At 37.4% G+C, this 72,089-nt stretch overlaps 1 protein-coding gene and 2 long non-coding RNA genes across 4 annotated transcripts; all 3 read right to left on the bottom strand.

Moving 5' to 3' along the window:
* Positions 1 to 30,090: 30,090 nt before the first annotated feature.
* On the bottom strand, positions 30,091 to 38,326 carry LOC113278309. The gene is made up of 3 exons (XR_003325419.1): positions 38,030 to 38,326; positions 37,460 to 37,705; positions 30,091 to 30,149 (listed from the first exon to the last, which is right to left on the bottom strand). It is a non-coding gene; the product is annotated as an uncharacterized LOC113278309 (long non-coding RNA).
* A 119-nt stretch (positions 38,327 to 38,445) lies between these two features.
* Positions 38,446 to 40,411, bottom strand: LOC113278310. Its single transcript, XR_003325420.1, has 3 exons — positions 40,323 to 40,411; positions 40,120 to 40,242; positions 38,446 to 38,788 (listed from the first exon to the last, which is right to left on the bottom strand). It is a non-coding gene; the product is annotated as an uncharacterized LOC113278310 (long non-coding RNA).
* A 1,583-nt stretch (positions 40,412 to 41,994) lies between these two features.
* On the bottom strand, positions 41,995 to 46,408 carry LOC113283909 (histone-lysine N-methyltransferase, H3 lysine-9 specific SUVH6-like). 2 transcript variants are annotated; one of them, XM_026533299.1, is made up of 4 exons: positions 46,181 to 46,408; positions 45,087 to 46,003; positions 42,891 to 44,623; positions 41,995 to 42,443 (listed from the first exon to the last, which is right to left on the bottom strand). In XM_026533299.1, the coding sequence occupies exons 2-3, from the start codon at positions 45,995 to 45,997 to the stop codon at positions 42,928 to 42,930; spliced, it is 2,607 nt and encodes an 868-aa protein (XP_026389084.1). In that variant the 5' UTR covers positions 45,998 to 46,003; positions 46,181 to 46,408; the 3' UTR covers positions 41,995 to 42,443; positions 42,891 to 42,927. The 2 variants fall into 2 exon arrangements, with proteins under 2 accessions (XP_026389084.1, XP_026389085.1); XM_026533300.1 differs by having other exon boundaries at positions 45,087 to 46,047.
* Positions 46,409 to 72,089: the final 25,681 nt, after the last annotated feature.

The raw sequence follows: 72,089 nt of genomic DNA on the forward strand, positions 1-72,089 counted from the left end.
ACAAAACTGACGGCTTCAGATGGAGTTAGGTACTATGGTGTTTGACAGGAGCTTCGGATTTTGATGCACAATGATGAGGTGGTCGTTGGATGATGAGATGGATCCAATCTGACGGCTCTCATGGAAATGGGTATGGATAATGGAAATGGATTTGGGTAAGGGTTTTGGGCCTTCGGTATGCCAAGCCCATATCTTATTTAAGGATAATTCTTCCTCTTCAAGCCCACTTCTAGTTGATCTGGCTCTTGCAAACATCATTCTTCGCTGCCTTTCTGAGGGAGTCTTTGCCGTTTCTTTGCTCTTTTCGCTCCGTGAGTTAACCAGGCTTTATTTAGTACCTAAAAATGCAAAATTAATTGAGAAAAGTATTTATTCTTGAAAACAACGAAAACACAGAATATGGGATAAAATGGAGCGTTAGTGCACAAATGATGAGTTAAATGCCAATAAAAAGGTGCAAATATATACAATATTTGGCACTCATCAAATACCCCCAAACCTGAATTTTACTTGTCCTCAAGTAAAACAAAACTAAGGAAATCCTACCTATACCACTGTCGCTGGTCTCTCGATTGCATTTAGCGAATGCAATAAGCCATTTAAACCACTAAGTGTCCCTAGTGGACGAGTTGAAGTCTCGTGAATGTTTGTTTAGAACGTACCTACAAAGTTCTAGGACAAAATATAAGCTCAGATTCCATGAAATGTGACATGTGCAAGACAGTAGAAGCTCACAGCAAAATGAAGATGTCAATCTAGCTATCAAAGGCACAATCCTAGCACTGATAACAAATAAAGACATGTGATAAGAGTGTAAAGTGTATCTACACATGTGTAAAGAAAGATCGGATGTTATGACTACTAATCACCAAGAGATAGTTTCTCAGGCTAAGAACCGAGGTCGAAATCTAGCCAGCTGTCCGGACTTTACGAGAATTGTGAATGAGTTGGAGGCATTTCACAATTACTCGTGTTGTACATCAATGGCATACACCCTTCCTTGCTTATAACACAAAAACACAAAAGATGACTCTTTACATGACTCTTATTTACATTGACTACTCTCTTTTATTTTTTGAACAAGAGAGGATGGAATTGATAAATACTTGATTTTTTTTTTATTTTTTTTTTGATTTTTTGGTTTTTTTTTATTTTTTTTTGAAAAAAAGTATTTACCACATGGTAACTCTTTTGATACATAAGCAAAAAGAAACAAAAAAATTACATGACACTTTGCAAGAGGTAGCCCTTTTTGATGCACCCAGTTAAATTCGATGGTTGTCTTTCTTAATGTAACCTCCACCTTCTATCCCAACCAACCAAAGAACAAGCTAGTCAAGTTTCGTTCAGTATTCTAAAGTGATTGGCAATCGTGACTTCCGATAGAACACCTCAAGGATGAGGCTATACATGTATTGGTAGATCGTGGGCGTGCAAGTTTCTTATCACTATGTGAATTGTGCTAGAATCAGGGTGACTAAATATCTAGACTAAGAATCTTATGTTTACATACATGCACAAGAGTCAACATTTCAAGGTAAATGAGCTCCATTTTTATGTTTTTTTTTCTTCAAATTTTTTAATTTTTAATTTTGATTTTTTCATTTTTTTTTTCAAAAATAAAGAGTTCTGTTTTCAATTATAGCATGTTATCAAAGTATCTACTTTTCACCCCCAAACCTAAACTAAACATTGTCCTCAATGTTTCAAAAGATAAACATGATTATAACACATACCATGAGAACGATGCTAAGTGTAGAAAAAGGAAAGAGATTACCGGATATTGGCGAAAAAAAGTTTTGAACTCCATTATTCAAGGCAAAACCCAACAGTAACTCAACTGAATTCACATTGGGTTAGCACAATATATACAAGAAACATATGATTCCACTAAACATTACCTACCAGATTATATACAAACAATTCACTATATACATACAGTCTAAAGAGTTGAGGATCAACCCAAAAGACAAAGTGTTGAAACATAGACAGTTTCAAACAACTATAGTTGGACTGAAATGCGAGTGAGAGTGAAAAACCAAATGAATCACCCCTAAACCTATATTTTTCAACAGGTTTACTTTTAAGCACAAAATCTTTTAATTTTAGGGGTTCAGGATTCACAAGGTCTAACTCAAAATGGACTTTTTGCGGGATGGTCAGAAAAATTAATTCCAACTATGGCTCTTTAAAAATGTTGTATTTTGATGCAAAATAGTCCAAAAGGACTTGGGAGGCACACAGTTCCAATCCTAGGTTGGGAATTTTCAGAAAAGTTGGTTTAAAAGTTTTGTTACAAACCAAATCTAGGTTGGGTGGAATAATCTCAATATGCGATTTAGGTAAGAAAGTTGGTACTTCTAAGTTATTTTCACGGATAAAATCAATAGTACCAACACATACTTCCCCTAAATCACAAATTGGTAAACCATGCTCATATTCATCGAACAAAACATCAAGACCTAAATCGGTATCATGATTGTCCGTAGTACTCAAATCAACATCGGAAGAAATAACATTTTGTGACTTAGGCAAGGAATCAGACACATCAAATTTGTTTTCATGCATATTAACATTAGTGTCTACAGAAGATTCAACTATTCCTATGTCATGCTCATCTTCGAAGAACAATTGTACAAGTACCATATGAATATCAAAATCATATGATTTGCTATGAGTATTAGAAGAAACAACATTCATGAAGGTCGAGGGCGAGAAGCCATATGTTATTGAACCAAAAGGTTCCACAATATTTTCATGTTCTTCTAACATAACATCATTATCATCATAATCTTCATAATCATCATCATGGTAACATGCATATTGGTCCTCATTAACAGTGGTGGTGCCATTAGTCGATTCATGTTCCTCTAAATTAGGTTCATATTCAACATCATTTACATGAATGGGACTAGACACTTCATTAGGGACAACATACATTTCCTCATGAATTTCCTCCTTTTGTAGGTGAAGCAAAATCTGATCTAAATATGCCTGAATTCGTGATGTATATCTAGCAAAGTTTTGCTCACTGAGTCTGAAAGCTTCTGTGGTGGAGTTTAAATTCATGGGAGTACAAAATTCTTCATGTTCAAATTGTGGTGAATGGTACATGTGTGCATGGTCATTAGGGTTTATAAAAGATTGATCGCAACCCTCAAAGGATTGATTATGGTCCCAATGACTACCAGCCTCACAATTTGTGGGCATTTCATAATTTGGATTTTCATGGGATTTTCTAAATTGCCTATAATCATGCAAAATATAGCAATATTTATCCAGGTGGTCTAAACCACCACATAAGGTACATGCATAGATTTCAGGTCGTCTATGTGAACTAGATGCTACAGATTTCTCATGTGTTTGCATTTCTAAAGAAGTGATCTGAGCCTCTAACTGATTCACAAGTGACGAATGTGTGAGTTGGATATTGTCTAGATGTTCATTTTCACTCAATGGTGGATGATACATGTGTGAATAGTCATTAGGGTTTGCATGTGTGAATAGTCATTAAGGTCCATAATAATAATCCCTATAACTATTGACATCATGGTCTGTGGGAGGCTCATAAGATGAATCTTGCCCGTAAGCTTCTCTAATAGATTTATTCCCAGTGGCAGACCAAAATCCAGACATGTTATGTTTATCAAACAATCACACAATTCAAAAAGAGAAATAAAGCCCACACTTTTCAGTTATGGGTTTCAAAAATTTGGTTTTTAGGCTTTAAAGGTAAAGCCTATTTGGGATTTTTGGTTAAAAAGAGGGAGAAAAATTTTGGTTTTTGAATGGGAGAAAACTTTTGGTTTTAATTGGGAGATAAAAAGAAAAATTTGGTTTTTAATATTGGGAGAAAAACTTTGGTTTTAAAATTGGTAGCAAGCCCACATTGGTGGAGCAAGAATTTGGTTTTGAGTTGGGAGAAAAATTTGGTTTTGTTGTTAGGAGCAAGCCCACATTGGTGGGAGAATGCAATTTGGTTTTTAGTGGGGTTTTGACTTTTGAAGTTGTGTTAAAAAATGGCTCACTGTTGGGTTAGAAGTTGGTTTGAAACTTTGAATTTTGTAGGCCCACTGTTGGGTTTGGAAGTGGGTTTCAAAAAGTTTTGTTCCAATGGGTTTTGAAACTTTTGGTTTCAAATTTGAAAGGGAAGCCCACAGTTTTTGTTTGGAGACTTTGGTTTTGAGGCCCAGTTGGGCTTTTAAAAACTATTCAAAAGTTCAATGTTCAATTTAAAACAAGCCCACAGGTAATTAAAATTACAACCCAATAGAAAATGGAAGCCCACAATTTGGGTTCTCTTAATGGGTTTAGGCTTACCTTTTGGGAGGGAAGCCCAGTTGGGCTTTGGTCCCTTTGTGTTTGTTGCAAAAGCCAGTTGGGCTTGGTTCAAATTATGTGCAACTCCACAAGCAGCTCCAGTTGGTTCACAGCCTCTACTCCAACAGCACCAGCCCAGCCCAGCCCAGCAGATCAGCAAGGTAGGGCAGGCTTCAGCAACAGGCCCAGCAGGATATTTGGACTACCACACCCAGTAAACTGGGTTAGATTTGGCTGATTTCTGCCTCAACCCACATCTACTGCTCCTCTCCCTTCCAACTTTGGCAGCAGCACCACAGGTTCAGGCTTCACAGCAGCACAGCAAGAGAAGCACAGCAGCAACAGAAGATGTTGCTCCACAGTAGGTACCTGCTGGCTCAGAAGAGAAGATCAGTCTCTTTGAAACAAATGGGTGGAGCAAAGAAGCAATGAGGAAAAACAGCAAACAATAAGTGATGCAAGATGCAAGAATGCACTATGCAAGAATGCTAAGCTAGGCAGTAGCAGGAAAGCAATGCAGTATGCAATATGACAGATAATGAAGTTATACTAAAATGCAAGAATGAAAAGAGAAAGAGTAAGATGAAACAGCAAACTAGCAAAGATGACAACAAACTAGCAAGATGCAGAAAATGATAGAAACAACACAGCGCCGCTACCGAGTCCCCGGCAGCGGCGCCAAAAACTTGATAGCAAGGGAATGATACCCTAAAACTATGTTCTAATTTTCCTGCAAGTATACAGCGCTGTTATAGCTAGTAAATAAGCAGGGTAAGTCCTCAGGGACAAGGAGGTAACTGATGTTGTTTTTCTAATATTTTCCTAACTAATTTCTAACCTACAGTGATAATGACTAAGGAATTTGGGATATGGGAGGGACTGCTAGGCTTTGAATCCACCTCTAGCCCTATACTAAGCATTCAACTGAGTATGATACTCTTGTCCTTGTAACAGATAAGGAAGAAGTGTCAAGTCCATCACTTACCTAATGTGTTTCACCAATGGATAGTTCAATCGCAACTAAAATATCAATCCTAAGCACTAACTGTCTAACTAAAGCACTACTAGTCAGAGGATTCATAACAGTCTCTAAGGCAAGAGTTGTGGTATAATCACATAGTTTTACCCTAACTACAATGCATACATGGCATGCACTGTGAGAGCAAAATGTGACAAACCAAGATTGAAATTTTTCTAGAACAATTTAAGCATTCAAGAATCACACAAACAACATAAATAACATAGTACAAAGCTATGGTTTCATCTCAACCTTAGCTTAGTGAACTAAAACATGATCAAATTATACTACTGGATGAAACAGATGAAATAGTAAAATTACAGAATACTAAGAGCTTGGTGCTCCGGCTAGCCCGGGCATACCCCTAACATTACAAACACCATGTTCTATTTATAGTGCAGAATCCCCAAATTTCTAAACCCTAATTTTTGAAAACCTAAAATTTGATTTGGGGATTTTCAATTTGACGTATCCACTTGCGATTTCACCTCGACCCGTACCTTCTTTTGTTCTTCCCACTTGTTCTGCTGCTTTTGCTGCTCTTCTTTGTGAACCCTAGCTCGAGTCGTCTCATCAACTCCACACCCTAGGTCAGTGGGATGTGAATTTGATGAAACACCTAGGCTAGGTAGAGAGATGGTGGAGTTGTCGGGTGGTTGTGGTGGTGGTGTGGTTCGAGGTCTGGTGGTGGCAGTGATGGCGGGAGATGGTGGTGGTGGAAGTTGCAGGTGATAGGGAAGAGAGGAATTTGGGGAGAAGAGGAGAATAAGTCGATGAAGAATGGGTTAGGGGTAGTTTGGTTTGTGGTGTAGGTGTTTGGCGTTTGGGTGTTGAGCGGGAGTAGCGAACTTTGATGCACAGCGAGTAAAGAGCGTTGGATGATCCCATATAGATTGAATCGAACGGCTACGATGGAGGTATGTAGCGACCGTTGGATTATGAGATACAACAAAACTGACGGCTACAGATGGAGTTAGGTACTATGGTGTTTGACAGGAGCTTCGGATTTTGATGCACAATGATGAGGTGGCCGTTGGATGATGAGATGGATCCAATCTGACGGCTCTCATGGAAATGGGTATGGATAATGGAAATGGATTTGGGTAAGGATTTTGGGCCTTGGGTATGCCAAGCCCATATCTTCTTTAAGGACAATTCTTCCTCTTCAAACCCACTTCTAGTTGATCCGGCTCTTGCAAACATCATTCTTCGCTGCCTTTCTGCGGGAGTCTTTGCCGTTTCTTTGCTCTTTTCGCTCCGTGAGGTAACCAGGCTTTATTTAGTACCTAAAAATGCAAAATTAATTGAGAAAAGTATTTATTCTTGAAAACAACGAAAACACAGAATATGGGATAAAATGGAGCGCTAGTGCACAAATGATGAGTTAAATGCCAATAAAAAAGTGCAAATATATACAATATTTGGCACTCATCACCATGCCAGCACCGTGGCCACGCCATTGGCTACAAACGGAAGGTAACCACAATCAACGGCTAACCTTCCTCTCAAGATGCAAAATCTTGGCCGTCGAAGGTCACCACCGAACTGACAAGCCTCTCAATATTAACTTTCCAAACAATAGCAACATGCTACACGTTTTCCACGAAAACACTCGAGACATCAAAAAATGTCACGAACTGGGGGATCTCATCAGGGTATTGGTCTGGCAGTTTACAGCGTGCGGCGTACACTATGCCCGTTACAAGAAAGTTTCATAAGAGTGAGGAGGTTAATAAATACAAGGAGTAATGGTGAAACGTTTCATTCATTATGGAAACATCAATTCCAGGCGTTACCCGTTACCGCTTTCTTCCATTTACTCAACCATTTCCACTTCTTACGAGACCAGGGTACGTTTCTAGCGACTTGTATAAATAGGTCTCACCTATTTCCACCAAACACAAGTTTTGGTCAGGAAAATACAACACTCAGAAATCACCTGTTAGCTTTTCCATCTGTTAGATTTCCACTTTCTGATACAAGTCGTCAAACAACTACTCTTCCCGAATCAACTATTCTGGTCTCAACACTCTCTTCGCTTCCCTCCCTAGACCAACTTTTCTTCTTCAGTTTGTGACCGAAGCAAGTCTGGAACGGCCATTTCTTGGTTAGCCGGACTTGTACAGATTGATCTCTCGAATCAAAGTACTCCCTTGCAGTACATTATTTAGGTTTTAGACTTGTTTCTCACCCACACACTCGAAATTACCAAAATCAGCGGAAATTGTTTTCGCCCTCAAACAATTGGCGACCACAGTGGGAGATCAATCTCTCGGTTGCAATATCTATTTCCAATTTCCTGTTTCACCTTTCAATTCCAATCTCAAGATAGTAGAAGCAAACAATTCGCTTGGGAATCAATGTCTCAGTTATCAATTACCACACGACGAGGAGTGACTGGGAACTTTTCGCGGTCAGGACGGCGTCACCCATAAAACTACGGCAGACATGACTATGGCTAGGGGTTGCACCAAGATGGAAAAACAAACTAAAGGAGGAACGCTGGAATACATACCTGGAGTATGCTCGTTTTGTTGCTACTAGCTTCAAGACGAGGGAATAAAACTGATGATACGGGATAAAGAAGATGGGTAGCGCCTATTATAGGCATGATGTTTTTGGAGCTCGAATGGAGGAAGGTTCCCTATTTTTGGTTACACATGGGAAGAGGCAACCGGGCCCGCTAGTAATGCTCCATGGCGCCAACAGGACGTGGCCAAGCTAGTGCCAACAGCTTGCATCCTTCCAGCGCTAACAACTTGCATCTTTCCGCCGCCAGCAACTTGCATCCTTTCCAGCGCTAACAGCTTGCACCCTTCCATAACCATCTTTTCGCTCCACAACCATCCAAAGTCCGGAGCCATCTTCTCCGCTCCACAACCATCCAAAGCAGCGCCATCCTCATCCTTCGAAACAACGCCATGGCTCCAGCACTCCGTGATCAAAACCACGCCATCTCTGCACGATACACCTACGATCACCAGAACCAGAGCCGCTTCCACCACCCTAACGTTTCTTCAAGTATGACAACTCCAACCGCCACCAGAGCCGATGCTACTCCACCTTCAGGGCAAGATACTGGAGGAGCCGGAAGAAGCCGACCTCCTTTTACCACTGATGATTTGATGAAAAGACAAAAGGTTCTCGTAAGGCTTAGACAGACGTGTCTATAACTCAGAAAGAGATATCTATTTCCTCAAGACACTGACGGAGTGGCCACCATAAGAGTCACATCAACCCAAGAGGGAGCTGACAAGGAATACTTTTAACATCCGGCGCAGACACTTCAGCAGGACGTGCGTCTATAGATAAAGAGTCTCGCTTTTCTCTTGAATGCCCAGTAGAAGGGAATCAGCAATCCAATTTCATCACACGTAAAGATCGGGGACGACTTCTCCAAAATAGAGGCAAAGAAAATCATCAAACCTCTTGAGTTCACAGAGACCCTCTTCCCGTCAGGAGCTGCATGATTTCTGGGGACTTCGTCCACAAAATCGTGCAGTCTATGGCGAAACATTTATGTGAGATTCTATGTTTCTCCAAGGTGTAGCGTCAAGACATATTTGCATCCCTCAACCGCACTGCATCAGGAAAGAAGTTGTTCACAACCAGGGAAGCCGTTCCCAAACCCCAACCTCTCATGGAAAGCACGATTGATGGAACTGGAGACTTCTAACAACTGTTCGCTTGAAGTGTGTCCAATTCGACAACACGCTGATTGACGCAGCCGCTCCGCTTCAACGTCCTTCAGCAGCGGCTCCGCTTCAACGTTCGCTCCAGCAGCCCTCTGCTTCAACGTCCTCCAGCAGCGGCTCCACTTCAACGTCCTCCAGCAGCCGCTCCCAAGCCTACTCAGTGGAAAAAGACTTCAGAAACTAAAAAAAAATGCGACCGGGGACTGCTCATCGCAGTCCATCCCGATGATCATTAAAGACTCATGAGATAACTCCATAGACGCGGCTGAAACATTTTCTTGAAGAAACAGAGGGATCCATGATAAACAACATAACTCTCTCATATCTACCTCTTCTCTATCCATAATACTTCGTCCATGTGATTTCCTGAGTATCCCAGCATCACATCCAGAAGAGTACAATAAGCTTGTATCAAATCCCATGGACATGGATTCAAGGCGATGCAATGAAAGTATGCTACACATGGGTACTACCAGCATGAGACACTTTCACCCCCCCTCAACCTGGTTATTTATGATTTCAACATCATCACTGCCGAAGTTTTACGAGCCGCAGGAATTTCTCACTGCTCACCGCATCTCATTCCATACGATATTCCAAGATTCAGAAGCTGGTTCGAAGGATGTATCTTGGAACAAAGTCCTTGAAGACTTGATAGCATCACATCGTCAACAGAATGTCTCATAACTCATCTATTTAATCCCGTGGCTTCGGAATATTTCTACGATACAATCATCCACAACATATCATCATCACGATCAGAAGGTCCAGACACTGAACAACCTAAAGTCAAGGATGGACCGACAACGCAACCACAATCTCCAAGGTTAGCCCTGACATGATCGTTGCTGAGCATATATTTCATCCATCCATCCCAAGAATGCAATGGAGTTTGGTAAATTTTGGAATCCACTAGAGAGACACTGCAGACAAAAGCACGGATCCAGACGGGCAACAGAAAACAGAAGAGGGTTGATACCTCTTTTCATGCGTATGGAGTTTCTAGAGTTTGAACAGAATAAAGATTCCTTCTTGCTCCATGAACGGTAATAGATGACTGGGCGCGACTATGCCACCTCGGGCCCGCAACATCCCTCCTGAATTCTTCTTGAGTTTTACTGTCGGGATGTTTTCACCTCCTAAACGAGCTCAAAACCTAGATATTTCCGTGAAGGGAGATAAGAAATTCTTTTCCGATCGAAATGGAGGGCAGACCGTCAAAATCCGAGTTCGTACGAGAATTCTACAACGATTTTAGTAAGAGGCGCTAATTAGGGTTTCAGCATACCAAACCCTAATTTGGACAAACTTGCCAGACGCCATCACCACCGTTTGGTATCCGAAGTTCCAGCGCCATCACCATCGTTTGGTAGACGAATTTTCGAAACCGGTTTACACCATTCCGCGGACCGAAGACAGTATCCAGCGCCAACGGCTCCATTCCAAGCCGCACCATGCCAGCGGCTCCATTCCAAGCCGCACGATTCCAGCGGCTCCAAGCCAAGCTGACGCCAACTGCCTGCGTCCCAGCCAGCGGCCATCTCTGCTACTCCGCGCCCTAGCCAGCAGCACTGTTCACCTTTCTATGGATAACCAGAGCACCGTCTCACGGACCAAATTCCAATGCCGTCTTTGTCGACCAGTAGCCAAAAACGCAGCACTGATGCCAACATACCATGGTCGAGCCGAATTTACGCAAAGCCGCCAACGCAAAAGTTGTGGATCCTCTTTACCTCCCGAAAAAGGTTATCCAGATCATCCTGACCATCTCTTCATGACTTGCCGTTTCGATTTTGTCTTCGTCTGTCATCATCTCATGCTTACCTCACAACAAGGCCCCTGTTCCGAGCTAAGCAGGGGACTAAATGTTGATGGTTGTTTTTTAGCTTAGGGTTAAAATCTTAAAACCTTAGTCAAACAGTGACGTCACACTTGAGTAATAATGTTGCCACTAGCACATTTATTGAGCCATTCAACGTGTCTGTATAAAATTACCGGGGTACCTTTTTTATGTATATGCCTTGCTCCACGGTAGAGCCCTCGGTACTGACTGGCATCATCTCTGCACATGCCATCCGCGCATGCTAGCGAAACGTGCTAATCACGCGTGCCACATATTTTAAACTAGGGTTTCGACACGCTAAACCCTAATAGCCATATCTCCGCGCCAAAGTCATGCCAACCATGCCAGCCACACCACCGTGCCAATGGTATGCCATGCCAGCCACATCTCCGCGCCAAAGGCATGCCAACCATGCCAGCCGCACCACTGTGCCAATGGCATGCCATGCCACCCACATACCCGCGCTAAAGGAATACCAACCACGCCAGCAGCACCATAGTGCCAATGGAATGCCATGCCAGATACACCTCCGCACAAAAGCCATGTCGGTCATGCCCCCATGCCGCTGGCTACCAAATGAAGGGTTGCAACATCAACGACCCCCCTTCCTTCTGAGATGCAAATCTCAGCCGTCCAAGTTCGCCACCAAACGCATGGCAACTTTTGTCCCAATGCCAAGCCTTAATTTTGGCCGCGCCTAAACTATGCAAAAACCCTAATTTTGGCCGCGCCTAAACTATGCCAAAACCCTTATTTTGGTCGCGCCTAAAACTATGCCAAAATCCTAGCTTGGCCGCGCCCAAACCATGCCAAAGCCATGCCCGACCATGTCTCCATGCCGATGGCTTCCAAACAAAGGGTTGCAACAATTAAAGGCCACCCTTCCTTTTGAGATGCAAATCTCAGCCGTACAAGTTCGTCATCAAGCGCGTGGCAACTTTGGGCTCAATGTCAGGCCCTAATTTAGGCCGCGCTTAAACTATGCCAAAACCTTAAATTTTGGTCGCGCCTAAAACTATGCCAAAATCCTAGCTTGGCCGCGCCTAAACCATGCCAAAGCTATGCCGGCCATGTCTCCATGCCGCTGGCTTCCAAACTAAAGGTTGCAACAATCAACAGCCACCTTTCCTTCTGAGAAGCAAATCTCAGCCGTCCAAGTTCACCACCAAACGCGCAGAAACTTTCGACCCAATGCCAATCCCTAATTTTGGTCGCGCCTAAACTATGCAAAAACCCTAATTTTAGCCGCGCCTAAAACTATGCTAAAATCCTAGCTTGGCCGCGCCTAAAACATGTCGAAGCCATACCAGCCATGGAACCATGCCGCTGGCTGCAAAAACGGAAGGTCGCAACAATCAACGGCTATCCTTCCTCTTGAGATGCAGATCTCAACCGTACAAACTTTCCACCAAACGACTTGTGGCAATCTCTTGGATACGATGCCAACTCTTGGCTAGGTGCCAAAACCCTAATTTGGCCACGGTGCCAAAGCCCTAATCTGGCCACGCCAAAGCCATGCCAGCCATGCCGCTGGCTGTCAAACGGAAGGTTGCAACAATCAACGGCTATCCTTCCCCCCGAGATGCAGATCTCAGCCGTACAAACTTGCCACCAAACGACTTGTGGCAACCTTTGGCTGCACTGCCAACTCTTTGGCCACGACACATACTTAGCCATGCCAATTCTTTGGTCATGGAACCAAACCCTAATTAGCCACGCCAAGAGCATGCACAAGCCATGCCAGCACCGTGGCCACGCCATTGGCTACCAACGATAGGTAACCACAATCAACGGCTAACCTTCCTCTCAAGATGCAAAATCTCGGCCGTCGAAGGTCACCACCGAACTGACAAGCCTCTCAATCTTAACTTTCCAAACAATAGCAACATGCTACACGTTTTCCACGAAAACACTCGAGAAATCAAAACATGTCACGAACTGGGGGATCTCATCAGGGTATTGGTCTGGCGGTTTACAGCGTGCGGTGTACACTACGCCCGTTACAAGAAAGTGTCATAAGAGTGAGGCGGTTAGTAAATACAAGAAGTAATGGTGAAACGTTTCCTTCATTATAGAAACATAAATTCCAGGCGTTACCCGTACCGTTTTCTTTCATTTACTCAACCGTTTCCACTTCTTACGATACCAGGGTACGTTTCTTGCGACTTGTATAAATAGGTCTCACCTATTTCCACCAAACACAAGTTTTGGTCATGAGAATACAACACTCAGAAATCACTTGTTAACTTTCCCATCTGTTAGCTTTCCACTTTATGATACAAGTCGTCAAACAACTACTCTTCCCGAATCAACTATTCTGGTCTCAACACTCTCTTCGATTGCCTCCCTAGACCAACCCTTTTCCTTCACTTTGTGACCGAAGCAAGTCTGGAACGGACATTTCTTGGTTTAGGCCGGATTTGTACAGATTGATCTCTCGAATCAAAGTACTCCCTTGCAGTACATTGTTTAGGGTTTAGACTCGTTTCTCACCCAGACACTCGAAATTACCAAAATCAGTAGAAACTGTTTTCACCCTCAAACACCAACATTATAAAATGTAAATATGAATAATTATAAAATATAATTGAGGCAAAATCTGGACTTGACGCTCATGCCTCAATCCCAACAAATATTACAAAATAACTTTCATCGCAATATCATTGGACTCCTTCAGAAAATATCCTTATAATGTGAGTTGTGATCGGATGAGACTAAATAATTTATTAATATTGTTGTTACATTTTTTGTGAATAAGAGCGAAAAAAAAACCCATATATGACTTCTAGAAAAATCTCCGAACTTCTTAAATTAGGTTGTTTTATTGAGTCAATTCATTAAATAGGTTTATCTATCCCTTCGCACATCGCTTAAATTCTAATGCGATGTTGGTGTTTGTGTTACATGTATTAAAATTCTACCTAAAATATTAGTTAGGGATGATTATGAAGGTACGAAAGGAACAAATACTATTCAATTTATATAGATCTCTCTGGGAATTACAGGTGGTTTCCTTTTTCCATGAGCCTATTCAATTTCATACATTTTTCTTGCATAGACTATGAATAAAAATTAGTTCATTGAATTTTGACATGCTTAGGAAATGTAATCGGGCATGGAATGGTTATTATGAAAATATCTAAAAACACTTAAACAATTAATTAATTTTTTATTTTAAATTAGTAATAGTTATTCCTCCAATTTAAAGGATTTTACTAAAACAGAAGTGAAAAGAACAACTTACATGAAAAAAAAAAGAAGAAGGAAACGGGATTAGAAATCAACAAAAAATTAAAAATAAATAAATAAAAATACATTAAAAAAATCAGATAGATTGACCGCCAAACGGACCCAAATATGTTTGAAAATGTTGAGGATAGCCCCAATAATAAATGAATAACTTCATATTTTTATAATTATTGTTGTCATTATTGATATTAACTAATTTGGACCATATATATTGAGGACCCAATTAATTGGTCTTAACTCTTAAGTATGTTTAGTTATGATGTGATAGCAAAATACATAAATGCCCTGACTATTATTGTTTTGATGAAATCCACCAAAGGATAGCGAATGTAATTTCACAATAAAGGGAGGTTACAAATTTTACATTCGTCGGATATCTTTTGCTATGATGAGACTGGGATGGTCGGATGCAAAATTTGTCTCTCAAAATGTTATCTGACCGTCTAAACTAAGAAACTCACTCTGTTTTGTATTATAGATAGACTAGAACTTCACCCGTGCCGTTACGGCACGACCTCCATAGTAAGTAAAATATTATGTCAATTTTAACCCTTATCATTTTTTTGTTAGCTCTATATAAAGTGACAATTATTCTCCACGTTTCTAATTGATATGTTTTCTTTCGGAGAATATCTAGGTTGACCAAAAAATCACCGAGTGAAACATGTAGTGGGACCAACTGAAAACTTTTACTATCCCTATCATCGCTGGGTTTTTCTCGGGTTGTTTTCCGGAAAATATTTTGGTCAGCCTACACAGTTGTTTCTTTTTTATTAAAAAATCAACCATAATTTCCATAATAAAGTCACTTGTGTCCTAACAACATAGAACAAACATTGCCACTAACACACTGAGCACCTGCACTACAATCACCGGAACCACCCATCACCACTACCTTTTCCACCATAGCACTATCGTCACCGGCTCCATACACCACCACTCACAAAGATCACCCCGATCATCTGTAATGATTATTAATAAATTTATGATTTATTTAATAAAAACATATTTATTAGGACATTTACAATGAGAGATTAGTAATATATTTATCATGAGAAGTTAACAATAAAATAATGGTATAAAAAACCACAATCATTGATTTATCTTTTCCCTAAACAAATCTCAGTCGCTCTTTATCTTACCTAACTTGTCCAAATGCAAAATTTAAATTAACACGTAAAAAATAATTTTACAATTTTTTCGGTATGGTATGCAAAATATGACATTATTTTATAGTTTAGATGTAAATAATTTTTCAGTGGACATTATGCAAAATATTGTTTTTCAATTATGACACTCTTTATGTTGGTTTAGTATCTAACTTTCAGAATGAGCTTGGTTTATTTATAGTCCTCAACCTTTCATCTTCTTTTCTGTCCCGACCCGACAAAAATCTGGCCCATAATATTTATTTTAGTTAAAAATAAATTAAAAACTAATATCAAATAAAAAATAAACCAAGGTAACTAAGTAATTAATTTACCTTAGGACACCTTTCTCATCCCATTACCACTATTTCTTCCACCACCATTAACGTCATCACTCCATCATTCTCACCAACACCCACCGGCGCCATTATCCCCACCGCTGATCCACGACCCCAGCGCACAATCACAACCGCCATCAATGTCTACGGATTTAATATAACATAAATTTATTATGTACCACATTAATATAACATTTATTATGATATATTAATTGAACACTTATTATTGAAAGTTAATTAAGCTGAACAATTTATAGCCGTAGATTTAGCTTTCCCAAGAAAGAATTCTGGCCACTCTTTATGTTGCCTAACTTGTCCAAACTATTCTTTATAAGGGAGATATTTGTCTCTTGTTGTTTTCAAATATAACTAAATTTTGGCTCATGTGGAAGCTAAAAGTTAGTCTAAATTCAAAATTTGTTAACATAACTTTTTCCCCTTTTTATAATTCTTTTTTGTTCATAACAATAGAGTTGGTTATAATGGCGAAATATTCTCAATATCCCGTGGATGAAATCAATTATTACTAATTCATCAAATGGAGAGACCGTTTCATTTGAAAATCAAATTTCAGTATCTCTTACATAAATAAATCATTTCAAGTTATGTGCAAACATACCGAAAATTCTCAATCATTTCCACTCGATTTCCTAAAATTCCAACTCAAATTCTTATATTTTATAATGAGATAAAAAATTTAGCAGAGTAAATAAGAGGCATTCTGAAAAATTCTCTATTTTCATTCTGCATTTGAGTTATTTTTTTTAAATTTATGGAAAGCAATGTCGACCTCCAAGTTACTCAACTTCTCTTCTTAGATAAAGGCATAAATTCATCTATATAATTGGTAAGTGTACCTTACTCTTTTATGCATATTTCCTATTTGTTTCAATTATTACTTACGGGGGCTTACTCAATAAATACTTCCATAAGTTTGTAAAGATTTAAAAAGAGTTGTTAGAGCATTTCTCGGTTGAGCCCACCAAGCGTTGGTATATCAAGTTTGGTTTGTTAGAGCACTGCTCGGTCGAACTCGCATGCGTTGCTATCTCAAGCATGTTTGTCAAGTTTAGTGTCAAAATTATATGTCTTGATTTCTAGACTACTTATAGCTAAGTATCGGTTTAGGACAGATTAGTGTAGTTGAGCTCCAGACTCCATGGCGATCATCTTACGAAGACGAAAAACTACTCAAGGAACCAGTGGAACTTCATCCGACTAAAAGGTATGTGGAGACTTGAACTTATCTATCACTCAAAAGTCTATCTCTCTATCTCCTACTCTTGAGACAAAGTCGTATAAGTATGATAGTTTTCATACATACACATTTGTTATTTCGAGCCGAGTTTACTCGCCTATCTTTTTCTCTAAAAACGTATTGGTAAGCTTTCGCTTTAACCACTTTTCATCTTTATCTGTGACGAAATTCATGATGATGTTTCAATCTTGAAAATAGCTTTGATGACGATAGTCGTGAATAACGATTTTTATAACATTGTAGAAGAATGTTTCAATGATTGAAATGTAGAGTTGAGATTATGTAACCAACTATAAATATAAGCATATATAGTTTGTTTGCATATTAATGTATAAATCCATGTGCCAGAAACCAATTGTGTGCATTTGTGCATGCGACATTGGTAAAGGAGACAGGTTGGGTACGCGTACTGGCGGAAGTTTTCTAACCGAAAATTTCTGCTGGAGTTTGTAGTTTACAAACTGAAAAACCAGTCACCTTAAGTACGCGTACCCGTATGCGTACTCATGAAAGTTTTCGAACCGAAAATTTCTGCTGAGTTTCCAAACTCAAACCGGTAGCTAAGGTACATGTACCCGTACGCGTACCCAAGCTGGTTATTTCTCAAATTGGAAGTTCATGAACTTAAAACAATAAATCAATAAGGAATGCAATCTTTGCAAACCATGGCTATATTGTTCATGAATTGATTCAAATGAATCAAACCGATTTTGTTTCAATTGTACTAGTTCTTATGAGTCATTTGAACCAGTTATGAGAAAGATTAATATGGTTGATAGTACTCATATGGCTAACCTCGGTTAAATATTTTTGAACCAACCAAGTGTACACGTTTAGGTACAGTTACTCAAACCTAAATGAAACACATTTCATTTGTGTATGACAAGCTAAGTTTCGATCTAACGGTTGAAAGATATTAGCTTGGAGAAATCAGGTTTTTCATCTAACGGTGAATATTGAATGCTTTGTTACCATGGTAACTTAGATTGCAAACGCTGATTTGAAAACTATATAAAGGAGACATATAACAATTGGAAAAACTAATCCCACACCTCATGTGTGATACTAGTTAGTTTTCTAGAGTCGATTCTCGTTTACCCTTAATTAGGTTTCTTCCCGAGACCCTGTAGGTTAATGACTGAAAGACTTCATTGGGATTGTGAAGCCAGACGAAACTACTTCTCTTGTAGTTGAGCGATCTGATCTTGCCATTTTATATCGTACGAGTTCAATTGAATAATTGACTTGAGATTATATCTCCGATAGGGCAAGATAAAAAGAAATCACAAACATCTTCGTCTCATCGTTTGTGATTCCGCAATATCTTGTTTCGCTACCATATGATTAAGATTGTTGTAAGGTGATTGATAATACACAGATGTTCTTCGGGAATATAATTCTGGATTATCAATTAGTTCATGTTCACCTTGATTTATCAAAATACAGAACAAAAACTCTTGGGTATTTCTGTGGGAGACAGATTTATTCAATCCTATAGACTTTTCTGTGTGAGACAGATTTGTCTATCAAGTCTTCGACTTTGGGTCGTAGCAACTCTTGGTTGTGGGTGAGATCAGCTAAGGGAATCAAGTGCGTAGTATCCTGCTGGGATCAGAGACATAAGGAGCGCAACTGTACCTTGAATCAGTTTGAGATTGATTAGGGTTCAACTAAAGTCCAGACCGAAGTTAGTTTGTAGTAGGCTAGTGTCTGTAGCGGCTTAATACAGTGTGGTGTTCAATATGGACTAGGTTCCGGGGTTTTCTACATTTGCGGTTTCCTTGTTAAAAAAAATTCCGGTGTCTTTGTTTTTTCTATTCCGCATTATATTTTATTATATAATTGAAATATCAAAGGTTGTGCGTTAAGATCAATCAATTAGAATATCCAACCTTTGGTTGTTGATTTAAATTGATTGACACTTGGATATTGGTCTTTGGTATCTTCCAAGTTTATCTCTCTAGTATTTGATAAAGAATCACAGATTTCTATTTGCTTGAGTGAGAGAGATATTAACTCCTCGATATACTTTTCTCTAGATTGAGTCTGACTGTCTAGTTGATTCTCTAGAAAGTATATTGGAGTTAGTCCATACAGATTGCTAATCGAAATATTGGGTGTGGTTGTTATACCCCCGCTTTTTCATGGTTGTCATATTTCTTTATCAAAACTCAATTATAGTCGTTTGATTAAAATTACTAGAGTCAACTTCGTTTAGGTTAGACTAGAAAATCATTGAATATTGAGACATACAAGTATTACTCTGAATATCTGAAGAGCGTGAAGACTGTAGATGGTGGATTTTCGACAAAGGCTAAAATTGTAAAACCAAATTGTACATACTCCTGATCCAGCAATCAGATGAGTATTGAGGCTCATGTATCTCATTGAAGCACGAAAGTTCATGCCATAAAATCTCTGACTGAGAATACTGTCTCTCAGAGTATATGTAGATGTGTAGTCTCTCAGCTGAGGCAACAGCACATCTCATAAATACTGAGCAATTTCAGTAATTACTTCTATATATAATTGAAGGATTGGACGGCTCATAGACAGCCTGCCTGCTAGTATAGAGCAATAACGTCTTCAGGATGCAACAAGGTTTTCCCTGACTATATAAAGGAGATATTACGTTTCAAAAAGATCATATTTCTCAATTCTCCGATAATTAATGCTCCTAGACAGCATGCCTGCTAGTATAGATCCATCAATTAATTATCTATAATCGTTAACTGAATATTCAACAATATTCTACGATTTTTCGTAATATTTCGTCACTTCAATTTGTGGTTCTTCCCAGCCGAATTCCACGGGTTAGTAATAAATATTCAACGTAGGGCATCTGAGCAGCTCTTGAGTAAGCCCCGATCAAAATGGTGCAAGTGTACTCAACAATAATGCACAAACGAGCACCTGAATGCACAAACGAGCATTCCAAAACACGAAGGAACGATGAACCTATGAAAAATAGGGAAAAATAATAAATAATAAAATATTAATCGAGGCGCACATGCCCAATTTTATATTTTATCATATTTTTATTATTTTCCCTGATCTCATGAAAATCCCTTCATTTGAGCAAATCTCCTTCGTTTCAAGGAAACTCCCCAGTCTCATGGTGTTTCCTCGTATCAAGGAAATAATAATAAATTAGGAAAGGTGTCGTGGGACCGGGCTCACTAGCCGTCAGGCCATGCCCTAGCGGTGGTCGGTACCACACCTCATGACTCCTTATTATTTTATTATTATTTCCCTCATCCCATGAAAATTTCTTGAATTCATGAAATTTCTCTCAAGTCATGGAAATAATGTAAAATCAGGGAAACTCGTGGGACCGGGCCCTAGCCCGTCGGTCATGCCCTAGCCGGTCCCACACACACCTCATTTTAGTATTATTATTTTTTATGTTTCCTCATCTTATGGAAACTCCATGATTTCAACAAAATTCCCTGGTTTCAACAAAACTTTTGATTTTATGATATTTCCCTAAAATCATGAAAAATTACATAAAATTGGGAAGAGTGCCTTGGGACCGTGCCCATTGGCCGGAAGTCCATTCCCTGGCCATAGCCGGTCCCACACTTTATTACTCCATATTTTATTATTATTATTATTTCCCTAATCTCATGGAAATTCTTCAATTTCATGGTATTTTCCTCGCGTCAGGGAAAATATACAAAAATTACATAAAATTGGGAAAAGTGCCGCGGGGCCGAGCTTGCTAGCTGGCCGGCCATGCCCTAGCCGTGGCCGGTCCCACACCTTGAAAATCCCTTATTTTATTAATTATTTTTCATCATCTCATGAACATTCCCCAGTTTCAGCAAAACCTGAATCCTTCATATTTTCTCAAAATGTTGCTCAAACGCGCATCGTAAAATATCAAAATTCTCATGACTGAGACATAGATATTATGGTGACACGGGCATGTCTCCTTGACCGACCAAGGCTGGCCCTGAGGCTTGCAAAGAGCCGGTCCCACGTGTTTTAACAATTTTGACCTAATTTGCTCAATTGCTCATATTGGGTCCAAACTCTTCCCAAACAACTTAGAGTTTGCTCAAACGACCATCAGCTGGTCCCATGATCACCAAGGGACGGTCTCATGCCCCTTGGTCGGTCCCTCATCTCTCCATAATCAGGGTTTACTACCCGACGCTCACACGAGCAATATTTTAATAAATGATTAAACCAGCATTTAATCATCTTTTCACCAACTGGTCTTCAGGAGACTTTGGTATTTTGCTCACTTGAGCATCTGGGAGATACACGGTAGATTTATCATCCCATTTAGCCAGTCCCTCCTTCATATAATGAATAGTTTTCAATAAATCATCAATTCAGCAATTGATCAAAATTAGAGTTTCGAATCCAGAGCTCTGCAAAAACGTAATTCTGAGTAGATTCAAATACTAATAATTTTACGTTGATACCATGATAACACTTTCATTATTATACTCGGCCTTGCAGTCAGTATCTTAAATTAATATTTTATTTGGTCCCGCCACCAACAATTCATCAGAAGAGCACAGTCGCTCAGATGAGCAATATTTGCTCAGACTAGCAATATTTTCTCAGACTAAGGAATATTGGTTCAACTATCAATATTCAACGATTCAGCAGTACTGTTTGCTCAGGTTATCAACATTTATTCGGCAATGATACATGTGTCTTAACAGACATGTTCAATTCATGAGTTTCAGAATATATGCAAATCAAGTTCGACTCAGCAATACAAGGACTCATCGTCCCATGAAGTCAGTAACTGACTCCACAACCACGGGACGTCAATCGTGTCACATGGGGGATATTAACTAGGGTTTTGGTCTGGCGGTCTATGACACGTGTGTTTATGCACACGATAAGAATGTGAGCAAGTCGTGCAATCAATTGGAGGAGTTAGCAAAGAAATGGATGGAAAATAAACCAAGTCACCGCACGATGAGCAACTGATTTTGACACGATTTCCCACTTCCCTAATCTTTTAATCCAGCAACTGTCACACTTTATGGGATTAAGGTGTTTACAATTCAACAATATAAAAAGGCCTCTGAATCCTGATTGAAACAGATAAGAATTTCTCGACAAGTTCATACAGACAGTCTTTCATCTACATGAACTCATCGTCTGAGCAATAACTCTCAACTGAGTAAATTCAATCATTCAGAACTTTCTTACGCAGAATACACAACACACCTACACTCTCGATCACCATTGATCTCACACATTTCTCAGCTTCCCTTCTACAGATTAGTCCATCCTCTCTTGTGACCCAATTGACTCTGGAACGGCCATTCTCTTGGTTTAGGCCGGATTCCTACAGATTTATCTCTCGAACTTAAAACACTCCCTTCTTGCAGTGCATCTATGTGAGGTTAAAATTTTCGCTCAGTTCAAGGAGTCTCCTCCGCGCGGTCGTCTCCCCAATCCCGTAAAAACCAGCAAATCGTTTTTCCCCATCTACAAAGATGTATCGACTACGACGAAGACATCATCCTTCCACTTGAGGTTAGTGATACTGACTTGACTGTTTCCATTCCTATCATTTCTTTCAAGTCGTTTAAGATTGAAAACATAAAATGCAAAGTGTTATATATATGATACTATAGTATTATACTTGGTCGTATTAGTATGATATAAGTTTCAAGGAAGTATATTGAATTACGAAGTATAACGTTTATCTTTTGAACTTTGTAAATGCGACGTCGACATAACTATGTGGATTGGTACTTGATTGTGTATTGGATATATGTGTAATTTAATCCTAGGAAACCATGTTTCATTACATTGGTTTAAAGGAAGTACATATACCAACTTGCTTCGCAATCAAAAAGAAATCAATAGGTGACCAATTCGAACATAAGGTGGGAATTCAAGTAGAACCGATCTTAACTTGTGTTGAGAGTCAAGGTAGAACATATCCCTACTTATCTTGGGATAATTGGTAGAACTGATTCTATATTTTGTTGAGAATCATTATAGAACAGATCCCTACATATATTTTGAGTCTTGGTAGAACCGAACCTAAATTTTTGTTGGGAATCATGGTAGAACCGATCCCCACCTATATTAAGAGACTTGGTAGAACCAATCCTACCTTTTGTTTGGAGTCATGGTAGAAACGATCGCTACCTATATTTGGAGACTTGGAACAGATCTTAACTTATGTTAGGAGTCATGGTAGAACCAGTCCCAAGAGCAAAACTGATTTTCAACATTCATATATATATATATCACTTTACGGTTTTGTGTGAGTTTAGAATTAGGGTTGGCTAGAATAGGAAAGTTCCAAATGTCGACATAATTTAAACATGTACATAATTCTTATCATTTATTGTTCAAAGATATTCCTTGATATATACTCAAGGTGATCCCAAACCGAGATATTGATAATATTCTTTTAATTAATATTTTCGAAATACATGTTTTTGATTTTCCAGCAATCCTGATTTTGAACCCATATTAGAATTATGCTTAGTTTTAATGTTATGGCATGCCAATTTGTGTCTTTGTTCAAGTCAAATACTACTACTTGCAATTGTAATATAAGTGTCGTACCAATATCATCCCATATTGAACATGTCAAAACGGTCAGTTAGTGAAAGTAGTCTCGGTGTAAGTAGTAGCATTCGTCCTAGTGAGGAACCAAAAGTTGCATCAAAGACTCTGTCTTTACACAATTTTTCTTGAACCTGACATCGGCTTTTCGTTTTATGACTTCCTTTAAACGAATGTAAAACATTGTTTCCTAGGATGAAATCTTCACCTCATACCCATACATAATCACAATAGCATTCAAAAGATTATGTCGATGTTTTATATACGAAGTTCAAAAGATAAGCGTTATACTTCGTATTGTATTCCTTAATACTACGTCTAACTAGAGTGTAATCATTCATGCTTCGCAGTTATGTTTTCAATATGCACGACTTGAAAGATATGTTATGGAATGAAACCGTTCAAGTCAAATATTACTAACCTTAAGTGGAAGGATAATGTCGTCGTTGTAGCTCCTTACTTCTTCACTTCTTCAAGTCTTCGCAATACTTGTAATGTCTCATATCCTAATACTTTCAAGCTAACCTATACGAAGTTGACTCTAGTACATAATCAAGCGACTCTTTAAATGAGTTTTAGTTCACTAAAATATGACAACTAAACTTGAAATACCAACGCTTGGTGGGTTCAACCGAGCTATGCTCTAACACCGTGAACCGTTTCACGATCTCTGGCTGAGTGAGTATTCCCCTCAGATCCATGATGAATATGTTTCTCGAAAGGCCTCCCCGGCAGAGCGTTCGATGCTGCACATTTCATCATGCCCTCTATGTAGAATAAAATGATTGGGCGGTCCTCTAGACATAATTGTTTGTTAGAGGGCTTAACGCCTTCAGGACGTCGACGCTGCACATTTTTCCCTGACTACATAGAGAGACCCACCTATACATAGAATAATGATTGGGAGGTTCTCTACACATAATTGTTTGTTAGAGGGCTTAACGCCTTCAGGACGTCGACGATACTCGTTGTTCCCTGACTATGTAGAGAGACCGTGTATAGATTCAGGAGTCTCTCCATACATAATTTTTTGTTAGAGGGCTAAACACCTTCAGGACGTCGACGTTGCACGTTGTTCCCTGACTATGCACCCTTCAGAACGAATATGATGCTTCAAATATCTCATATCTCGATTATGCAAATAGATTAATTCTATCGTGACATTCTCCACTGAATTCCTAGAAAATAATCTCATTACTCCGTTCCATGACTGATCCCCAGCTAGATTCCATGGATTAGTAATAGATAATCATTCTATCTCATTACTCAATTCCTTGAATTCCCCGACTGGATTTCTTGGATTAGTAATAGATACTCAATTCATTTTATTACTTCATTTCGTGAATCATTGTCCACTGAATTTCATGAATTAGTAATAATTACTCAACAATCGGGCGTCCGGACTATCACCGAGTAAGTCCCAAGAAAATGATGACAATCGGGCGTCTGGCTCTGCTGATAGTGATTCTATTATCAAAACTCATTTTAAACCTAGGTTTTGGAGTAAAAATAAATTTTTGTTGAAAAACAAGCTATGGTCCTTATAAAAAAAATTGTTTAAAGTCACTAGATCTTCAAATTTAAACAATAAAATACGAGAAGAATTCATCATTTGAAAATGATTTTCTCCATGCAGTTTGCTTCACTTCATAGCTATTGACGTATTTTCTAGATCTGTCTCTGTCCTTCATCATCTCTGTCCTTAAGCTAGGAAGGTGCGTTTGTTGTTTGAAGATGTAATTTCTTCACTGGAATTTCCACTTTTCCCCCAAATTTTATACATCTAGCTCAATCCATCGTTAACAGTTGCTAATTTCTTTGAATTTTCTTCAACCCACAAGTATCAGGTAGTGTTTCTAGCGCCAAAATGTAGTAACAGGAAATCCCACAACTAACACCCCTTAACAATTTGTAAATCTAAATATATTAAACTTGAAAATGAAGATGAAGTACTAAAAATATAAAATGGACACAAGGATTTTTTACATGGTTCGATGATGTGATTTTAATTGTTGTAGAAAAAGTGGTAATAAGATTCGTTCAACTCGGACTCGATAAGATTGGGTTCTAGACTTAAAATAAAAATAGAAAATATATATACAAAAGGTTTGTCATAATGTCGAGAGAGACTGAGACTCAAGATTCCACCAAATTCCATTGGTGTGATTCAAATAATAATTCCAATCAATTATAGATCAAATATTAAAAATATGGACTCTTATTCTTTGCCAAAAAGTAGATTTTTGAAAAGCAATGATTGTAAATCAAAATCATGATGTATCAAAAATACATAGACCAAGCATACACCATCAAATGAAATCACACATTCAATAAAAATCATAAATTGATTAAAAATCAATGCAAATAGTCATAAAAGAATTATTAGAATTACCACATGCGTGAAATAGGGCTTCCTCCGTCATCCCAGTGTTGGGGTTTAGCTTCTCATATCAAAAACAGGCTCAAAAGAATAAATCATGGCTCAAAAGTTGTTTTTATTGCAGAGATGATATGATTCAGTGAATATGCAACGACGTACTGGCGTTACAGAGTTCACTGTTACAGGAGGTGTGGCTAACTGAAGATAAATGTGGCTGTTCAGCTGTTACAGAGAGAACACTGTAGCAGTGTTGCGAATTTGAGACGCTGTTCTTCGTTCTGCAACGCTTGTTCTTCAGCAGCAGCAGAGACATGCTTCCTGTAATCTCTGATTCTCGCCTCCTGAGCTCTCCTCTCGACCCCAAACTCTCGACAGACCTCGATTCGCATTTATGGGACTCGACCCATCCTTTTATATCACTCAGAAACCTCCCGAATTGAATTAAATTCCTTTTTTTTTGTTTCTTGGCAGTCACGGAAATAATCTCTTCTAAAAATTGTTTCACGCGTTTCTGGGATTCCAAACTTATCTCAAACTCTTGCTTATATAGATAACAATCTTTTGGAAGTTTTGTAGCACTTTAATCTCCCTAGAATTCCAAAAATAGCTCCAAACAGGGACCGTGTTTCCTTTTTTACTCTGTTTCCTTTTTCCGGCAATTCCAGCCCAATTCGATCGATCCAAACGCATGTATTAAACCTGTTTTTCTCTATCAAGTCCATCCCAATCGATTTCCAATGTTGAATCACCCTGAAACTCGTTCAAATCTTCAATCCAAAATCAACAGCGTCTGCATGCATTTTTCCCGCCAAAAACCGTTTTAAACGTGAAGAAGAAGGGTGTCCCCCTATCCAGTTCCGGTGTCCCTTTAGCACATGCCTAGAAATGGGTTACCCCTTATCCAAAGTGAGAGTCCGTATAGTAATTTTCTCCCACGAGCACAAAAACCGCTTTTCGAGCCAATTTCGCCGCAAAAGCTTATTTGTCCAAAATACCTATAAAGACATAAAATAACCAAAATAAGTACAAAATCGAGCACTAAAAATATATACAATTGAGATCATATTAGACACAAAAATGTGTTTATCATTCGATCAATGTGATCTACATCCATGGTTCTTCATTATGATGGATTGGTGTTCACATGAGTACTACATTTGGAATCTCCATTAATGGGTTTTGGGTAGAGCTCTAGATCTAGTTTTGGTGATGGAGGAAGAAGATGAATACAAAAGATAAGGTTGACCTCTCTTTACAAATGTGCCCCCTTTTTCTCTCTCCTGTCTTTCTCTTTATATAGGTGTTTACATAGTGGATGACAGCTAATAAAATCTCTATTTTCGGATCTGACGTGCGTCAATGACGCACGCTTACATTGACATCTTTTGCACGTGCTCTCTAATACCGCACGACTCTTCAGAGTTTACTCGTGAGTTGCGACGTCATTGGGTTCGTCATCTGGGATATGTTGTGGGCGATTGCGTTCGCATAATGATGGGAAGACCATTTCCCATGATAACGAAGTGTGTGATATTTTGCCCCTATAAATAATTATCCAAATCACCGCGCATACCATTTTCTTCTCTTTTCTTCTTCTTCGTGACCATTTTCGAGTGTTCTTTGATGTTTAAGATTTGATAAACCTAAAGCTTTCTTCTTTAGGGTTTGGAGGTTTTCACCTTGCGCTGCCAATTACATAGACCTCAAAAGGTTCTCGTGAGAATAGTTTCGGATGAGGGCATATAAAGGGTTAGGGTTATTTACACCCCAATAATGACTCTCTTTCTCTTCATTTGATATTTACCATGTAATATTAGATAAGGGCTGCATACACTTCTGACATTTATTCTTTTTGGATTGCAACAAGAAATATAATTTAGAGTGATGATAAGATCAACCCAGTTATAAGAGAGTCTCCATTAGAATTGAATCCAGAATGAACAAGTAAAACTGACAAATCAAGCATCATATCAAATCAAAAGCTGTTAGCTCACATAAAGCAGTAACTGTAATACAAAAACATCCATTAGGCAGAATGCATTGCCCTCTTTCTTTTTCTAGACTACCAAAAAAGGATGCATCAGAAAACAATCTGTGAACAGCTGAAATGCCTTCGTATAACCAACCAGTTAAACAGTAGATATTAACATGGTTGTGGGAAAATGTCATACAACTGCAAGGAATGAATCCAAAAATGGGATTTTGCAGCATTCAATGAGTTTCATCAACTTCATGTTCAGGAAGAGTTGAACATTTAAGCAAAAATTACTAATTTTACCAAAAACTTATCTAATCCAGATCCAAGTAGCTTGATATTTATACACAAGGGCTCAAGGCAGAGATGCACACAACCCTACACTATTACTTCCCAAAATGATACAGGTGTAACAGAAAAATGGAACTGATTCCACTCAGGAGATGGATAGACCTGACTTTGAAAGTATTCCTCAAAACAGATATTATTAAAGTAGTTTGAAAGCGTTTAGCGTCGTCAGCTCTGACATTGAAGTTCCAGACGTCCCCATTTCCTCATGCTGGCAGTTGAAGCTTTGCATTGTTTTTCCAGCTGCGTGACAATAAAGTGATGTTAATTCTACATCGGAGTAACACAAAATATATATAAAACAAAAATAACTATTCATATTCCTCATTTACTGGGAACCAACCATGCAAGGAATATTCACAAGGTTGCAAGAGACCTCGAAACCAACCATATTAATTTACTTCTCATATTCCTCATTTACTGGGAACCAACCATGCAAGGAATATTCACAAGGGTAACAGTTTAGCAAGAGACCTCGAAACCATATTAACTGATAGGACTTATTCACATCCCTCGTCCAACTCATTCAACCTAGAGAGCATCCAATGATAGTTTAATTCACCCATTTAATATGCAGAAACTCATAAATAGCACAGAACAAGATGCATTCCTAACAATTATATAACCTCCTCCAATCTAAGAGTAAGAGTCTTTATATACAAAAGTTCTCCAAATGCCAAACACACCTGATAGTTTAAACCGCATCAAGCAAAACATTACGAAATATGTTCTTAACTAATAATAGGTAGGTCTGATTCACATATAGCTCATGGTTCGTTGGGTCCTAATTCAAACTAAGATTTGTCTCGAAATAGTTTTTGTCAGAGATTAGTGAACTAACATAACAATAAACTTTCATTTACTACCTTCCTCGTCATCATTCCGATTCTTGACTAAGCGTTGGAATGCTTTACACAGACAAATATGAGAAACATTTCAACCATGAACAGTCAAATCCAAGACCAACTAATAAACGTCAAATAGCTTTCAAGTTGCAGGAATGAACGTGACTCTAAAGACCAACATATGTATGTACGCACCAAATCATATTTGAACGGATAAAAAAATTTCCACCCCACTGCGTGCTTGGTTTTTTCATGGCTTCTTCTCTTGATATTTGCGCTACAAAAGTACCTAATGACACACAAGTCAGAATAAATTAGCCATGAATATAAAGGAGACAATTGCCAAGTGAACATGACAGAGCTATGGATTTACTTGATGCTCTTTCGTAGTCCAAAATTTTCCAAGATCCTACCACTCCCTGCATTGTGGAGACACATTTCATCTGTATTGTGGAGAGTATAGTGATGTCTTTTCCATTTCGTTTTCTCGTTCCAATATATTCCACGGGAAATAAACAAGGTACTTTTTCTATAACGTTCATCTAGTATGAAAAAACCCTGAAATAGACAAAGCAATTAACTTGCCATTCAGTTCATAAGCCAGAAAACGAATCATATGGCACATGCAACAAGCAAACATCATATAAAGAAATCGCTATTATATGATAGGTTACCCAATAATTCTATGGTTAATCACATGCCAACGATCGAAAGAAGGATAGGTTATGCCGAGTACCCCACCGAGCTTGCTTATCTCAATGGTCTGTCATATGACAAATTCTCTTCCCTATGTATTCAAATGACATCGTCAAGAACAGTTTCAACTGACATCAATGAATATTTAGAAAACCTAAGCAGTAATCTGACCTGTAACTGCAGTCAATTAGCAACAAGTTAAAGTATCTTTCAGCAGGTATTGTCTCCGTCTATTCCAGATTGAACTTATTTTTCAGCAAAAGAACATCGCCTAATTTCAATCGAAACCACAGAATGATAATCAAATCTCAAAAATGAATACAAGACCATGAAAACTTATAATCGAAATACATGAATCAATCAGGAAACAATCAATTCTAAGCAATTCAACAGCAACAAATAAGTACAAGATATTCAGTTTACTCACAAAACAGCAAGGGGTGGGGCATTCTGCTATCCTCGAATTTTTAGAGTTGGGCTGCATTTAAAGGAAGAAAAATTAGACAAACCTCTTAATTATCCTGGCGTTTTTAGGGGTCACTCAAAAGGATTTAGGGGCCAACAATAAAACAAAAAAGGTCACTCAAAGGAAAAATGTAGCCAGCCCTTATCTCGCGTAATTGGTAATGGCGAAATTATCCTTATATATTCGGAGGATATGATAACATTGTTACCCTCCGAATGCAATCGGAAGCCAAAATATTTCCCAGACTTTCGATTGTAGTCGGTGCAGTATTTCTTGGTTCGTGTTTTGGATTCAGCGTTAATCGGGAGTTAAAAATATTACAAAACCTACCGATTATAAGTTGCCGCAAATTCAAATTTTGAAAGCTACCATAATCGGTAGATATGCTAAATCTAATACCTACCGATTATTGGTTTCTCCACATTCAACTTTCGTCAAATTAGCCGTTGGAGTTTTTGGGAAAAACAAAAAGAGCCGTTGGACCCTAAACCTATATGAAGAAACTCATATCTATCACCCCAATTGCACCAAACTCTTTCCTCTCTTCAGTTTTAATTTTCATAACAAAAAACATGGATATTGCTTTTGCCGAAGAAGAAGATTGTGCTATTTATAGAGCGTGGGTTGTGGTAACTACTCATGATCTTGTTCACAAGCTCCACAAATCGGAATCCGAAGAGCAGATATGGAACCGTATCTTAATGGTATTTGAGGCCTTAGATGGTAATCGAATTCGAAGATCATCCAATGACATTAAGATGAGAAAGAATGCGCTAGATAAGGAGATTGACAAACTTGAAGATGAGGAACGGTTTGTTAGGAACGCTTTTCCTTGGTGGACGTATGAAAAACGAGTAAGTATCTCTATAACTCCAATTCACATTAACAAAAGTTAGTACTAACTTGTTACTCATTCGTAATTTCAGAGAAATCTTGCGGATCGCCGGTATGTGGACCTCTACGGGAAACGATTTGAACATGAAGGATGCTACAAAATCAAGAGGGACAATTTCTATGGTCACTGGAAGTTATGATCTGTGTTAATACTTTTATGGTCAATTAGGAGTATGGATTTAGGTGCTTTTGACGAAATTGTAAGGTTAAGGCCGTTTGAACTTTATGTAATGGATGTAATCGGAGTATTATTAATATAAAAACTAGCCGATTATACGAAATCGGTAGATTATTTTGTTAAACAACCTACCGATTGTAATATTCGGTTATTTTATGAGTCAACTTTCTTTCCGATTATGGTGTTGTTTGTTTCCAGGAAACAGTTTTTTTTGAACTTGTGATATTCGGAGGATAATGTTTTTGTAAAGTTCCGAATGTATGATGGCCCAAAAATCAGAATTTGGAAAAACTTATACTTTCCAAATTTTGTCTTTGAAATAATCGGACGTTAAATTAGTTACCAAAACTTCCGAATATGGGATGTCTAACCTTCAATATGGGCCCTTGGAACCACCTGGAGCCATGGCGTGGTTTGTTTTGAACTTGTGATATTCGGAGGATAGGTTTTTTATAAAGTTCCGAATGTACGATGGCCCAAAAATCAGAATTTGGAAAAACTTATACTTTTCAAATTTTGTCTTTGAAATAATCGGACGTTAAATTAGTTACCAAAACTTTCGAATATGGGATGTCTAACCTTCAATATGGGCCCTTGGAACCACCTGGAGCCATGGCGTGGTTTGTTTTGAACTTGTGATATTCGGAGGATAGGTTTTTTATAAAGTTCCGAATGTACGATGGCCCAAAAATCAGAATTTGGAAAAACTTATACTTTTCAAATTTTGTCTTTGAAATAATCGGACGTTAAATTAGTTACCAAAACTTCCGAATATGGGATGTCTAACCTTCAATATGGGCCCTTGGAACCACCTGGAGCCATGGCGTGGTTTGTTTTGAACTTTTGATATTCGGAGGATAGGTTTTTTATAAAGTTCCGAATGTACGATGGCCCAAAAATCAGAATTTGGAAAAACTTATACTTTTCAAATTTTGTCTTTGAAATAATCGGACGTTAAATTAGTTACCAAAACTTCCGAATATGGGATGTCTAACCTTCAATATGGCCCTTGGAACCACCTGGAGCCATGGCGTGGTTTGTTTTGAACTTGTGATATTCGGAGGATAGGTTTTTTATAAAGTTCCGAATGTACGATGGCCCAAAAATCAGAATTTGGAAAAACTTATACTTTTCAAATTTTGTCTTTGAAATAATCGGAAGTTAAATTAGTTACCAAAACTTCCGAATATGGGATGTCTAACCTTCAATATGGCCCTTGGAACCACCTGGAGCCATGGCGTGGTTTGTTTTGAACTTGTGATATTCGGAGGATAGGTTTTTTATAAAGTTCCGAATGTACGATGGCCCAAAAATCAGAATTTGGAAAAACTTATACTTTTCAAATTTTGTCTTTGAAATAATCGGAAGTTAAATTAGTTACCAAAACTTCCGAATATGGGATGTCTAACCTTCAATATGGGCCCTTGGAACCACCTGGAGCCATGGCGTGGTTTGTTTTGAACTTGTGATATTCGGAGGATAGGTTTTTTATAAAGTTCCGAATGTACGATGGCCCAAAAATCAGAATTTGGAAAAACTTATACTTTTCAAATTTTGTCTTTGAAATAATCGGACGTTAAATTAGTTACCAAAACTTCCGAATATGGGATGTCTAACCTTCAATATGGCCCTTGGAACCACCTGGAGCCATGGCGTGGTTTGTTTTGAACTTGTGATATTCGGAGGATAGGTTTTTTATAAAGTTCCGAATGTACGATGGCCCAAAAATCAGAATTTGGAAAAACTTATACTTTTCAAATTTTGTCTTTGAAATAATCGGACGTTAAATTAGTTACCAAAACTTCCGAATATGGGATGTCTAACCTTCAATATTGGCCCTTGGAACCACCTGGAGCCATGGCGTGGTTTGTTTTGAACTTGTGATATTCGGAGGATAGGTTTTTTATAAAGTTCCGAATGTACGATGGCCCAAAAATCAGAATTTGGAAAAACTTATACTTTTCAAATTTTGTCTTTGAAATAATCGGAAGTTAAATTAGTTACCAAAACTTCCGAATATACCACACAAATCATTGTCATTTGAACTTGTCTAACTTAGTTACCCAAACAAATTTCCGAATGTACAACAAAAATCATTGTCATTTATCTGCTCTTCTTTACTTTACGACCGTGACTACCTCCCAGTCCTGCACGACCACGGGTTTGAGCACCTTCAGTTTGAGCACCTTCAGTTGGAGCAGCTTCAGCGCTCGATGAAGCTCGAGTTCTTTTACCCGTCTTTGATACTGCCACCTTGGGCTGATGCCTCTTCGTGACTTTCTCCCCAAACTGGGCAGCATAATCTTCGTTATCCATATTATCAACTAGATCTCTAGCCTCTTTGATCTTCTCAGCTGGCATGGGATCTCCGCTCTTCAAGCATGCAGTTAACATTTTGGAAACACGCTTGAACCTATTCACCTGTTTTTTATACGTAATGACATAACATCAAACGGTAATTACCTAAGATTTATAGGAATAATATAAAATGAACAAAATATAAGAACACGCACCAGTCTATCATAACCAGCTGGTTTGTCTTTGATGATACAATTATAACTTGAACCCGCCGCAGTAGTGTTGGATTTGATTTCACGGATAACCAAAGGATGTGATACCTTGTTATACCAACTCATATAGTCTGGAGAATTTCATCACCTCGGTGGTTCGTCTACCAGTGTCGATAATGAAGTCATTCCTCTTATCCCAGTTATCAAGAACAGTAGGTGGGCCTGTGTGAACAATTGAGATTACACCACTAGAAGAACACAACTCCAACTCCAATTTGTAGTAATCCCCCATTTTCTCCAGAGGTTGTTGTTGTATATACCCGTGTTGTCGCATCACCCTAGAGGGGTTATACATCACATATCCTGTGGGGTGCCACAATGGTCCAAAATAAAGGACAAGTCCGACCGAAATTTATATGCCCACTGACTCGATCTTCCTTGTATGGATCAAAGCATACGTCCGAGGCCTTCAATTGGTCCAAAATCTCCCTCATGCGAATCAAGCTGCTCTTTGTCCTAGAACGGTTGTCTTCAATTATATACTTTGTTCCTAGAGAGTATACCTTGCACCACCCGGGTTCTCTCCGACCAACTTCAGGATAGGGAAGTGGTCATAGATCCATGCCTATATACATAAGAAACAAGTTTTAGTAAATAGATTGTGTATATTCGGTAGTAATTTCCAAACATAATTTCCGATTATATATAATCGGAAACAAAACTGAGTACCTATCTACCGAATACCAACATTCGGAAATAGATATGGATCATTTCCTACCGAATATGCGTCATTTGGAGTTCAGTAACCTATAGTTTTTGGCCTGTATATTCTAGTAATATCAAAAAATATTTCCGATTATATATCGGAAATAAATAAGTACCTAGCCACCGAATAACAACATTCGGAAAATAAGATGGATCAATTCCTACCGAATATGCGTCCTTTGGAGTTCAGTAACCTCTAGTTTTTCTGGCCTGTATATTCGGTTAATATCAAAACATATTTCCGATTATATATAATCGGAAATAAAACTAAGTACCTAGCCACCGAATAACAACATTCGGAAAATAAGATGGATCAATTCCTACCGAATATGCGTCCTTTGGAGTTATGAATATGCATCATATGTATTGTCTACCGAATAACTATAGAGTGAGTTATAGAGTTAAAGAAAAAACCTGCAATAGAGCCACGTTCCCGGCAACTTGGCAGGTTCCTAGCCTCGACGCCTTTCTCAACTCTTCCATCAAGAATGCTAGGCATGCCGTGCCCCAAGAATAGTCACCGACTTCATGGAGAGGATCCAAAAGTTGTATAAGGTTGGCGTCGATCCGGTTGCCAGAAGTATTGGGGAATATGACACATCCCAATACACAGAGGAGATATGCAGTGGCAGCGTGGTTCACTTGCTCATCAGTTAACGTTCCATTCTTTTCCTTCTCCAAGGTGCCTCGGAACATATTCATCAAAGCTGTAATGTTGATCTGTCTTGTTCTATAACTGGCATGCCTCCTAAACTCTGTTGTTGTTGTCTCTTCATCCCAACCTAAGCACTTGTTAGTTAGAGAATAAAGTTGTGCCCAACTTAACTGCTTTGTGTAGTTAAACTTCACAGCTGTGCCTTGGTCGGGAAGGTTAAGAATCTGCACAACATCATCCGGGGATCGTCATCTCCCCAAACGGCATATGGAAAGTATCGGTCTCAGGATACATTCTCTCCACGAACGCCGATATGGCCACACGATCATGTTCCAACAATGAATTCTCGGCGGCATTAGCTAACCCCGAGTTGGCAACAATTGTCTTGAACCTTTCACATTCACCGGATAAAGGCCACGCAAGCATTTTTGTTGGTGCGGCGGTAGGTTTGAGTAGACGGACCGCATCTTGATGATCCTATTAAAGTACATAAAAAAATCCTTAATACAAGTATTACGATATAACACATTGACAATACATTAATAAAAAATAGTAATTTTATTACCTCGGTTTCATATATTTCTTTGGCCCATGAGTCTTTGTATCCAAATAGCAATTTTCCTCCATCCGCTGGTAGTCCAAGGATTGTGCCTGCTGGAATACCCTTCTTCTTCAAGTGCTGAGGGAAAAGATGTGATGCTTTCTTAGCAATATCCTTCCTTACAACATCTTTTCCTTTTTTGGCTTTTTGGGTACCACTTGGTTGTCCTTCTTCTTCTACTCTTGCCACTGGATCAACTGGTTCAACACTTGGTCCTGCACTTTGTTGAGCGGCTTGTTCAACACTTGGTCGCACCCCTTGTTCACTGCCTTGTTGTTCAACAGTTGGTTGCACTTCTTGTTGACTGCTTTGTTCTTGTTCGCTTTGTTGAGCACCTGAATTATCTTTGGCACTCCTTTGCCTCCTAGCACTAGCTGTCACTTTCTTCCTCCCTTCTCGACTTTGTCTAAACAACAAAGAAAGGAACAATATTTACAAACTATACAATCGGAAGACAAAGTATGGAAATATAACCCGAATGTACACATTCGGACGTAAGAAGACACATATTGTTCTCGAATACAACAAAATCGGAAGCTAACTAAACATCTTTGCAACCGAATATACATCAATTGGAGTTCAGAAGCTGTAAATTTTTCATCCTACACAATCGGAAGAAAAAGTGCACCTCTATAACCCGAATGTACAAATTCGGAAGTAAGAAGACACATATTTTTTCCGAATGAAAAACAATCGGAATATAACTAAACACGTTTACAACCGAATATTCATCAACTGGAGTTCAGAAACTCTAAAATTTTATCCTACACAATCGGAGAATTAAAACATTATATTGTCTTCCGAATAAATACTGGCCCCAAAATGGGATTTTTCCTATATCATAAATTTTGAGATTTTTTCAATATATACATTCGGTAGTGAGTGTTCTTCCGAATACTCTGTGTCTACTTAAATATATCCGGTAGCCAAAAAATTCATTAAACTACCGATTATTAGCAGTTTGTATCCAGGAAGATATGGCCACCAATATTCGGCAGATAATCATCAAATCTTTCTCCCGAATACTGTCGATGTTCTTGAAAAATGAAGAACACGACTACATTCGGAAGTAAATGAGCATGCATATCGTCCGAATCTGGATAAATAACCGAAAACCCTAGAAATTTTTTTTCTCGATTCGACGAATTAAAGCGAAATAAATCCCAAAAATGATAGATTCTTACCTAATTGGGGCCATTTGAAGTTGACGAAGTGTTTGAGTCTCGGAATCGCCACCACCGACTACATTGCCGGGTACTTGTTCTTCTTCATTTGCAGCAAGAATTTCTTTATTTCTTGCTAAAATTCCAATGTTTGGATCGATACCCCGAGCAACATTTTTGGTTCTAGGTCTGTGTGTTTCATTTCTCTTATCCATTGTTTTATAATCGAATCGACGATGTTTTGATTTTACGATTCACGGCGATGTTTCGGTTGAACGAGAAAATTTTTTTTTTCTTCCACAATCGGAAGATAATATGAAACTGGAAGAAGAAGAGTTGAAATGAGTAGATTTGTTTTTGATTTGGTTTTTATACAGTTTTACCATAAGGGCATTTATGTAACTTCAATATCATATAGGGTACCCCTTAACTAGAGTCTTTGGCTGGGTATAAATTGATGGCTCCTAAATCCTTTGGGGTGGCCCCTAAAATCGATAGGTTAATTATTGCATACTTTCCCTAAAACCAAACAACAACTTTGATCTTCTTGACTTACAAGTCTACATCATCAGTTCCTTGTTCAAATTCTCTAGCAACTTCATTGACATTTGGTACCATCTGATCCTTTTCTTCAACACTTGCTGCCATCTGAGGCTTTTGTTCTCCTCTTCAATTTGTTCTTCCAATTCTTCCTTGGATGTTTATTTCTCTGTATTTTGGTATTCATGCATAGCTCCTTTTTCTTCTCGGTTTCATGACTCTCAGTTTTATGATTTTATCAATCTCCAGATGATGTTCCATGCTGCAACAACCCACAAATCCATTTTCAATTCACCTCTCAAAACACCATAAATTTATTTTTCTTGAACTCATTCACCAAATGAAAATGAAACAATGCCCTAACTGAAAACCCTTAGAACCAGCAAACACATCAAAGCCCCACAAAAACCTAATTAATGATGAATGTAATCCAACATCCTGATTAGGAAAACTGATCAAATCATGAATTTTCATTGATTTATAGAAATTGGAACTTCAAAATTAGTCAACGATTAAGAATGAACACCCATCGGGTGAAAATGAAATACAGAGAATGACAAGAAGAAATTGCAAAGAGTTTTCAAACCTGAGAATAAATCTGAGATAATAATAATAGTGAAACCCTGAACTGAGCTGAGTTGAAAACTAGAAGCAGGAAACACGTGTAGATAAGCCATCCCTCCAAAGATTTATCATCTCAGCATGATGACAAAATTGAAGAAAACCCTTCTGAAAATTCTTCGATGCATCAATCCGGAGAAGCGAGGAGAAATTATAGTGGCTATCTGCAAACCATATTACCGATTCCGCACGTACCGATGATTATCAAAATCAAATAGGCAAACCATTTCCTTTTCTTCTTCTTCTCTTCTTGACCATTAGAGTTGGTGAGATCTAATCGGAAAAATCATTACCACCCTCTTTCTAGAATACCTTTGTGATCAAACAAAGATGCATCACAAGACGCCTTTGTAAAAACCAACAAGTTAACAGTAAAGTTACTTTCTATTAATAAGCTGTTGTAGAGAGTACAGATTCATTCATAAAAAATACAAAAATTTATACACGTAAACACTAGAATACATTTAAGTCATATTATGCCGAGAGGATGTTTCATATATTCGCGTTCAAGAAACAACCACCATAAAGAAGAAAATAATATCATACACTTATTACTCTAACAGCCAAATATGTACTACTTCCTCTTCATGAATGTCTTAATACATCCTTGCGGTGCACTCAAAAGAACTACAGCAGCATTTCTTCAGCTTTATATATTTCCCAGAAAATAGCATTCTCTTGTCAAGGGCTGATGAACTTCACTTGGAACATCCCACAACCAGAGCTACAAGTGAAATAAAGGGAGTATGCGTCAGAATACATGATTCTGAAAACAGTTGAATTCGCCAAGAATTTTAGAAGACTATAAACAGACACAACCACAGAGATGGATCCCAATACACAGACAAAAATGAGAAAACAAAACTTTCCAATACTTATGGCCTGAACACTCTATTTATCAAATGTAGTGTCTGGAAACATACACACCTAAATGCTACAATACATTAGAGTCATACGCCGTGAGGATGTTTCAGAAAACCTAATAGCTATCTAGAATGATTGATAGCTACAAGTGCATAACAACAGTTCAAATTTCATCAAATTAATAAGAACGAAAACAGAGATATTTTGGGTATTGTAAAACAAAAGTTGAAGGCATAGAAACAAGTGGTCAGGTATTTGAGGAAGAACCAGCCTAACTGAGCATAGAAAACTCCACACGACTTCTAACATCAATTAATTACGGTAACAAATTTATGATGCGGGATCTCTGAACAAAAATATAATAGAAACATAGAGTCAATTTGCACCAGAGAAAAGGAACCTAATTAGGTAGGAATAGAACATCAAATTACATGAGCAATCTCAGGCTTCAAGCATCAACTAGTTGCAATTGGCATACTACAATGTAAAATGCAGACGATCTACTAAAAAAACTAGCAAAACTTTCAAGGAAGCAACACAGAAATGTATAAAACCATCAAGCAAGGCAAGTGTACTATCTGGAAACAGGGATAATAGACTAGCAAGAGACCAGTAAACCATTTCAACCTATAGGACTTTTTCCCATCCAACTCAGTATACGTAGTAAGCATCCAATGATACTTTAATTCACCAATATACAGGAACTCATGAATAGCACACATACTTTAATTATATGACGACCTCCTTCAATGTAAGAGTAGTATGCAAAAGTTTCCCAAATGCGAAACACACCTTATAGTTCAAACGGCATGAAGCAGAAAACATAGTGAAACATGTTCTTAACTGATAATAATAAGTAGGACTGATTCACATATAGCGCATTTGCTTTTGGTTTAAATTTAAACTAAGAGAAGATGTTCTACATTACTTTTGTCTAGCAATAGTTCAAATGTCAAAATAAACAAGGTAGCTAACGCTCATTTAGTACGAAAAAATATCCTGAAATAGATAAAACAATTAACTTGCCATGCAGTGCATAAGTCACAAAAAGAATTGTATGGCACACACAACCAGCAAACATCATATAAAGAAATCACTATTCCATGACAACTTATCCAATAATTCTATGATTAATCACATGCCAACGACCGAAAGAAGGGTAAAATTGCAGGTTACGCTGAGTATGTTCACCTGAAGTGAAGCCAACAGCCATTCCTTATCCTCCCGAACTTGCTTATCTCAATGGTCTGTCCAGTTGAATCACTGAGATTGTGTATATCATGTTCTGGACTCTAAGATGACCAATTCTCTTCCCTGTGTATCAAAATGACGACGTCAAGAACAGTTTCAACTGCCACTAAGGAATATTAAGAAAACCTAAGCAGTAATCTAACCTGAAACTGTAGTTGAATAGCGTTAAAGTGACCTTTCAGCAGATATTGCTTCAGTATCCTTCAGATTGAACTTCTTCTACAGTAAAGAGGATTACCTAATTTTAATTAAAAACCACAGAATTCTAATGAATCTCAAATGAATACAAGACATGGAAAACTTATAATCAAAATCATGAATCAATCAATTCAAAGTAATTCAACAGCAACAAAGAAGTACAAGATGTTGAGTTTACTTACAAACAGCAAGGAAATGACCATTGTGATTTTAAAGATGTTATCACGCCTGCAACAAAGAATGACAAAAATCTTCTTTCAAAAACTCATTTCCAAGTTCTATGCCAAAGCCAGCGATTAATTGGCAAAGTCGTCCACCTGAATACACCGGGAAGAAGGTGTCACGAACAGCTGCACTAAACACAGATGGAGATCAGCCATGTTATGTCAGATTCATCATCTGTGCATCCTGATCAAAGAGAAGAAAGCATATTTGATAACTCTTCCAAGTCCGCTCATCCATGCATCATTATCTGAAAACCACGTCTCGTACCAATGACTATCCAAATCAAACACGCAAACCATTTCTTTTTCTTCTTCTTAACCATTAGATTCAGTGAGATCTAATCAGATTTTTTTTGATCTTCAAATGATCTCAAAACATGAATTTTTGAAGTAATTTCGATAGGGTTTTGACAACTTTTGGGGTTTTCACCCTGTGCGCAGATCTAATTTTCGAGTCTGGACCCTAGTTAGCATTTCGGTGAATAATTCGCGAATTATTCACGAATCATACGCGTACAAACCTAACTCCGAACCTAATACGCGTGTAATATGAGCTGGCCATATAATTCGCGAATTATTCGCGTATCCGAATAGTTCGCCCGTTCGAATCGGTAAGAAGTAGACTCGGTCAATTCACTAAAAAAAAGAAAAGAATGATGGGGATCGAACTTGAGTCCCAATGCTCCTAAAGGAGCATGCCAGACCACCGTTCCATCTGTTAGTTTTTGTTATATTTGTCATATATATTTCTTATAATATCATTAGTCCATATATATTTCATTCCAGCATTTTTCCATCCTAGACTTACACAAAAATTAGTCTTTTATGATATAAATATTTATTAATATGTTATTTATGTGTGCCGAATTTTGTGTAGCGAATCAACAACTCTAAAACGAATTATACATGTACGTATGCCGTTCCGATTTATTCCCGACTCACGAATCGTTGACCGGATTTTTGACCGAATTTGATTTTTACAAATTCGAATAATACACGTACGTATGCCGTTCCGTACGTATGTCGAACTACGAATTGCTAACTAGGGTCTGGACTCTGGAAATGGAATGTGAGGTACCTGTGAAGGGATAAGGTTTTAGACTATTTACACCCTAATTTTCACCATCTTACTGTTGTTTGATATTTACTAGTGTACTACCAGCTAAGGGCTGCATACACTCCTGACATTTTTTTTTGGAAACGGTCGAGTGAACGACTTTGGCTAAAAATCGTTTTACAGGAGTTGGCCGGCAAAAGGGTTATAATGGCCGTGGACTGTTAAGAAGACCAAGTTTAGAGAGATAACAACATAATAAAAGAGAGTCTTTCCGGTGGAATTGAATCCAGAATGAATAAGTACAACCCAGGACTTCACATCAAATCTAGAAATGAATTTGACAAGTCAAAAGCTGTTGATTCATATAGAAATTGTGAGAAAAAACATCCACATACACTCTTTCATATAGAAATTGTGGTCAAACAAAGATGCATCACAAACAATAAGTGAACAGCTGAAATGAAATGCCTTTGTAAAAACCAACCAGTTAACAATAGTAAAGTTACTTTCTATTAACAAGCTGTAGACAGTAGAGATTTGTTCATAAAAATACTGGTAGTACTAGTAATGATATGAACTCAGAGACTGCAAAACTTGTGAGATTCATACATCATCTGTTAATTGCAATTGAATGTAGTAGTAGTAGTAGTCAACATGGTTTAAGACGCCTAAGCCAATGATGCTAACGTGCATATTTCTGTACAACTGCAGCACATATTTCTTCTGCTGTGAATGGTTTGCCTCCCTCGACAATACATTGTTGCAATAGGTCAATACATCTTTTGCTGTGTAAATGAAGTAATATAGAATTAGTACAAACAACTTATAAATCCTGGTGCACTGGAGTTACAATTGATCAAATGCCGAATTTTTCTAATCAGATGTATTTCTAAACAAATGCAGATCTGTACTTCTAAACACCATAAAACCATAACAACATTAGCAAAAAGAGTGATGACCAGGCCATTACTACGGCAAAGTATGAATAACAACAGAGTAAAAGATGCTACTTGGTCAACTCAAGTATTCAACAAACCAACAGACCGAATTGAACAAACAAAAGACAAACATTTTTACAATGACCATAAACGTGAACTTAATATGCCAGATATTCCCATTAAAAAACAACTAATATGCGATATGCACCTTAAAAAAGAAAACAATAACATGGATCTAGAACTCCCAAGGGTGAATATTGGTATAGGGAATCTCCTTCGCAGCCAAATACGTACCTCCTTTTCATGCGGACTCCACCGTCATGTGCACGCCTTAATACATCCGTCCGGTGCACTCAATAGAACCACAGTGGCATTCCTTAATCTTTATATTTCCCGCAGAATCATGAACTGAGTCAACCACATAGTTGTAGTCATATGTCAACTCTTGTAATGGAGAAATGTTGTCACCAGCAAATAGCATTATGTGTGGCATCCTCTTGTCAATATGGTCATAAAGGACATTTTGGGCAATAAGGTTAGGTGAACAACTATGGTTGATAAATCTACCAACATTTCCATACCGAAGAGCATCAATGGTGAACCCCTCATCTTCCACATTTTCGCAAGAGATACTAGTTGATTGCAAGTCGGGAGGGATCAGATTTGAAAATCCACCCCCCTTACTTTGGTTTTTACTCCTCCCAAGATCAAAAAGATATTCGTCATTTCCCGTCCTTTGATCAGCTTCCTTTTCCGCGAGGAGCTCCCCCGTGTACTCACAAACGAAACTTCCAGAGAGTATTGAGTTCAAGGATCTGACTCCCCATCCCTTTGACTTAGTTTTGAAGATCTCCAACTGAAACTTGATGCCGTGTTGGCTAACTCTATTATGACACGATGGAGGACACTTGCAAAGAGGGCCACATTCATAGACAAGGGTCTTTGTTTCCACAATAGCACCATTGTGATTGTATGGAATTCCTCCTCCATTCTTGACCGTACAAAGACATTTGTTCGAATTAGAGCATCCATCCGTGCATTCACAGCCCCTCCTGAGGGGAATAAGATTGTGGCGTGCTGTATACTTCATTTTAGCAATATACTTAAAATGAGGTGGTTTTTCACTGTCTAATGTGTTCACAGCACAAATTCGCATCTTTTCCACCCCTTGTGATATATCATCTACACAAAGACCTTCGCGTACTTTCGAAAGTTTCAATTTTTGTACTTCTCTTAGAGCAAGCTCGGGTTGTCCCGGCATTCTTCTCAGTTCAAACATATAGACATTATTACCATAGCGTCCCTTTTCTTGCCAATAACCATTAACCAAGTATAACCCGTCGTAAGTGTACGTTATTCCCATATTCTTACCCCTTGTGTTAAGAGAATCGGGCCCTTTCATCTCTTTAAATCCACGAATAACCCTAACGGGAGTCTTCGCATTTATACTATTCTTTAGAGCAAGGTTTCCCCGTTCAAGCTTTTGATCTTCAGCTAACTTATTCCCCCGAACTGGGTTTCCTCCATGACCAGAATATAGCAACACATCAAAATTATCAATGTCATCATAACCTCCAGAAGACACAACACTTGTTGCCACATTTCTACCATCTTTGTTAACATAATCAATACCACCCTGCATTTGTCCATGAAGACCAATGATACAAAGCTCCACCCTATAATGGAACTCGTCTCCAACCTCAACCCCTGGTACATGTCCCAATATCTTAGTAGCGGTGTTCACGCACTTCCCCTGTGTCTTCATCTCTGTGAAGGTTAGCAAATCAATCCTCTTGGGCAGAGCTCCACGCACTTTCGACTGTGATTCCTCTCCTTGTAACAACTTCCTGAACATTGTTTGAAATAAACGAAGAGTCTCTCTGACCTTGCTGCGAGTTACAACGTTGCCATTGTTAGAGATCGGACGTCTAGACGGAATCACACTCGAAGTCGAACATGGTGGCCTTGGAACTGACGAAATATTTTCAATCATATCATCATGTCCTCGTGCATCTTTCTCGCCATCCCTGCAAATAATTTGACCAGAATTATATTCTAAATTGTTCCTGTAGTGATACTCAAAATCATCATGCACCCACAATAATATATTATGGCAGCTACTTAGAATAATTAGGTTCAGTAGAATCACATTGTAAAGTGAGTTTGAATTCTTAGCTTTCCTAATCTCTAACTCGCTAAGGGTAAATAACTTTATATTATAGAAAACAGCAGATACGAAGAAAGTACACTATCCCATTTTCAAAAGAAAAACAAAAAACTGCACACTAGGTTCAATCCCCTAATAGAGGAAATATCAGTCAATTGTGATTTATTTCGACAAAATGTTTGCAACTAGAAACAATACGAGTGAATGAAACAATCCAGTGATAATTTTATCTATGCTAACAAACATAAAAGCCTCAGGAAATCATATAACTAGTGATAAAACTTAACACTACACTAAACCAAAATGTCAGGAAACATACATACCTTCTGTATGGCACACTTCCCTGATTCTTCACAGGATGTCTGGTTGTACCTTGCGTCGTGGTTGATTTGACATTCACTTTTGCTTCCCTCCAAGGGCAGTATTTTGCAGCCATTAGAGCTTGTATAACCATCCTCTCACCAGAAGTACCTAGAATGATAGACCCTCCTCCTTGATTTTTGGCACAAACTGAATCTTCAAAATTCTTTCTCTTTAAACTTTTACTCCTACTTATAGTAAGAGATTGTGTATCCCATTTTTTATCAGAATCGGCAATCTCTTCGTCAAACTTTTTACTCAACGATGTATGACTTGTGTTTGTATTACTTGTGTCTGGTGACTTGGAATGATTCTCCTCTACAGACCATTCAGCCTTTGTTTCCATTACATCTGGATCTGATTTTACTCGATCACTATCCGCACTTGTTTCCTTCAAAGACTCATCACTAATTCCTGGAACATTTCTCAAACCAATCGGATAATCTCGTATAGCTGGAACTCTTCTTCTAGCAGGAAAATCTTTAAGACTACTTCCCATATTTAAACAAGATGTTTCATCTCCATCTGCAGCTTTCAAACGCACAGATGCATCTTTGGCAACAAAATCCATTACCAGCTGAGGTTGTAACCCATCTGAACCCATTATAGGTTCTTGAAATTCCATCTGGTTCGGCGATTTCGACAATTCAGCAACATCTTCGATTTCCACAGCTTTTACTGCACTAATCAACTCAAACTGCTGATCCAAAGACTTTGAAACCAGTGGCTCCAATCTTGCAGCACCTCTAAAGCAATCTATTGGGAAATCTCTTATCGAAGAGACTCTCTTCCGTTTATACTTATCAAGACCGGAGGTTACACCGTAAACCGATTCCACCATCGCCGGTGACGGACGCTTCAAAGTTTCCATCATTTCACACTGACGAAACAAAGAAAGAACTCGTTTACACTCCAGTCTCAACTCTAATCACAAGCATATACATCAACGATGGAAAAATTCAAGTTATCACCCAGAAAATAAACAAAAACCTTGAACATGCAATTTAAACACATAATCAAAGAAAATCAAGAAAGATTATGAGAAAAGTAGACTAACCTGATGATGAATATGACGATGAAACAGTCGATTTTGATGTCTTTGGAGTTTGATTTGGTGAATTGATTCAAGGTATTTGATGAATTTTCGTAGCTTTGAAGAAATTTGGGGAGAGATTTTTAGAACAAGGGTTTATGGGGAATGATGACTACTCCATAGTGAAGTGGTTAGACAAAAATAGGCCACTGTGGTAGCGCCCAAATTTGTTTCTTTTCAGTTTTAGGAAACGAAAAAGCATGACTAATCACCTACCACTAAACCATGATGAGGGCGTGAATACCGAAGAAGTTGGGGTTTTGTAAGTGGGGCAGGTTGAATTTGGGTGTGATTTGAGTCTTACCATCGAGAGAGCGGTGGAGTGCCGGTTCGGGTGTCACGTGAGAAGTTGCCTTTTGACTTGTATACGTAAAAATGTCAGAAATTAATTTGCGTACACGATTTTAGAGCCGATTTTTAGAAGCAAATTTTATTTCATTTTTATGAAGTAAAAACATCTTGTTTCGTTTCTTAAAAGCAGAAACACTTCTGCTTTTGATATTCAAACAGATTACATGTAGGTTTAAACTTTTAGAGTGACATTGAGAATGTTATGTGCATGTATAAGAGGGTTGTTATAAACACGCTCATTTCATTTTGAGTATCCTAACGAACCTAGAAACACAAATTAGTAATGATGAAAATATATTTTTTTAAACGGAATAAATGCACAAGTGATATTTTTCTCTTTAATCAGAAATTGAGACTGGCGAGATTCGAATTTAGGTCGTGATGACACAACGACTTTACCACTACATATGTGAAATGGTGTCGATGCATGTCCGAAAATTCTATAACTTATTCAAATTCTTAACCAAATATTATGCCGAAATATAAATCAATTTTGGATATCTAGATCTATCATTTGGGAGTGTGAAAAATCGGCTAAGAAAGGATCAAAAATTTCGACTAAGCTGATTTGTGGTTAAGAAAACCAAAATTTATAGCATAGTTCCATTTGCAATTTGGTGAACAGTGTGAAATAAGCGTGATATAAACTATTTCAAGGCAAATATGAGGATATGTTGATTTTTCATATGAAGTGTTTGATTTACGGTTGGTTTTTTGATAAGAAATTTTTTGAAAACATCTCTTTAATTTATTTATTTTTTGTATTGTTTTTTTGATAGCCAAAAATAAAAACAAGAGAGAAAAGAAAAAACTAGCTGACTGTATTGGTCATTACATCATTCATAATATAGGAGATTTGGGAAGATGTCCACCATTGGTGAGCACTATGCTGACAAACATATTTTGTGAGATTGTGAGCTGTAGAATTAACTCCTCGTCGAACAAAGTTGAGCTCTAAATCACTAAGAGTAGAGCGCAGAAATTGTATCCTTTTAATAATCCCTAGAATCCTCCAAGGTACTTTCGAAGTGTGGCCATTAAGGATATTAATCACTCTCTGACAAGCAAGTAAAAACCCCTGACCTTCAGCGATGAGAGGGTTATGCTGAAAGAGGAAGTTACATCCACCATATATAATATCACCATTTGGATCAGTAGCCACAACAGCACAAGTAGAGAAGAGATCTTTTACGCATGCATCGACATTTATCTTAATGAAGTGTTGTCTTGGGGTTGCCATTACATTTGCTGGACAATAGGCATAGAATAAGATACAGTAGCAGAATTCAATCTGGTAGTAGTCTTCTCATCTGATGAACTGTACCCTTTGAACCAGAATAATCCATCTCTGATAATACCATTGATATCCGGCCTATGATTGTCAAATATTATCGCATTTCTAGCCTTCTAGATAGCCCAAAACATGCAGGCCACCAAGTAGAAATTAATCCTCACTTTTCTTGACTAGATAATCAGATAGAAATTGTTTAGTGTTAACGGCAACGGGGTTAGCTAGTCTTAGGCTAAGTGGAGATCCAGATAAGACTGCTTGAGCCACCGGACATTGTATGAAAACATGGTTAATGGATTCAACAGCGGAATTGCAAAATTTGCAATCAGTCTGGATTCCCTCCATAAACCTCCCTATCTTCTGTAGAACTCCAATTCCATCATGTAGTATTCTCCAAACAAAAATATGAATTTTAGGTGCTACATTTTTCTTTTTCCAGAAAAGTTTCCATGGAAAAGAGTTATTCTTTTAGAAAGACGACTCACCTACATTGTCTGACAGCAATTTTTGAAATGATTGGGATGTAAAGTCCCCATGAGGAGTAAAGAACCATATAGGTCTGTCAACAGCAGCATCATTGTGAATCTGTACCTTAAGAATTTGCTGAGCAGGAAGCTATCAAAGTTGTTAAATACCAAATCCTCATTCTACCTTCACTAGGGACCAAGAGATCAGCAACAAATTGAACTGCGTTATTGGCAGTGTGCTCTAAATACGGTTTAAATCCTTGTAAAGTGGGGACCTAGGGATCAAACCACACTTTTATGTTTTTTCCGTCTCCTACTAGCCATAAGCACCCGAGCGAGAGAGAAGGCCTTCTATCCAACATAGCACTCCATGTGCTAGAGTAACTTTGTAGTTTACTTGCTCCCTAGAAACAGGTGTCTCTCAAGTATTTATCCCTTAACAAGTTGCCCAAAACTGAGTCTTCGTCCTGTAGAAATCTCGATGTTAACTTTGTGACTAAAGCTTGATTTAGGTATTCATGAGACCTCAAACCCAGTCCACCTTTCTCCTTTGAAATGATAAACCAATCCCATTTGATGTGATGTAGTTTCTTCTCCTCTAGAATGGCCCCATCAGAAATTCCTTATTGTTTGATTGAGCTTTTTGATTACAGATTTTGGGAGAATTGTCGTGGACATGTAGTATAACAGTATGAGGGCCAGAACAGCTTGAATCGGAGTGGTTCTTCCCGCATGGTTCAAAAAGTATTTCTTTCACCCTGCCATATTTGAATCAAACATGTCAAGAAGGAAATCGTACGAAGCAATTCTGTTGTACGACTTTATAATCTGCACCCCAAGATACTTGTCCTCCAACTTCATTTTTGAAATACCGAGAAGAGAAGTAACTTCATTCTGTCTTTCAGGAGAAACTCTTTTGCTGAAGATGATTGCCGATTTGGAGTAGTTGACCTGTTGTCCTAAGCAAATTGCATACTCATGAAGAATAGAGCAGTAATGATCTATTGATTGAGAGTCCCGAATAGCAATACATCATCAGCAAACATTAGATGAGAAATCGATGGTGCCCATCTATTGAGTTTATATCCATTATAGAGTGACTCATTCTTCATTCTATTCATAATGCAAGTTAAATTGTGAGAGCACAAAATAAAGAGGTAGGGTGAGAGAGGGCATCCCTTCCTTATGCCTCTCTCAGGATTGAAAAATCCTTTTGGGTAACTGTTAATCTTCACAGAAAAAGTAGCACTCTTTACACAACTCATAATTAGGTCATGTGTCTAGTGCCTAATGCCAAAATTATGCAGAACACAACTAAGAAAGGTATAATCTACTCTATCGTAGGCCTTGTTCATATCAAGCTTGAGATCGAAGGATCCTATGACTGAATCAAAATGACTCATGGAGTGTACGAGCTCCTTGGCCGCAACGATATTGTCAGAAATCTTTTTGTCGGGGATAAAGGCAGACTGGTTCTTGCTGATAAGCTTATCCAGTAGAGGACTCAACCTACATGTTATGATTTTTGTGATGACCTTATACATAACATTACATAATGCTATGGGTCCAAAGTCTGAAGGATGAGCCGGACTTTTAGTTTTCGACACTAGGGCTAGGTTTGTGTGATTAAGACCAGGAGCTACAACACAAAAACTAAAAAAATCTTGTATGAGATTAGTAATTTCAGCTCCAACAATATTCTAACTATTTTTATAGAACAGAACCGGGAAACCATTAGGCCCGAGGGCCCTTAGGGATCCCATGTTCTTAATAGTATGTAAAATCTCAGCTTCTGATGGGATGGAAGCAATCGAGTTATTTTCAAGAGAAGTTAACATATTAGGATGCAAAGAAGAAAATTTCATAGGACATACATTAGAGTCTTTGGTGAAGATTTGTTGAAAGTGATTAAACAACAACTCCTTGATAGTGTCAAGATCAGAAGTCCAATTATCATCTTATGTTTTAAGTGCCAGAATCCGGTTCTTTGTTCTTATGTGCACCACAAACATATGTAAGGCCTTTCTGTTTTTGTACGTATTAGGGATCCAGTTGGAGTGACTTCTCTGCTCCCAGAACATCTTTTATATCTTTGTCGAAATTTTAATCTTACCCAGTATCTCGTTTTCTTCTTCTTGAATGTCTCTCAAATGCGCTTTACTTTGTAGCTCCACAAGATTTTGTCTTTCCATCTCAAGCTCTCTTGTAATATATCCAAAAGACTTTTTCCACCATTTTTGTAAGTCCCTCCCCAGGGAGGCCAACCTATCAATTGTGCTGACATTAGCTTTTAGCCAGCTAGCTTCAGTTTCCTTCATAAAAAGTGGATGGTTAGTCCAAAGATACTCAAGTTGAAATTGACATTGCTTCTTCTTGATTTTCCTCATTGTATTCAATAAGATTGGAGCATGGTCACTTGATATTCTTAGGAGATGATGTACAACTGCATCTTGAAAAAGTAGTCTCCAAGAACAACTTGCAAGGGCTCTGTATAATCTTTCGGAAACAGGTTCACTTTGTCTTGCACAATTAGACCAAGTATACGTTGGGCCAATATATCCCAAATCCATAACATCCTTATATTTGAGTAGATTCTTGAATTCCTTACAGTTTATGTAATTTGAACACCCACTTGTTTTTCTTTATTGGATGCAAGAACATTTAGGTCACCAATTAAGCACCAGAGACTTGAAATTGAGCCAATAATATCAGACATACCTTGCCAAAATTGGTTTCTGTTTTGTTGGGAAGGGGGACCATACACACAAAGTAATTCCCATTTGGGCATATGCAAATAACTTTTAATAGAGCATCTAATAAGGTTAACAGATGAAGAGATTACAGAGAGCTCAATGTTATCAATCCATAGAATAGTTAAGCCTCCACTGTGACCGAGAGCAGGAACAAAATGGTGATGTCGAAAATTCAGCAAATTGAAAATCCTCTTACTGTTTCTCTCATTTAGAAGGGTTTCTGATAGAAAAAGGATTGAGGGTTTACAAGCTGAGAGGAATGATTTCAGGGTTTGAACTGTCGTGTGATAGGGGTATAAAACACCTAATTTACTATGTAGTAGTTATGTTTTCTTTGCTATTTTTTCTTGTGAATTTTGTATTTTACGTTTGTTTTGAGTGTGTTAGGTATTTTGGAGACGCACGGAGGAAAAGAAGAAGAAATCACCCAATTTGTGCTAAAAGAGAAAACTTGCCATTTCATGGGAGAACACTATCTGGAGCCCAGTTAAGGATAAAGGACAACTATTTTGGAGGTGTATTAAATACAGACCAGCTGTGTCTAAGGGGATGCCATATGGGTGGTTCTACAGAAACAAAAGGGTATCTGTATTGGAAGAAGAAATTGGAGAAGAAGAAGAATCAGAGATGGGGGTTGGATCGAATCGATCAATGGAGGAATTTTGGGGCTGAATTTGTGTTCGAAATGATGGAGATGTTTAGTAGCTGTAGAAGATGAATTTGTTGTTCTTGAATTGAAGTTAGATAGGTGGGATTCGAAGAATTGAGAAATGGGTATCTGCAGATGGGTTTGAATTGGTTTGAATCGATTGATGATGTTGAGAAGAAATTGAGGATCTCTGTTGAATAAAGAAGATGAGTTTGTCTCTGAAACTATATGTGAAGTTTTAAATGGGTTGATATGGATTATTGAGTAAAATCCAGAGAAAGTTGTTTGTGGTTACCATAGATCGATGGGTATTGATGTTGTTGATTATCAAGGGTTGATGAAACTAGGGTTTGATATGCAAAAGATGGTGATGTGAATGTGGGTTGAACTGTATGCAGGTGGAAGCTGAATTGAAGGATTTGATAATGTTAGATGTATGCTAGGCTTGTAACAGCTGAAGAAAGAAAGGCCTGAAATTGGTCGGGAATAGCCAGAAATCAAAAGGAACTCTGTCGGTTTTTCAGTACGACGAGTTGACTCAGTGACTCGTTGAGTAAGACCGAATCAGATGCTTAAGATGAGTTAGACGGGCTGACTAAGAAGCTGACTCTCCCTTGACTCATTGACTGACGGTCTTACCAATAAGACCGTTAACTTTAACAGAGCAGAGACAGTATATTCCTTCTGCGATGAAGAATCTCAAGTTGCCGGCAGTGATTTTTCCGACTGAAATCCGGTGATCCGAAGGACTTTTCTGGCGATCCAAAACAACAGAATTTTGTGTGAGTCTCTCTCATGGGGTGTGAAGACTTGGACTTGGAATTAGATGAAGAATTTGGCTTGAATATGGAAAGAGAAGATGGAAGATTTGAGAAAGACTTGGATTGAAAGTTGAGCTATAAAGGGAAAGGAATTCTATTCTTAAGAGGATCGCAAGCAAATTGAAGCCTATAAATAGAGAAGTTTTTTACTTTTCTATACACACTTTTTGACACACACAACACTCGTGTTTTTGCTTGCTTTCAAAATTCTTCTTTTAATTATTTGTGTGAACTTTAAAAATTCCCCCTTTAATTATTTGTTTGAATTTCAAAAACATGAGTAGATAATTTTCTTATTGATTGAGGATGAATTCCTAGTTCTTACCGTGTTTTGAGTTTTTAAATCTACTTTGAAGTTTTTCACATGATTATCGTTTGTTTTTACTAATAGGAATGTTTATACATTCATGGTTGATTGATAGATTGTTTAGGTGGCCAACTAAATTGATTTTTTAATTGATCTAAAGCTAGTGAAAGTTAAGGGATAAGTAATCGTTTCTTGACTCTTTACATAAGTAGCAAACACGAGACCTTGCGGAGGGATTCCGTGGAGCAATTGTGTGTGGAAACAACGTTAGCAAGTAGACCTTGAGCTAAGAGTCTAACTACTAATATCAACCTAATAAATTCATAAATCTTAATGCGTTTAACTAAATTAAATCTTGAGTGAGCTACTACTAGGTGGTTTGGTGAATAGAATCCGGTAGTCGGGAACTTCTGTATCCGGTGATACTAGGGATTTAGGGGTTTTGTACTGAGCTAGCTGCTTTACCTACGGTTGGTGATATTCTGTGACTAATAAAAAGTGGAAAAGAATATAAATTGAATCATTGTTTTGCAACGAAGAAGGATTCCTTGATCTAATCTCTCTTATTGATTTCAACTTAAACTTTTAATTGCTTTATTTACTTTTTTTTTGTTTTTAAAATCTAAAACCAATCCCCCCTTTTTTGTGACAACTAAACAACTAAAACCTCTTGCTACTCGTGGGAACGAACTTGACTACATTGTATTACTTTTTAATTAGGTGGAAAACATTAATTAATTTGTTGTGGTTACGACACGCATCAAATTTTGGCGCCGCTGCCGAGGAGCAGCGGAGCAGCTTTAGTTGTTTTTATTTTCGTTTTGTTTTTAACTTTGTTTTCTAGAATTTTATTTCAGGTACCAGTTTTCCATGTACGGTGGACAATAGCAAGCATATCACAACAATCAATACGGTTTTGAACCTCAATATTATGTCAACTTCCAACCATCCTTAGGATACAGACTTTATGGATATTCTCATACATATTAACAACCTTATGACGGGTATGTAAGTGAACAATCACTAGGAGGGGAGGATAGTTATGCTTCTAAATCTATGCGTGATCTCCTTGGTGTAAGGCAAACTAGTTTGAGAGAACTTGAGAGAAGGTTCTATCAATTGATCGATGAAGGTCTAGCCTCGGATGAATAAATTCTTCTAGCTAAAATAGCTTTAAGAATGGAGCGTGAAAAACGTTATTATATGGGTTTCGATGATGATTTTGAACCTTTTGAAAATTATTGTAACAAGGATAAAGTTATTCCAACTACGGATCATAATAACGATCATTCACCTATTCAAAAGGAGGAGATTGGGTGTGACTTGCCTATTGTTATAAACGGTGTAACACCCTCACAAGAAGATCTTACAATCTATACCGACAAAAATCATTTTAGTGAATGGCCCGATTCCGATGATGAAGATGTTGAAGAGATGATGCTCGATAATGAAACCAAATTGATTGAATTCGTGGAAGACCCAATTGAACTTGCCAATGATTTTAATAATGCCGAGGCTTTAGTTGAGGCAAAGACGGATGAAGAATGGTTGCAAGATTTGATAAAGGACCACGATATACATGAGGTAAGTAATTCACTTGAATTTTCTAAGGATGAAGAGGATTCCGTAAAACAAGAGATTGTGAAAGGTTTGTCTAATACTTTGCATATTGATTATTCTCCTTTACCTATTATTGGTTTGAATGTGTGTGCTTCGAAAGTATTTTTGGATGATTTGTTTCTCGATATCCACCATTGGAAACACTTGATGCTAACACCATGCAAGTTTGCCAAGAGGAATACATGGAAGTTCCCAAATTCTATGTTCTTTATACACTTCCAAGTGTGGACAAGAATAAGTGTGGGGGAAATTTCTATCGAGCGATAACATTATTATTATTTTCTGCTAACATTTGTATGAATCTATTGTTCACAAAACAGGTACTATGGATGGATCCCCAAATTTTCCGGTTGTTACTATATGGGGAATGAATCTTACAAGAGCCAAGTCGGGCCGTCGATTTTAAAACAAGCGCTTCATGGGAGGCAACCCATAGGTTTTGTATTTCTTACTTTTTACTTTTTATTTTCTTTTTGGTTTTTTTTATTTATTTTTTCTTGTTCCATATCATACTAAGATTTCCCACCTTGACTTTACTTGGACGATTCAATTACATTGAGGACAATGTAAGGTTTAAATGTGGGGGAGTGGTTAAGCATTTATTAAAAAAAAAAAATTTGCATAAAACCTCCAGCTTTTAGAGATTTTAGAGTCACTAGCATACTTCTAGGTATGTTTACATAGAGAATTCTGACCGACATAACTGAACTTGGAAGTGTTAGGGAACTACATTCGGATTTCTTGCTTGTTAGAGTGCTAAATAAAGGATTTAATCATGCCGATGATGCAGCTTAGGAGCAGGGAGACATGCATTATTAGAGTTGTTGATCAATCATTAGTGGAGACTACCCTATTTATATCATGCGAGGCACCGACCAGATTTTTTTATAAATAACTAAAGAGCTTTCTTTTGAGTGTGTGTCACCGTACGTTAATTCCGGGTAGAATGGTGAGCTACCCAAACTCCCATTAATAGAAGCACTACTCTTTGATCTCTTGAGTGCTAATTTTTTCAATCATGAGGGTGACGTCCATAGATGAAAGCCTCCTTCTTGTAGTTCGATTTGCAGTTTGCACCATTCTCTCTCTCGACAACAACGGATCTATAGAAACACCATCATCATCAACAAGGGAGCGACATCAAAATCTACAAGGAAAGTTGAAAAAGTTCAAGGTTTACAAGCAACAGAACAAGAAAAGAGTAAATTTCATGTCCAAGTAAAGCAACATAAAATGAGCATATTTTTATATATACATGTTGAAGACTTACATAACAATGAGCATAATTTTATATCCAAGTTGAAGACTTATTTACAAGAGCAAAGAAAATCAAAATGTGAGAATTATTCAAGTTTATGATTTCGAGACGATACAAGTTTGAAGAATCAAGCGTCAAATTACTTTTCCCATGGCCATGGTTTGTTTTTATTTTCACCTTGTTTTGTATTTTATTTCTCTTGTCTCTAAAAAAAAAAAGACAAGAGAAAAATTTATCATTGTTTTTAATATTTATTTAATAAACCGTCGGGAAGGAAAAATATATAAGGAAGTTTCAAGCGACAAGGATTTAAGGTAAATAGTTACAAATTGTCAAGGAATTACGAAGTTCGAGCATTTATCATCAATAGTTGAAACCCAAGACAAAAACCAAGACGATGAAAACGAGGAGCGGAAGACGTTTCTATTGGATGTCGTGAGAGTGGTGTTACCATAATTTGCAATCGGATGTGAATGTAAGTAAGTAATCTCATCCTCGATAATAGTGGTTGATTTCCTTTCTTAGAGATCGTCAGAAAAAGGTTTTTCAAAATGTTAAAAGATGTGGGTTTTCAAAATATTTCGGAAGTTGTCCTTCCCACCATTCAACGTGTTGCAGGATTTCTCTCTTCATTCCAACCTGCACACATATGAGAACCATAAAAGTACGTCCTTTGAGTGCAATTTCATAAAAACCTTTTTGGTGAGGTAGAAGTCGAGGCGAAATGCTTATTGATCGCTCTCAAACACGCGTTCTCTCATTATGGTGTGGTTATTTCTCACTCAACATTTAAGAATGAGAATATGTTCTTTAGTATTTCTAACTTCTTATTACTAGCGTGCAGAAACTTTATGTCCTCATAGCTCTTTGGATGCTTGGGACGCTGGAACGCTTTGAAGTTGTAAGTTTTAGTTTATTTTCTCGAGGATTAGCAAAGTCTAAGTGTGGGGGAATTTGATAGGTGTCTAAAACACCTAATTTACTATGTAGTAGTTATGTTTTATTTGCTATTTTTTCTGGTGAATTTTGTATTTTACGTTTTTTTTGAGTATTTTAGGTATTTTGGAGTCGCACGGAGGAAAAGAAGAAGAAATCACCCAATTTGTGCGAAAAGGACAAACTTGCCATTTCATGGGAGAACATTATCTGGAGCCCAGTTAAGGATAAGGGACAACTCTTTTGGAGGTGTATTAAATACATACCAGCTGAGGCTAAGGGGATGCCAGCTAGGTGGTTCTACAGTTGGGTGTCTAAATCTCACCCAAATCCAACCTACCCTAAATACGAGAGACACCGTCTTTCGTTCACAATCCCTATTTCACCTGAAATTAAAGCAGCGGCTACTGCTACTTGAACCGAGATGAGAGAAATCGAAGCCATTGTTGTTGAATCAAGACTGATTGAAGAAGAATGATGAGATGTGGTGGTGGTTGGTGTTGTTGATTCGAGCAAGACATGGAGATGAAGTAGATAGCAGATGGATGGATTTAGAAATTAGGGTTGGTGTTCTCGAAGAAACAAAAAGGGATCTGGATTGGAAGAAGAAATTGGAGAAGAAGAAGAATCAGAGATGGGGTTTGGATCGAATCGATCAATGGAGGAATTTTGGGGCTGAATTTGTGTTCCAAATGATGGAGATGGTTAGTGGCTGTAGAAGATGAATCTGTTGTTCTTGAATTGAAGTTAGATATGTGGGATTCGAAGAATTGAGAAATGGGTATTTGCAGGTGGGTTTGAATTGGTTTCTGTTGAATCGATTGATGATGCTGAGAAGAAATTGGGGATCTCTGTTGAATAAAGAAGATGAGTTTGTCTCTGAAACGATGGGTGAAGTTTTAAATGGGTTGAGATGGATTATTGAGTGAAATCCAGAGAATGTTGTTTGTGGTTACCATAGATCGATGGGTATTGATGCTGCTGATTATCAAGGGTTGATGAAACTAGGGTTTGATATGCAAAATATGGTGATGTGAATGTGGGTTGAACTGTATGCAGGTGGAAGCTGAATTAAAGGATTTGATAATGTTAGATGTATGCTAGGCTTGTAACAGGTGAAGAAAGAAAGGCCTGAAATTGGCCGGGAATAGCCAGAAATCAAAAGGAACTCTGTCGGTTTTTCAGTCTGACGAGTTGACTCAGTGACTCATTGAGTAAGACCAGTAAGACCGTTAACTTTAACAGAGCAGAGACGGTATATTCCTTCTGCGGTGAAGAATCTCAAGTTGCCGGCAGTGATTTTTTCGGCTGAAATCCGGTGATCCCAAGGACTTTTCTGGCGATCCAAAATAATAGGAGTCTCTCTCATGTGGTGTGAAGACTTCGACTTGGAATTAGATGAAGAATTTGGCTTGAATATGCAAAGAGAAGACGGAAGATTTTAGAAATACTTGGATTGGAAGTTGAGCTATAAATGGAAAGGGATTCTATTCCTAAGAGGATTGCAAGCAAATTGAAGCCTATAAATAGAGAAGTTCTTTAATTTTCTATACACATTTTTTGACACACACAACACTCATGTTTTTGCTTGCTTTCAAAATTCTTCTTTTAATTATTTGTGTGAACTTTAAAAATTCTCCCTTTAATTATTTGTTTGAATTTCAAAAACATGAGTAGATAATTTTCTTATTGGTTGAGGATGAATTCCTAGTTCTTACCATGTTTTGAGTTTTTAAATCTACTTTGAAGTTTTTCACATGATTATCATTTGTTTTTACTAATAGGAATGTTTATACATTCATGGTTGATTGATAGATTGTTTAGGTGGCCAACTAAATTGATTTGTTAATTGATCTAAAGCTAGTGAAAGTTAGGGGATAAGTAATCGTTTCTTGACTCTTTACATAAGTAGCAAACACGAGACCTTGGGGAGGGATTCCGTGGAGCAATTGTGTGTGGAAACAACGTTAGCAAGTAGACCTTGAGCTAAGAATCTAACTACTAATATCAACCTAATAAATTCATAAATCTTAATGCGTTTAACTAAATTAAATCTTGAGTGAGCTACTACTAGGTGGTTTGGTGAATAGAATCCGGTAGTCGGGAACTTCTGTATCCGGTGATACTAGGGATTTAGGGGTTTTGCACTGAGCTAGCTGCTTTACCTACGGTTGGTGATATTCTGTGACTAATAAAAAGTGGAAAAGAATATAAATTGAATCATTGTTTTGCAACGAAGAAGGATTCCTTGATCTAATCTCTCTTATTGATTTCAACTTAAACTTTTAATTGCTTTATTTACTTTCTTTTGTTTTTAAAATCTAAAACCAATCTCCCCTTTTTTGTGACAACTAAACAACTAAAACCTCTTGCTCCTCGTGGGAACGAACTTGACTACACTATATTACTTGTTAATGAGGTGGAAAAATATTAATTAATTTGTTGTGGTTACGACACGCATCATCATGACATTCCCCAGCCCACTGCAGTTCCAAGACATCACTAGCATGGACTTGTGGCTTTTCAGGGATAGCCACCACATCCCGATTGATATTAGGTATCTTTGATGGAGGATCACATTCCATCGGATCATGAGACCTTTTTGAACCAGAAGGTTGAAAGTGGAGATTATTGTGAGAGGCAGAGATGACCCTGACTTTTATCTTCCAACCTTTCTTTTTGGTTTTTTTGCTAGCATCTAAATTGGAATTTTGGGTGTCGGATTTTGGATTGATTGATTGGAATTTAGACGCAGTTTTAGGTTGAGACGGGGAAGAAGAGACAGAGATAAGGGATTTCTCGAGATAAAGAGTATTTATTGGAGTAAGGATGTGAGATAAAGAGTATTTATTGTAGTAAGGATGTGGATTTGGGTGGGACTGTGGGCTAATGGGCTTGAAAGAGTAGTGGTTGAGGTGGATGGACTTATTATGGTAGAGTTCGGAGGTAATGGATTAGGGTCAGGATTGACGGTTTTTGGATTAGGAGGAGGGGTGGTGGGTTCAGCGACTGAGATGTGAGTTGAATCGGCGGAAGTAACGGTTTTATTAATTGCTGGTGATATGGCAGGAGGAGATGAGGGGATTTACGGTGATGAGAGAATTCTTGCATGAAATTATTGTGGAATTTAACTCATCCGTTATAACAGGATTTGTGAGAGGGGAAGCTGTAGAGACGGAGTGATTCTCGACCAGTGATGATGTGGGTCTGACGATCACGGAAGATGAGATTTGATTTTCATGATTAGGAATAGGAAGATTACTGATACTGATGATTTCTGGTAAAACAATTGAAGCGGGAATTGATATATTGCCTCTTGAGTTTGCTTTGACATCATCAGAGAACCTAGCATTGCTTTTTGTCTGACACATATCTAATGAATTCTTCAGAACCTCTTTCAAAGATTTTATCACAATCTTTTGACAAGATAGGACGCTGCTTCATCAAATGACCAATAAAACCACAGTGATAACAGGATTTTGGTATTTCTCATATTTGATTTGAGCCATTACCTCCTTCTTTGATGCTAGAGTGACTTTTATATCCTTTTTGATTGGTTTTTTAATATCCAGGTTAACACGAACCCTGGCATATCTTCCCCATTTAGCAGTATCTTCAGGACTGCTAGGATATTTTGATGTAAGTGCGCTGATAGGAAGTCCGTGTAATTGGATAGTAAAATCCACGAACTGAAAACTATAATCAGAGGGGAGTTTCTCCGGATCGCATATCACTAGAGACATGAGAACATCATTTATCGACCACGGTGATCCAGTGATAGCAGCTCCCATTTCGCAAGTATATTCAAAGTTAACTTTGTAAACACCTTGATCAAAGACTGAAATGTTAATTAGACCAGTTGGTCTCCAAGCCCTTTTCAACAAATCTACCATATTCTTTTCCATAACCAATCTTAATAAGCAGACTTCTCTTCCAATTGAGGTTTGTATCATCTGGTTCTTCTTCTGGTAGAATTACTGAATCAGGTGGTTCCTCTTGTAGTAGCCCTCTCATACAATTGACGAGATCTTCTACATATTTTTGGTTGGATGTAGATTCCATGGTGGTAAAGCGAGAGATTATCAATTTTATTTTATTTTTAGTTTAAAAAAGATTACAGCAGAGATATGTAACAAAATTTGTATTCAAACGAGATACTAATGATTTGAGTGAAGTAGAGAGAAAGAATCGTTCATGAAACGAAGAAAAAATCATCCAAGGTGATGAAAACCTAGAATCGCCCTAAGAACCCTATTTCTTTAAATAGGGTTCCGCATAATTGGCAACACTTAAAAATATTGTTTTGGTTTTGCTTGTGGTCACAAGCTTTCCTTTTATTTTGACAGTCAATAATGTGGACTAGTACTCGACGACTTATTAGAATCTTTATAACTTTCAGGGATCCCCCTCTTTTGTGCTAGTTTTGTTCCATTATCAATATATTTTACCCTGATTTAGTATAAAGAAAATTCAAAATTTATACATAAATATCAAAATTCTATAATCTATTTATTTATTTGGAAGAAGCTAGTTGGAAACCTAACAAGCCAAGCTCCAACGGCGCACTACTACATTAGTTGAACAGGTTGTCGTGCTAGCATACTAGCGATCCTCATGATATCAATCTCTTGATAAAAGACAAAATATTTCTTCTTTTTTTCCAATGATTTTAAATTTGATATAATTTGAATAGGGATACAAATTTGATATTGTGGCGAAACTAGGAATCATGGGCTTATGTAAAATTTACACCAGGCTCAAGGTTAGATTTAAGACACAAATTTTGGCCCAACTAGAATAGGCTATGAAAACAATCATTTGGGATATCGGGGGAAGGCTTGTAGATCCAGGGTTAGCATATCCCTGGTTCCACCCCTGATTCAACAGAACGAAGATTACGCCCGCTCAGATTTCATATTGAATTCATGTTATGTTGATTTTGAATGTCAAAATTGATTTACAACAAACAAACTTTGCACAATTGATAACTTCAATCATAAAAATCATATTCATAGTTATTGATTGTTGTAAAGAAGCAAATCAGTCAAAATTTTCATTAGTAAAACACACCAATGCAACTGCAGCCCGCAACTTCACTAGCCATCCTCATAGTTTTTGTTAGAGCACTGCTCGGTCGAATTCGCAAGCGTTGCTATCTCAAGCTTGTTTGTCAAGTTTAGTTGCCAAAATTTTAAGTCTTGATTTCTAGTATACTTATAGCTAAGTCTCGGATTAGGATAGTAAGTGTACTTGAGCATTAGACTTCACGTCGTTCATCGATTGAAGACGAAGAACTACTAAGGGGAGCTTGTGGAACTTCATCAACAAAAGGTATGTGAAGACTTGAACTCATCTATCACTCAAAAGTTTATGTACTATATCTCCTATTTGAGACAAAAGCCGTATAGCTATATAGACTTCGATTATACACATTTGACATTTCGAGCTGAATTTAAGTCGCTTACATATTTCTAGAAATATATGTTGGTAAGATTTCTCTTTAACCAAGTTCATCTTATATTCTTGACGTAAGTCAAAAGATGATCATGTGAAAATCGCCTGGTAACATCTTACATGCTTTGTGTGAGACAGTCATTTGATGTAGACTCGGAATGTTTCGTATTGATCATTCGATCACTTGAGAATTGCTTTGAAGTTAATATTTTGTGTGAGATAGCTATTTTCGTCTTCTAAGAATGTTTCAATGATTGAAATGTGAGTTTAGAACAATTAACCATGATTGGATATAGCACAATATGCGTACTTGTATGCTAAACTGTTGCATGTTATTCCAAGTCCGGGAACCATAGCATGCATACCCGTATGCGTACTGGTTGGTTAATGAAAGTCCGAGAACTTAGTATGCATACCCGTATGCGTACTGGCGCAAAGTTCATGTCCGGAAATTCAACTGAGTTTGGAGGTATACGTTCCCGTTCGCATACTGGCGAACCCAAACTTAGTTCGGCCACTTAGGTATGCGCACCCGTTTGCATACTTGAGTAGTTTATGTTCTAAAATGGGTTTGTTCATGAACTAATACATTATATATTAAGGAACACAATCTTTAGAAAACCGTTGCTATAATGGTCATGAGTTGATTCAAGTGAATCAAAATCGATTTTGCTTCAATTGTGTATTGTATACTTCTATGAGGATATAAACAATTGAACAACTCTAGAACTAGATTCATTTGAATCATTTGAACTAGTTACGGTTAAGATGAATAAGGTTGATATGAAATTGTTCATATGGCTAACTTCGGTTAACTATTGTTGAAGTCATATCTAAATGAAGTCACTTTTCATTTGTGTGCAACCAGCTAAGTTCGCCCTAACAGTTGAAAGATATTATCTTGAATCTAATCAGGTTTTCATCTAACCACTACACCAAATCAAGGATTTCCTTATAGAAGAAAAGTGTTACAAAAAAAGTAGAGCTAATTTCCCTAACTAAGAAAAATGGTTACCCATAGGCAGTTATATAATGTGTTAGTATTTTATCTAACTCTTTAAGTTCATTAGGAAAACTAAATAGGCTAACACACATATTTCATTACAACTTTTTTCCTAACTATTGACATTTTACACTTCATATTTACTTGTAATGTAGAGATTATGTTATAATGTTTCCTAACTCTTTGTATAACAGTTCAGGTGACTAATAAAGAGATGACATGTGTCTTGTTTTTTCAAAATAGTCTAACCCATTTCATACGTTAGGAATTCGTTAGATTTTAATAAAAAAATACTGGCACTTTCAGGTGATCCTCGCCTGGAAGCCGGTCACCTGAGAATGCCAGTTCCGGTCACCTGGAAATGCCAGGTTCCGGTCACCTGGGAATTTCAAGCCATCCATATTTTCAAATTCAAATTTTGAGACTGCAACTTATTGTAACCATTCCTATTTCTGAAACTACAATACATCCAGGAAACATTATAAATCATTTACAATGTAATCACTCACCAAATTGAATGGCTGAAACACATACAAGACATTCATGTGTTAAAAAAATGATTTAGTTCACGTGCCATATACTAGACAGATGTTATGCCTGCTTTATATCTACTGGTATTCCAACATCACCAGTCAAAATTACCTCTAACCCTAGCTTAAAGATGTGCTCAGTGCTGGTGCTTCAATTGTACTTGCAAGTGGACTTCTTCATTGACATTGTGAACTGGTTCCTCTTGCTGTAGTTGTAATAACGCAAGGATTCAAAGATTGATCGTGTATGGGCATCAGAATAACACTAGGTGATGGTGTTTCTAGTACCTGCACAGTCGTTTTAAGAAGTTAGGTGTAGTCTTATCCTTATCTGATACAACATACACATAAAGATGGATTTAAATACACTAGACTTTTCTCAGTGTTGTCAATCACCACATACATTCTCATAATGCATTCACACGGAACTAGAACACAGGTCAATGACCATTTCCTATAGTTCTTACAAGTTTATGTCGGCATGTAGGTAATACAATCACATAGATTTCATGAGTAGGGGATGGTTGCTTACCATTCTCATCTAACCCATCTTGTTCCCTCATTTGTGCCTACATTAGAACAAGTATCGATATGTATTAGCATACAAAATATGTTCCAAAAACTCATGATACTTTCAAATTACTACACCATCTACTTACTATGTAACCCTTATGAGTTATTTGAATTGTCATCATCACTGGATTCTTGCTTCTTTGTTGCTGGTGCAAGGAAAAACTTTCTTTGCAACTGGCTGCTGCATCAATGGATTTTCTTTTTATCAATAACTCAACCAACCCAATAAAACCAATAAGAAAAATAGAACACTTTCAAATGACTTTAGTTCTCCAAGAATACTGAACTTATTATATATTACAAATGGTCCACAAAAACTCACATCCTCAGAGCTTGAATCATCTGAACTATCATCAGTACTTGATTCTTTTTCTTCTTGAAATTTCCATTCTTAGTTAGAGGAGCTGAAAAACTTTTTAGATATAGAAGCAGTTAAGAGACATAAACTTTTGTCAAACATAACATCTTTTAAATGCAAAATAAACAAACCCACAAAAAGAAAAAGGTACTTACTTTCTCAGAATCACTATCAAATCCGATTCAGAGAAGTTAGATTCTGGTTTTTCCTTCTTAGCTGCTACTTGTTTTGTAACATGTCACACAGGTTCCTGAAACAACATGGGGGACAAACTAGAAATTAAAAACCATACATACATTAAATAACATGGAAAGATTGCAGGACCTACTTCTTACACTTGTTCTTCCTCTTATGACCACCTTCTCAAAATAATTTCCAGCCTTCTAAGAATTACAGCACTTGGTCCTATTGAAAGTAAGTAATCTAAAAGGGAGAACTTAACTCACTATTCCCTACAGCTTTGAGCTAATATCTGCTGGGTAATGCTTTTTGCTTTGCATCATGGTGAACTAGTAAGAGCCAACTCTATTAGGACAGGGTATACAACCTCAAACCTCTCAGTTGCTTGTAAAATAGAATACATTATCATCAACATGTATACATTTGGAAGTTAAGTTTGAGAATAGTATCATAGAACACAAAACTGTGAAACATGATTAATTGAGACTGCTAGAGGTGTTAACCTCGACTCGAGCTGAGGACGCAGAAATGCAAGTCGCATTAAAGCTAAAGGTGGAAACATAAGCTCATCTTTTCTAACTGGGCCAATTAAATTTAACAAGATAGGGCCAACTTTCGGAGTTGCAAAGATCCTGAAACAAACAAAAAATTGCAATAAGTATGTAAATAGACCTGAACCAGGCAATATTGAATGCTTTGTTACCAAGGTAGCATTGATTGCAAACCCTGATTTGAAGACTATATAAGGGATAACTCCAGTAACTGGGAAACCTAATCCTTACACCTCCTGCGTGATACTAGTTGCGACTAGAGTCGATTCTCCTTTAACTTTAGGGTTTTTCCAAAACCCTGTAGGTTAACGACTTGAAGACTTTGTTGGGATTATGAAGCCAGTCCCAACTATTTTATCTGTAGTTGCGTGTTCTGATCTTGCTGTTTTCTATCGTATTGAGTACTATCTTCTCTAAGATTTGCTCAAGATTTAATCTCCGATAGGCAAGATAAGAAGTAATCACAAACATATTCGTCTCATCGTTTATAATTCCACAATATCTTGTTTCGCTACCATACAATTAAGATTATTGTGAGGTGATTGATATTACTAGGCTGTTCTTTGGGAATATAAGACTGGTGTATCAATTGGTTCCTGTTCACCTTGATTTATCAAAAGACAGAGCAAAAAACATAGGTATTTCTATGGGAGACAAATTTATCTATTCAATAGACTTTTCTTTGTGAGGCAGATTGGTTTATCAAGTCTTCGAATTTGGGTAGAAATTCTTAGTTGTGGGTGAGATCAACTAAGAGAATCAAGTGCGCAGAGTCTTGCTGGGATTCAGAGGCGTAAGGAACGCGACTGTACCTTGATCAGTGTGAGATTGGTTACATTCCAGTCCGAAGTTAATTGGTAGTATGCTAGAGTCAATAGCGGCTTAATACAATATAGTGTTCAAATCTGGACTAGGTCCCGGGGGTTTTCTGCATTTGCGGTTTCCTCATTAACAAAGTTTTTGGTGTCTATGTTATTTCTTTTCCGCATTATATTTTTATATAATTGAAATATCATAGGTTTTGCGTAGCTCAATCAATCATATAATCCAACCTTTGGTTGTGGAAATAAATTGATTGACACTTAGATATTGGTCTTTGGTACCTTCCAAGTTATTTCTCATATAAATCCGGCTCACAGATTTTTATTTGTTCGATTGCATATTGATCTGAGAAATTGAGATATAACTCTTGGATGTATTTTCCTTGATTAAGTATGACTGTCTAGTTGATTCTCTTGGAAATATATTGGAGTTAGTCCATACAGATCGCCTAAACGAAATATTGGGTGTGGTTGTTAGACCCCCGCATTTTCAATTGGTATCAGAGAAGGAAAACACGTTTAAGACCTTATAAATCTGTTTTTGTAGCAATCTGATTTTATGGACGAGTCTATCTCTAATAACGTACTAGTTCAGAAATTACCAGATGTTTTTCAAAGCTTGGATTCACCTGAGAGAACTGTCACATCTAGGTCAATATCTAAACATTCTCTTGATGTAGAAACTGTTGATAACTGGGAATCACGCCTAGAAGAAAAGTTGGATGAACTTTCTGATGAAGGTGATTCAGATATTGATAAAGATGATGATGAGGAAGTCTCGGAGTATGTTAAGCAATTGGATTCGGTGGAAAAGAAGAAGATGAAAACTTCTCATGTCACACCTTTTCTGAATAATCTCTGTCGTGCAACAAGAATTTGAGAATATGTTACATAGGTGTTTATGTTTCGAACCGTTCTAACGAATCGATCCTCAAGGATTCTTAGGAAAACCTACGTATGAAGTCACTTGAATGTGATAATCTTTATCAAAAGTACTTTTCGTTGGAAGAAAAACTTGCAGAATCTGAAGCAAGGATGAACTCTCAACAAATTAATTTTGATGATAGAGAAAGCGTTTATCTCGCTCGAGAAAAATGCCTTGGGGCTGATTTAGCTGCTGCTCTTGATAAAATCAAGATGTTGGAAGATGACTTGAAAAAGTTCAACACTAGTTCAAGCAAATTAACCACTATGCTAGGAGCAAGTAAAAATCATCGTGATACACGAGGATTGGGCTGTAAAGGAATAGATGCTCCAAGTATTAGCAAAGAGGTGAAATTTGTCAAGGCTAGTGATTCTTCTCAACAAAAGGTTTCCACTGATGGAAAAATTAAAATACCTTCACCGACAGTTAAGGTTCTAAATAGCAAAGTAAATCAACCTCATAAGTCAGTACACATAGATTGAGGTAAGAACATTCGTTATGTTTGCCACTATTGCGGAAATAAAGGTCACCTGGAAAGGAGATGTCTTTTCCGTATAAGGAATGAGAAACTTCATGATGTTCTTGTTTGGGCATCACAAGAAGTTGTGAAACCAATATCATATGTTAAGACTAATCCCCTTAACGTTACAGGTTGTAACTGTCCAACCTTTACGCAAAGGAATCAGTGTTGTGATAAACCTAGGTTTGCCTGTAAACGTCATACGAATCCTTTTCATAATCGTAATGGTTATCAAAAGGATAACTTCGTAAAGACGATGACAAGATATGATGCTCCCAATTGGAGAAATACTAAGTTGCAAAAGAATAGTCAATCCAATTCTCTTCCGAGAAATATAGAAGAAAGTAATGGTATGAAGGTTCATATTGTTGCTAAACACACTCAAAAGTGGGTACCAAAGAAAGCTAATGATGCTTTGAGTGTGAAAAGGAATGATCTCCCAGAAAATTCCATGACTATGAAGAAGGCAGTATCCATGATGTTGGAGCTTTAAAGGTTCTTTGGAAAAATGGATTTTATGTGAAAGGTTCTAAAAGTGATCTCTTTCATGATAATACAAAAGTGAAACAGAATAAGCCAAAAATTATAGATGGTGAAAAATCCATAGTTACGGAAAAGTCTGTTTCAGTCACTTATGGTTAGCAAGACATTGTTCACCTCAACACAAGTTGATTGTGTTGTAAGTGCATCCTCAGTAAGGAATGCTCTGTTAAGTATACGGTGAGGGAAGCACGAGAATCGGGACGCACGTATTGTGTTAGGTATGATATTGAATATTTGGTAATATCGTAGGATTCACGACAGGATCTTTATAAAAGGTATGTCTACAAACTTGCACAAGATTTGTGTTTTTATCATTTGCTTAGAGTACTTATAATGATCCATGTACCTTTCTTATCGTTCATTTCTACCTAACTTGATTTGTGTTTAAGGTTCTTAAATATTTAGGTTTGAAAATAGTAGTTCGAGATGTTTGGACTTCATGGTACACATACCAGGTAGGCATACCATCATTTAAAATCAAAATCTAGGGATTTTAGTTGCAAACACATTTGCATAGTACTCCAGGTCACGAAAATTCGTTTGCAAACTGGTGTGCATACTGGCCTGTAGACGTCGATATTCGAGAAACTTGTTTTGGTTGTAACTTCTTCCTCCGAACTCGGAATGACTTCATTCTTTTTGCATTATATTCCTCTTTGAATTATCTTCAAATTGGAGATGAGAATTTGTGAATTTGGATGAGTTAAGATTTGTCTTTGTCCCGTATATTGTTTTTGAGCGTTTTGCTCTGTTCATCGCACTTGCTCCACTTCTCTTGGAATTGGGCACTTGGATTCTTGGAGTACTTCTATTCAAAGCTCATTTGTATATTTTACAAGAATGATGTTGGTGAATCACAAAGAAGGAAGTTCAATAATGGGCAGTATTACGCATTGATATGGGATTCTTGAATGTTCACAATCATCTTTTGTGAATTACGGTATATCGTCGTTAATGACTTTGTATGTTCTTCTTTGTTAATAAAATCTTTTTATACGCCTTTGGTAGCTATTCTTGGTGCAAATCCGCGCTAAAAAGATTGATTTTACCCTCTAAGGACAAATCATCTTGTATATGCATTACGAGTTTGTCTTGATGTCTATGAAACTTCTTATGAGAATTTATTCATGTGTTTTAAGAAGGATAACTAGGGTTTGATATAACAATTATTGTGAGTACACATAGATATTCCCAACGATTTTCATCTTGCAATGTTTTTAGATTTATTTATTTAAACTCTAAAGTTTATTTGGAAGATGATTTTGCAGTATTAATCTTTATTGGTTTCATATATTGCAAAAATTGTTATGGGATATGTGTGTTTGCGTCTGTGAACTATGATTGTCCCATATATGTCAAAAGTTAAGCATATTCTGCCATTTTGCAAATATTGATGGAAGATAGGATGAACTTTCGATTACAATGATTAAGTATATGATATCATTATGCAAATATTGATAAAAATAGAATGAATCTTCAAATATTCCGCAGTATTGATCTTTCCCTGATCCACTTCTATGTGAAAGTACTGTGCGGCTCCGTAAGTTCTCTTATGTTGAGCATTTCCGACTAAATTAATCATGGTTTCTCTTGTGGTTAATTTAATTGATTTTTAATGATACAAATTCATGTTTCATGTAATTTGTTAATGTCCAAAGAAATCCTTATTTTCTTGAAAAAGTAAGGTCGCTCTTTTTTATTTCGGGAATGACATTTTATGGGGGAGAGTTCATTTTGAAATTGTGCTTAATTGCCAAATCTTTGTGGGGAGTGCGGTTGTGGAATATTGTAGGAGTTTTCTTGTATCTTTATGAACTCCTTGATGAATGCATTTAGTTTTGACTATATGATTGCATCTAAACAAAGTTGATATATTCTCTTTTAGTCATGAAGGATCTCTATGAGAATTTCATTATGATCCCACTAGTTTTCGTACCTTTGCCAATTTATATTTACAAAAAGGGAGAGAATTAATGTGTAGTTCACACTACAAATACATATCGTTTATGGATCATTATGTAAGGGGGAGTGGTTTTCATATAAAATAAAGTATTGACTAAGGGGGAGTGGTACATATCACCATACTATTGTTGTCAAAGTTGTGATACAATTGGACTTTGATGTTGTGTAATAAGGGGGAGTGGTTTTCATATGAGATGAAGTATTGACTAAGTGGGAGTGATACATATCACCATAGTATTGTTGTCAAAGTTGTGATACAACTGGACTTTGATATTGTGTAATAATACTATGACACTATATAACAATACGAAAACATCTTGTTTTTATATATTGTTATAGCTACGGATCTTCAACAACTATGATGCTGATTTGAACACGTTTAGAATCACCAGAGTACTTGGAGGTGACAGAGATTTCAAGTAATATTGAAGAACCAAGGAAATCAAGCATTTGGATGAGAAGCTACAAAGTTTATTTATTTTATAATCCATATGTATTTATAGTTTTGTCACTAAAATTGACAAAGGGGGAGATTGTTAGAGCAATGCTCGTTCGAACTCGCAAGCGTTGCTATCTCAAGCTTGTTTGTCAATTTTAGTTTCCAAAACTATAAGTCTTGATTTCTAGTCTACTTATACCTAAGTCTCGGATTAGGATAGTAAGTGTAATTGAGCATTATACTTCACGGCGATCATCGATTGAAGACGAAGAACTACTAAGGGGAGATTGTGGAACTTCATCAACAAAAGATATGTGAAGACTTGAAATCGTTTATCACTCAAAATTCTATCTACTATATCTCCTATTTGAGACAAAAGTCGTATGGATATATAAAATTCGATTATACACATTTGATATTTCTAGTTGAATCTAACTCGCTTACATATTTCTCGAAATATGTGTTCGTAAGCTTTCTCTTTAACCAAGTTCATCTTATATTCTTGACGAAAGTCAAAATATGATAATGTGAAAATCGCCTGGTAACATCTTACATGATTTGTGTGAGACAGTCATTTGATGTAGACTCGGAATGTTTCGTACTGATCATTTGATCACTTGAAAATTTCTTTGAAGCTAATAGTTTGTGTGACACAGCTATTGTCATCTTCTAAGAATGTTTCAATGATTGAAATGGGATTTTAGAACAATTAACCATGATTGGATATAGCATAGCATGCGTACTTGTATGCTAAACTGTTGCATGTTATTCAAAGTCCGGGAACCATAGTATGCATACTCGTATGCGTACTGGTTGGTTAATGAAAGTCCGGGAACTTAGTAGCATATCCGTATGCATACTGGCGTAAAGTTCATGTCCGGAAATTCAACTGAGTTTGGAGGTATGCGTACCCGTTCGTATATTGGCGAACCTAAACTTAATCCGGCCACTTAGGTATGCGTACCCGTTTGCATACTTGAGTAGCTTATGTTCTAAAATCGGTTTGTTCATGAATTAATACATTTATATATTAAGGAATGCAATCTTTTGCAAACCGTGGTTATAATGTTCATGAATTGATTTTGCTTTAATTGTGTCTTGTATACTTCTGTGAGAATATAAACAATTGAACAACTCTAGAACTAGTTTCATTTGAGTCATTTGAACTAGTTATGGTTAAGATGAATAAGTTTGATATGAAAATATTCATGTGGCTAAGTTTGGTTAACTATTATTGAGACAACAAGATGCACATGTTTAGGTATGGTTATTCATATCTAAATGGAGTCAGTTTTCATTTGTGTGTAACAAGCTAAGTTCGATCTAACGTTTGAAAGATATTAGCTTGAGTCTAATTAGGTTTTCATCTAACGGTAAATATTGAATGCTTTGTTACCAAGGTAGCATTGATTGCAAATCCTGATTTGAAGACTATATAAGGGAGAACTCTAATAACTGGAAAACCTAATACCCGCACCCCCGGTGTGATACTAGTTGCGACTAGTGTTAGATCACTGCTCGGTCGAACTCGAAAATGTTGCTATCTCATGCTTGTTTGTCA

The sequence above is a fragment of the Papaver somniferum genome, chromosome 5 (genome assembly GCF_003573695.1).
Source record: "Papaver somniferum cultivar HN1 chromosome 5, ASM357369v1, whole genome shotgun sequence".
In the NCBI taxonomy this organism is placed as follows: domain Eukaryota; kingdom Viridiplantae; phylum Streptophyta; class Magnoliopsida; order Ranunculales; family Papaveraceae; genus Papaver; species Papaver somniferum.

Excerpts from the sequence above, each read along its gene's own strand:
- LOC113283909 (XM_026533299.1), bottom strand. The coding sequence starts at position 45,997 with ATGATGGAAACTTTGAAGCGTCCGTCACCGGCGATGGTGGAATCGGTT. Across the intron at positions 44,624-45,086 it reads GGAAGTGTGCCATACAGAAG|GGATGGCGAGAAAGATGCAC; the intron begins GTATGTATGTTT and ends AATTATTTGCAG.